At 42.7% G+C, this 72089-nt stretch overlaps 1 protein-coding gene across 1 annotated transcript; it reads left to right on the top strand.

Annotated features, from left to right (window-relative positions):
- The first annotated feature begins 3318 nt into the window (after positions 1 to 3318).
- On the top strand, positions 3319 to 54712 carry si:ch211-216b21.2 (heparan sulfate glucosamine 3-O-sulfotransferase 3A1). The gene is made up of 2 exons (XM_024388098.2): positions 3319 to 4410; positions 52637 to 54712. The coding sequence occupies exons 1-2, from the start codon at positions 3764 to 3766 to the stop codon at positions 53256 to 53258; spliced, it is 1269 nt and encodes a 422-aa protein (XP_024243866.2). The 5' UTR covers positions 3319 to 3763; the 3' UTR covers positions 53259 to 54712.
- The last annotated feature ends 17377 nt before the right edge of the window (positions 54713 to 72089 follow it).

Consider the following 72089-nt stretch of genomic DNA (forward strand, 5'->3'; position numbering starts at 1 on the left):
GTTGTTTTTTTCTTTGTATTATCTTTAACCAGATATAATGTGTTATATTCTCATACATTCCTTTCACATTTCCACAAACTTCAAAGTGTCTCCTTTCAAATGGTCAAGAATATGCATACCCTTTCTTTGGGGCCTGAGCTACAGGCAGTTAGATTTAGGTATGTAATTTTAGGTGATTTAAAAAAATAAAAAAAAGGGTGGATCCCATTATATAAACACAGCCGTAGTGACACGGAACTCCATCATATCCTTCCAATCTAAAGATGAATGTTCCTGATCAAGTAGCCTCTCTATACTCCCTTGCCTAGTGCTGACCGCCCACACACACACAGCAAACATTAACAAACTTTCTAGATAACTCACTCACAGATTAATAATATTGTTTTTGATGTATTGTTCAAATGTTCACGGATACAAATGTTTGTTTAGACATTAGAGAAATCCACGGCAGAACAACCAACTTCACTTGAGCATTAATCTGATTAAGAGTTGGATTTATTTGTGTTTCTGTGGTTACTTAATAGGAACCCTTCCAGGCCAGGATGATGATATTAAAAACACCACCTCAATGACTGGCCCACAGCTGTGTATATACAACCAAATACGTTTTCTCCCTGTCTCTACAGAAAAAGCATTGAATTAATCCTACAATATTCAGCTATGCAACACTTCAGGCCTGCCCACGAGGACACACAGGTAGTATATCACGTCATAAATATGTTGTGTATCAGGAATGATGGATTTCATTATTCCCTGAAGCATATTATTTTAATCCAGACCTGGGTTCCAGTACTATTTGAAATCATTTAGAATACTTTAGCTGGGCTTGACAGTGCTTGCGACGTCCCGTGTGGCTTAGTTGGTAGAGCAAGGCGCTTGCAATGCCAGAGGTGTGTATTCGATTCCCATGGGAAGTACAAAACAAGCTGTATGTACTCACTACTGTAAATCGCTCTGGATTTCAACTCGTATTTTAACCCACGTCTGCTTTAACCACCACTCAGAGAATCTAAAGTAGTTCCTTACTGGGTGCTGAGGAGGGTATGACATCATTGCACACTGGGTGGCATTTAACTCTGTCTTTTATTTCGCTCTTACTTACTCTCTTAATTGAGCTCTTAAGTGGCTGATGCCACTTCAATTCACATAAAAATGTGACGTTTTTAGGGCTTGCTCTGTTTTTTAAAGAGTTGCTCTGTTTCAGCCAGAGAGGGAAAAAAAGGAGCTTGCGGGGAAAGTATTTTATGTTAATCATAACTCACCCCAGGGAACATATTATAAATCAGAATTCAACTTTGTCCATTTGTATAAGTTTTTAATGGTAGTATATTCATATAACAATGTGTGTACTGTGTTGGCCTCAGACTAAATGATGCTGTGTGTCAATAATATTGTATCACAAGTTCACAACATAACCTCTAATAGTGGGAAACTTCTTCTGACCACGTCTGAATCTCACCCGGGAGTCCCAGCATTTTGATGAAAATTAGTATTTCTGTTTTACAGCCTTGAATTTCCAAGTCCAGAAAACTGCAGCAATAACAGTTCCTAAACCTCAGAGCATAAAGCTGTCTGACAATGAAGTGCAGTACTGAGACGCCCAGTCTGCATCCGAAATGGCACCCTATTCACTATTTAGTGCACTACTGTTGACCAAGGCCCATTAAGTGCACCACCTTTGACCATGAGCCCTATGGTCCCTTGTCCAAAAGTAGTGCACTATAGGGTGCCATTTTGGACACACACCTAGTCTCCTTATGTACCCAGACTACTTGACCAATTCAATCATTCGAACAAGGAAATGTTGGAGCAACCAAGGTTTCACTGTTAATATGTAGTACATTTGAGTGGAACATTGTCCAAATCTACAGCGCTAGAAAAAATATTTCAATATAACTTCATAACAACAATCAAGGACAGATTATTCTATGATTTTGGTATTTGTCTTCTCTGTGGACAGTGTTAACTATTCCTCACCGTGCCCTTAGAATTGATTCAGTATGCAAAGTAAAGTGTAATTCTGTTCTGAGGGTAATAAACGGCTTTGTGTTTTGCATTACCTTTAAACTCTGCATCCAAGATTCCAACGAGGCGGCGTCGATGTAACCATAGTACAGTCATTTGGATAAATGGCGAAGATGAAAGTGGGATTTCGTTTTTACATGCCTTCTAGACTGTTTGCACATTTTTGCTAAAGCACCAAAGTCTGGGTGTATAATTAAACTCTAAATGCTGTTTTTTGTGTTTGAAGAAAATGTGTATCCCTGCACTCCTTGCACAAACATTTAACATTCTCCAAATGGCTGTTACACAGACACACCCCGGATCACATAGACTAAGTCGCTAATACTTCAGAAAAGCTACTAGATTGCTTGTTCTGATGAATCACTACAAAATATGTGTGTCTAACTCTTGACTCAACTCCTGACTAAGGAAGGAACAACTGTATTGGGTAAGACATGCAGCTAAGAGACCCATATCTTTCTACTCTCTTTCTCGTTGCATTCCTCCATCAATGTGAAATATTTGACCCTTGGGGGTCTGCTGGGCAGCACAGAGGGCTGGAGAGAACCCTCCTATCGCCTCTAGTCTTTTAGGGAGGTAGAAAGGCATTGGGTGTGATTTGTTAAATGTGGGGTGCCCCCTGTATTGTGTCCCGAACACGGGGACATCTGGCAGTAGCAATACGGCCATGTGATAAAAGCCTCTGTGGTCTCTGTCCTCTTTCTCAACCAGTGAGCTGTGCAGCATTGAAACACTGCCCTGACATTCTCATGCTAATACACAGAAAGGATGACAGCAGATGTGAAACATTTGGTTCTGTTCTTGTTCACTTGTAAAGAAATAATGTGCCCGTTATCATTATTTTACTTTCTGCTGTTCCGCTCTGTGTTATAAAACAGAGAGAAAGAATGTTTACTATGGAGGCCATCTTCTTAGGTGGCCTGAGGCAGAGAGAGGGTTGACTTTACGTGTGACTGTTGGGAAACAGAATATCTAAGGAGAGTGATGGCTCTGAGGTTGACTCAGTGAAAAAGCATTTTAGCTTCAGAATAAGGGTAAACTACACTAATATAACCCTACTAAGAAACATTTGAACAATGAGTTAATCAAACAGGTGAGTGTGTGTGTGTGTGTGTGTGTGTGTGCGTGTGTGTGCGTGTGTGTGTGTGACAGCCATCAACAGGCAAGGCAGGTTTGGGACAAAGTTCCCTCCCTACTGCCATTTCATTGGATCCTGACATGCCTCTGACATACCTTTGCAAAACGTTTACACACTCTAATTTGAGGAAGACATGTCCATCTTCCTCTCTGAAGTCATACAGAAGTTTGATACAACTGCCACGTGTTTAAAATGAAATAAAGGTGCTGAATTTATGCAACCTCATTTTAAACAACAAACAGTCTACATGTTGTATTCTCATCGTGGCTAGAGTACTGACAATGCTGTTTTGGCAATACATTATTGGTTTAATGCGGGAGAGCCATCCATTGACATTTAGAATTGCACTGCGTATTCAACTGTTTTCTGACGTTGAAGTAGACTTACAATATTATTTATTATAAGGACTTTAACAGCTCGAGCGCTGGGACACATGTGAGTGTTATTTTTGAGTGAGCTGCGTGCAAGGTCTAATCCACTGGTGGATGCGGAGCAAGCTCCGGTAGCCTACGAGCTGTCCCCTCTATTTCTTAATGGCAAGACCCGACAATGTCTGCCTAGCATGGCTGTGGCTTCTGAACCGGAGACCCAAGGACCGTTATGGCTTTTAGCCGAGTCTATTCGGACCCCCTGTCCCGAGGCATTTTCAAGAAATTCGTGGTCATGCTGTGTTCTCTCCTCACCTCCCTGTACCTCCTCCACTGCCTCACGGACCGCTGCAGCAGCATGCCCACGCCGGTGAAAGCATCCAGCCAAGTCGTGGGCTTCTTCGCATCGGAACTACACGACTTGAGGTCGCTGAGGAGGAAACGACTGTTACAGAAATGGACCACAGGATCCAAGCCGGGCTTGAGCTACGAGACCGCCGACGACGCTAAACGCGCCTCCGAGTATTCCCGGTTCAACGATGCTGATACCGGACAGGTTTTGTACGAACCGGGACATCAGGTGGACAGTGATAACGAAAAGAACCGAGAACTGTCGCATTATACGCAGCCTTCTTTGGGTGATATAGTTTATTCGAAGAGATTAGCACCTCGGTTTATGGTGAAGACGGGGAGTACTGGTAAACTCAGTCCGCTTGGAGACGGGACCAAGAAGCTTCCCCAGGCGATGATCATCGGTGTAAAGAAAGGAGGGACGCGCGCGCTGCTCGAGTTCCTCCGCGTGCATCCAGACATCCGAGCTGTGGGAGCCGAACCGCACTTCTTCGACCGCAACTACGAGAATGGACTGGAGTGGTACAGGTGAATGTTTAAATAAATACATACAATATAAGTGAAATTATTATTATTGTTATTTTTTATTCGTAGTGGGCTTATTGTTAGTAGTATTATTATTAGATTATGATAAGCCTATGCCTCTACTTTCCCAAATTCATCAGTGCAGAGTGAAATATTGTTTGGTGACAAGTTTTAACAGTTGTGCTGTTGTGTTGATTTCAAAGTTGTGCACCGCCAGTGCCTCTCACTGGCAACACTTGTTCAACGGACCAAGTTTTATAGCACACTTCTTTTCTATTATTTTGTTGCATTTTTGTCTTGGAGGGGGCTTTAATTACAGTATATGGTCCATTTTTCATTACAATATACAGGATATAAACACAGATATTTACATGTAAATCATGGACAACTTGGTGCCCTATAGGCTACTTTATTCAACTGTTTAACGTGTCAAAGTTGTGGGAGAGCTCTCATAACACCTAAATATATCCTATAATTCACTACAGATTAATTGGATATTTAGAGTATTTTTGATATTAAGAAAATACGCATTTAAGATTTTAAAAAAAGGTATTTCTTTAGCCTACAATCAACACTGCGTTATTATGACCTATTAATTAGACTTACGACATGTTTTTCCTACCCAATTATATAGGCTATTGTCTTTTTCAACGACCAAAGATGGGGATTCATTTGTAACGATAGTTTACATGATTAAGTAGCCAACCTTCTCAATAACCTTATCAATAAGTTCATATTTTATTTACTCATAATGTATCTTGGTAAATCGGCTTCTCTCTAGATTTCATGGCAGACCACAATATCACCTTATAACATGTATCTCCCCAAAATCCTAAAGAAATATATTAGTGTATTAACGTCATTTATGACACTTTCCATTTCATTTAAAATAAAGTGAGTACTTTTTATGTAAAAAATAAACTTAATTGCGATCTTGTAATTATTAATGATCAAATATAAAACATATATAAAAAATTTAATTGTTCTTCATAGGCCTATTCAACATCACCAATAGTTGAATGGGGAGATACAAATAAGTATTATAGGGAAAAGGCCCAGATTTAGATAACAAGCAAAGTCCCACCAAGCAAAGCACTTTAAATGCGTCGGGAGTCGGGTCAATGTCTGACCTAAAATAAATATTCTCAACAAACTCTAAATACACATAAATACAGACATACACTCTCCCCCTCAATCCACTCTCTTCTTTGGGAGTTGCCATATTTTATCCCACTTTTCTCTCTCTTTATGTTCAAGCATATGAATTTGTGATCAGTAGGTTCACGTTGTTGTGTGTGCATACGTTTGTGTGTGTGTGTGGTTGTGCCTGCGTCCATGTCTGTGTGTGGTTGTGCGTGCGTCCATGTCTGTGTGTGGTTGTATGCGTGCCCATGTGTTTGTGTGTGTGTGGTTGTGCGTATGCCATGCGTGTGTGTCCCTCCCAGTGGGTCTAAGTGTAATGGGGCATTGCCGACACTGCAGCTCTGTTTTTAAGAAGGATTAGGGTTATAACGAAGGGTTACCTGAGTGTCTCAGGAGGTTTGATTCACCTTTTGATTGAGTTAACACTATGCAGTTCACTCTAAAAGCTTGGAGAAACTTCTCCTCTCACCCGGGCCCCCTCCTTCTAACTCCCTCAAAGCCCCCATCCAGCCTCGGCCCCCTCTCATACCCTAGCTCTCATACCCTCTCCCCACACACAGACACCTCCTTCTTTGTGCCTCTGTGAGCGTGAACACTCTCTCTTTTGGCCATCACTCTTTCACACCCTTCTGTTTACCTATTCATCCGTTGTGGGAGTGTATATCCATGAGGGTTTCATCTATCCTGAGGAGTTGCCAAGATTCTTCTACATGGAATTTGGTCCATGAGCTCCAAGGACTAGCCGAACAAACTCAACCTCAGGGCCTGTTACACTTAATGCCTTCCATTAAAATGGGGAATGGGCCCTTGAATTAAAATGGCCCGAGTAGAAGAAATCAAGAAGGGTTACAAAAACGTGACTGACTAGTCAGTCTGAAGGAGTGCATCTGCTGTGTAGAGGTACACTCCTGTCAACTCTGTTCCAGGAAGTCTGAGAGAGACTCCCTTTATTAATAGTCTTTGTGTGTGGACACTTTAACGCAGTCATTTAGACCTGAACGTGATTGAAGTGTGTGAGACTTTGTTGTTTTACTCAAGAAATGTCGAACACGCAACCGGAAGTGGAATGCTGTTGCTGAACCGTTAATAACCTCTGTGTGTGTGTATGCTTTTGATAGGAAGTAGCCCTCTCATTTAGACATAGGGCTTGATTCAATCAGCCGACATCCGCCTAGCGGTTGATTTGGAGGTGTCTTAGTTGGTTGTTTTGGTGGTGGTAGAGGTGGAACTGTGTTAGAGCTGTCAAATCCACAAGCAGCTCCTGGTATTATACCTAAAGCGGACTTTACCATTGGTTGCACGGAGTTGCATTAAGAGAAATCCCATGCAGCCTTGTTTACAAGTTAAAACAGTGGAATGTGAGATGTAATCTACACCTCTATTATGATGATAGGAACCCTCATTATTTAGTTGAATGATTTTTCAAGTTGACCGTCATTTCTTTATAGCCTACGCTTTCTCCTTCTGAGCTTCTAATGCGAGTAGGGTGGGTGTGGCTTCATGACAATGATCGCAAGAGCAGCTGCTCACCAATTTGACGGCTCCAACGCAGTTCAACTTCCAGAACCGCTATGCGGCTGTTTGCTGTCGTCAGTAAATGCTTGATCTGATTGAATCTAGGCCTTAGTTTGATTGAAGTGTGTGAAGTTTCTTTTTCCCTCTATTCAAGAAGTGTCAAACGCTAATGGAAGCGAAATGGTGTTTCTGAACTGCAGTGCACTCGGAGTTCATTCACTTGACGTCAAAACCCTCTAAATCTGGGCTTCAGCTGTCAAGCTCTGGACATTTTTTTTTGGTCTTTTGTACTGCTGCATGGAATGGCAAAAAAATCTGCAGATTATACAACACACATGACAATGTGATGGATTTGTGCAAATGGCTAAGCATTAAGAAAACAAACAAGAGAACGGTCCGGTGCTATTCATTCATGCTACTTGTCATTTTTGTGTATTGTTTCACAATTCTAGAAAACGGTTTTGGTTCTAGAAAGGCGGTCTCGGTGGTAGAGGGAAACAAGGCCATGGTTTCTATAGCTAATCACTGCATCCAATTTCCTGGAATTACGTGATTCTTTTCATTAGTGTGTGTGTGTGTGTGTGTGTGTGTGTGTGTCTGTGAATAGTTAAAGGCAGAGAGAGCAGAGGCATCCGTCTCATGGGACTTAGAGTCTTTGTTTAGAGTAATGGCCGATATGTGGACTGAACATGAATCACTATGGCCTGTCTGTCTGTCCCTGTGGGAATGTGTGTGTGTGTGTGTGTGTGTGTGTGTGTGTGTGTGTGTGTGTGAGAGAGAGAGCGTACGTACGTATGTACATACGTGTGTGTGTTTCCGGGGTGTTTGTGTGTGTCTATGGGAATGTGTGTGTGGGGAACATAGTTTAACACTTCTAAGTCCTAATGTGACGTGGCATCAACAACATCCGTCTGTGTTTTCCTTCTTTCCCAGTGGAAACATAGACAGAAATATTGTTGCCCCCAAGTCCCTACGGAAAGTTATCACTGTTTTTGTAGAAGTTACCAAGATATATCATCATTATTTGCATAATATTTTTCATATTATTTTCTATGTAATATATCCAACAGTTGCAGTGGCGATTTTAGTATGTAAATCTTGGTGGGGCAATCTCAAAAAGACACTACACAACACTAAACAATATATTAATTGCAGTTTAACAGCGATAAGCAGTGTCCACAAATTGTTAGGGCCAACATAAAGCTGTCCCAACAGCAGAGCTTTCTTTCCATCACAATGGAGTGAATCCTTACCACCACTACACCTGGCTATCAGCGGAGCCTTGTATGGCAGTGAAACAATTAATTCAGCCTTGTTTACTACCTTTTTAAAAAACAGAGCTGATATGGTTAAACAAATGTGGCAATTGAGATGATCAAACTATGGCATAAAGGGAACGATGAGCGGATAAGAGGCATTACGTAATGTATTATTATTATTTATTACTTTAATGAGCGAGCGATGATGGAAGTAGTCAATATATGTGTTCAGCACTTTTTAAATATACAGCGACAGAATGCAGAACATGGGCTGCTCTTACAGTATTTTCCCCTGTACACCAAGTCAGAACCGTAGGATAAATAAAAACTTTGATAATAAGATGTTGACATGATCAGTCCAATCAAAGCTACTGTGCATATTACATGATTTGACGTAATTTTATCTGTGGTCAATGACCTTGAGCCTTCTTGGAAGGTCACTTGTAATATAACTCTATGGCAGGACCCAAAGGGCTGAAATTTTGGATGTCTACCCTTACTAAGGATATAAACTTTGGGATGATGTAGTGTCCCCATGAGTGACAGAACACTGAGACAATCACGACGCAATGCTCCTATGTTTGGCTGGCTCTTCCCACCACCACAGAAAGCACTGAGCTAGGCTGAAACACCTGCATTTTGGAGCTGCCTTACTCAAGAAATCAATAAAGAGACCATGTTTGTATGCGGCTTTATTGTTTAACTCAATGATATGTAAACTACCGTTCAAAAGTTTGGGGTCACTTAAAAATGGCATCGTTTTTGAAAGAAAAGCACATTTTTGTCCATTAAAATAACATCAAATTGATCAGAAATACAATGTAGACATTGTTAATGTTGTAAATGACTATTGTAGCTGGAAACGGTACATTTTTTATGGAATATCTACATATGCATACAGAGGCCCATTATCAGCAACCATCACTCCTGTGTTTCAATGGCACGTTGTGTTAGCTAATCCAAGTTGATCATTTTAAAAGGCTGATTGATCATTAGAAAACCATTTTGCAATTATGTTAGCACAGCTGAAAACTGTTGTCTCTGCCCCACCTGCCCTGATTAACGGGTCGCCACTGGACAGTTGTAAATAACTTTCACCAAGTTTTTGGAGTGTCGAATTCAGCATACCCAGTGTATCTCCCTTCCCCTAACAAAGTGAAATCTGATCCACACCAAAGTTGTACTAATGCAATTTGTACAACAAACCATTATCTTTTAGTCTTGTAGTACGTTGGGTAAAATGTAGGTTTTATACATTTACATGTGTGTGTATCTGCCTCTCTGTGTACAATGTAAGTAGTTGTAGAGTAGGTCTACATTGTTAGCCATTAAACAGGAAGTAGTTCTAGGTCTACATTGTTAGCCATTAAACAGGAAACCAGCGGCTCAGTGTTACATTTCACTACCCATCTCTCTACCTTGTACCGAGACAATCATGCTTGACCCGACAAGCTATTGTTGTGGAAATGTGATGAACTCCAAGTGAACAAAGTCACCGACAACACTCTGATGTAATGAAAGGTCCATGTTGATGGTAGTTTAGCGTTATGTCTGGGACCTACTAGGGTTACCCTCTAACCCAGCTTTCACCTGTCAAGGCCAGGGGATTTTGAGGGGTGAGTGGGGGTTGAGCGGGGTCTGCAGGGGTCTGAGGGGGTGCGCTGTCTGACATCACCAGACTGGCTGGATTAGGCCAGACCAAACCATCTAATGACTTAATTGCCCTTCATAAAAACACATGTGACCTGTACCAGACTAGCAGTCTGAGGTCCCTGCCTGCCAACACATCATCCATCCTATACATAGTATATTTCCAGAAAACCATGTTATTGTCTTGTTAAGCCAAGTCTTACAAGAAAAATAGATGTTATTATTTTGGATTCAGTTGTTTGCATGAAAAGTATGTTGTACCAAAAACAAGACACAAGGGAGTGAATTATGAATGAAAAAGCTCAGCTCCAAAAAATTGAATTTTGTGTAAAATTAGGGCATTTACCTGTTTATTGAACTGGCTGTATTTTACAGGAAATGAAGTAATGGTACTAAAAGTGTTCTGATAATAAAAGCATTGACCCAGTCGGGACCCATAGAGAACGGTTCTTTGGGGATTTTCTGTAGTGCTGCTCTCTGTTCCTCTGGCCAGCCCTGTCTCTGTAGTGGCCTGTGGTGAGAGGCCGTCAGATGTGCATGTAGGGAAAGACACTATCAAAGTATGTTTTTACTGTACTCCAAATGCCAGGCATACATTACAAGATCCACATGGAAACATTTGGAATAATATTTTGGATCTTGTCCCATATATGAAAAGCATAAACATTCCTTTTTCAAACTCTTTTGTGATTATCATTATTTCCTACATGAGTCTAGTCGTCCAGCCAAATAGTTTCGCTGATGCTGCTCCATGTATGAAAAGTTGCACAAAGAAAATAAATTTACTCAGTCGTCAGAACTGTTGGTGAAAAGTGGTTTAAATTCCCAGCATTTTCCGTGAGCTTCACTTCCAAGTTGTTCATATTTTGGCAGGGTTAGGTGTCAATTAAGTGGGTGGCAGAGTTGAGAGTGCTGCCTTGTTTGTTGCTCTCAGACATGTCACTCGTCATTGGCCCTGTGTAGAGGTCTGGAGGACACGTGGAAAGGAAAGGCTGGCAGCTTATTGGTAGGGAGGAGAAACATCCCAGCAGTTAGCTATATTACTGTGGACGCCTTGAGTAGTGTGAGGAATTTCTGTAGTTTTCCATTATAGCAAAGTCTATACAGGCACACAGAAGCAATGCATTTACAGTAGATGACTTTGCAACTATTCATATGTCATACGTTCATTAGTTAGCCTTCATTGTGGTGTGTGCTGCTGGTTGTCATGTGAAAGCAGAACCCTACCAAACAAAGAGACGTGTGTGTGTGTGTGTGTGTGTGTGTGTGTGTGTGTGTATGTATGTATGTGTGTGTGTGTGTGTGTGTGTGTGTGTGTGTGTGTGTATGTGTGTGTGTGTGTGTGTGTGTGTGTGTGTGTGTGTGTGTGTGTGTGTGTGTGTATGTGTGTGTGCATGCGTGTGTGTATGTGTGTGTGTGTGTGTGTGTGTGTGTGTGTGTGTGTGTATGTGTGTGTGTGTGTGTGTGTGTGTGTGTGTGTGTATGTGTGTGTGTGTGTGTGTGTGTGTATGTGTGTGTGCATGCGTGTGTGTGTGTGTGTGTGTGTGCATGCATCCACGCTGTATGCATCCCCCCAGTGTACCACTGGCAGTCAACATTGCTTTGATCTGGCTTGGCCAGGAGTCCAGCTATGACATGTTCTTCCTCTCAGAGTTTTAAACGGAGCGAATGAGTTAAAATGGGCAAAAAAATCCACTGCACACACTGGTTGAATCAACGTTGTTTCCACATCATTTCAATTAAATTACATTGAACCAACGTGGAATAGACGTTGATTGAATTGACGTCTGTGCCCAGTGGGTCTGTCTCTTTATTTCTCTCTCATACGTACAGTACACTAACTCTGTGGTACCAAAGGTGTTTGATGTACATTTAATACACTCGCTTCTCTGAGCCCAATTGATTTATCAGATTTTCCTTGAAGGTGCACTACTGAAAACACGAAGCTGCATTGAAGCACCCAGAACAGTGCTGGACAGGGTGGTAACCCGATCCCCTGAGAGAGCGAGAGAGAGCGAGAGAGAGCGAGAGAGAGAGAGAGAGAGAGAGAGAGAGAGAGAGAGAGAGAGAGAGAGAGAGAGAGAGAGAGAGAGAGAGAGAGAGAGAGCGAGAGAGAGCGAGAGAGAGAGAGAGAGCGAGAGAGAGCGAGAGAGAGCGAGAGAGAGCGAGAGAGAGAGAGAGAGAGAGCGAGAGAGAGAGAGAGAGAGAGAGAGAGAGAGAGCTCCTGAGCATGAGACCCTGACTGCCTCAGGGTTGTGAAAGTGATTATCATGGAGTATAATTGTACTTGTAACACAAGGGGCCCCTCACCTTCCACTGGAGGAATGTAAACCCACCATCACCACACACATACACAAACACACACACACACACCAAGGTTATTATAGTTTTGTGTTTTTATTTCTATTAGACTAAGATTTTCTTTTGAAATTATTTTTAGTTTCAGTTAGTTTTCACTAACTGTTTTCACTAACAGTTTTCACTAACTATCTACTTTACTAGTTGTATTCAGTTTCAGTTTTATAAAAACATTTCTATTTCGTTTTGATATTATTTAGTTTCAGTTTTAGTGTTAGGGACAGAAAGTAGCCTAATGTGTGGGAGGCTAGGAGCCATTTATTAGTTGTATAGTTGTTGTGTTTTTCGAATGTCACTTCTTGTCACTGTGGGTCAGTAATGCATAAGGTGATGGGTCAGGTTATAGGTTAGGTTAGGTTTAAATACGTAGATAGTGGGTCAATTTCTGGGTCAACCAGGAGCGCTGAAGCGCGAGGCTCAACATTTCCACTGTTTCAGTCCCGTAGTTACCACGTTGTAGCAGCGTGAAGCGCACCTGTGCAGATAATCTGTGTGACTGTGTGAGAGCAAAGTCTTGCATCATGCTCACCTCAACGGGTGCATTCCAGCTGATCACTTTAGTCAAGTCTGTGACCATCGTTGGTCACGGCCTTTCTAAGTGTGTTGCATTCAGGGGATAAAAATGGTCAGACTGGCACATACAGTGCCTTCAGAAAGTATTCACGCCCCTTGACTTTTTTCACATTTTGTTGTCTTACAGCCTGCATTTAAAATGCATTCAACTGAGACATTTGGTTACTGGCCTACACACAATACCCAATAATGTCAAAGTAGAATTATGTTTCTGACTTTTTTAATAATTCATGAAAAATGAAAAGCTGAAATGTCTTGAGTCAATAAGTATTCAAACCCTTTGTTAGGGCGAGCCTAAATAAGTTCAGGAATATACACTTGCTTAATTAACAAGTTACATAATAAGTTACAGTGTCTTAACATGATTTTTGAATGACTACCTCATCTCTGTACCACACACATACAATTATCTGTAAGCTGAGCAGGGAATTTCAAACACAGACTCAACCACAAAGACCAGGCAGGTTTTCCAATGCATCGCAAGGAAGGTCACATATTGGTAGATACTGTAGGTAAAAATAAAAATAAAACAGACATCGAATATCCCTTTGAGCATCGTCACGATATTTATTACATTTTGGACGGTGTATCAATGCACCTTCACTACAAAAATACCGGTGTCCTTCCTAACTCAGTTGCTGGAGAGGAAGAAAACCATTCAGGGATTTCACCATGAGGCCAAAAAAAATATTCCAAAACATGCATACTGTTTGCAAAAATGCACTAAAGTAATATTGCAAATAAATGAGGAAAAGAAAATTGAGCTAAGGTAAAATCCTTGAAGAAAACTTGGTTCAGTCTGCTTTCCAACAGACACTGGGAGATTAATTAACCTTTCAGTCGGACAATAACCTAAAACACAAGGCCAAATCTACACTGGAGTTGCTTACCAAGAAGATAGTGGATGTTCCTGAGTGGCCGAGTTACAGTTTGGACTTATATCTACTTGAAAATATATGGCAAGACCTGAAAATGGTTGTCTAGCAATTGTCAAAAAACAATTTGACAAAAAAATGAAAATAATAATGGGCAAATGTTGCACATTCCAGGTGTGGAATACTCTTAGAGGCTTACCCAGAAAGACTCACAGCTGTAATCACAGCCACAAATGATCTTACAAAGTATTGACTCATGGGGTGTGAATACTTATGGAAATGATATATTTCAGTCTCTCTCTCACAAATTGGTTGTACATTGTGTACACACATAATATTCTAATTAGGATTTCAGTTTGTGTGTGTGTTATGAGGTTAGGTACATGAGCGTTAGTCTAAAGTCTTTACCATTGAAACGCACCCAATATCTGTGGTGCTGCTCGGGGCAATGTCATCTCGCTGAGTCTACCTGTAGCCCTTTCCTGCAGTCTAATTACCTTGTGGCTTCATGGGTGGAATGTTATTAATATTGAGGAATGCTTTTCCAACAGTCTTGAAGGAGTTCCCACATATGCTGTGCACTGTTTTTCCTTCACTGTGTGGTCCAACTCATCCCAAACCATCTCAATTGGGTTGAGGTCGGGTGATTGTGGAGGCCAGGTCATCTGATGCAGCACTCCATCATCCTTCTTGGTCAAATAGCCCTTACACAGCCTGGAGGTGTGTTTTGGGTCCTTGTCCTGTTGAAAAACAAATTATAGTCCCACTAAGCACAAACCAGATGGGATGGTGTATCGCTGCAGAATGCTGTGGTAGCCATGCTGGTTAAATGTGCCTTGAATTCTAAATAAATCACTGACAGTGTCACCAGCAAAGCACCCCCACACCATCACACCTCCTCTTCCATGCTTCACGGTGGGAACCACACATGTGAAGATCATCCGTTTACCTACTCTACGTCTCACAAAGAGAGACTTCAAAGTTCTTAAAATGTTCTAGATTGACTGACCTTCATGTCTTAAAATGAAGCTGGTTGAGAGAATGCCAAGAGTGTGAAAATCTGTCTTCAAGGCAAAGGGTGGCTACTTTGAAGAATCTCAAATATAAAATATATTTTGATTTGTTTAACACTTTTTTGGTTACTACATGATTCCATATGTGATATTTCATAGTTTTGTAATTTATGTAACACATTTCCTCTATCTTCTTTTTTTGAAGTCCATAGCCATGTGTGTGAGGTGTATACTTGTGTTTCAAAGTAGATTTATTTAAGAATCACTCTGTGTGACCCTGATTTAGCCCAGTGCAGTAAAAGTTTACATTTTAAAGTACATCTCAATGTGACCCGCCAGATTCAGAAGCTTGAAGTTTTATCAGAAATAAAAGCTTGAAACCTCATTAGATTTCTGCCCCTCAAAAAACTAAAACTTAAACATAATTCATAGTGGTTTGTATTGTATTTATTTAATTTAGTTTTGGAGTAAAAGATAGTAGTTTTAGTATAGTTGTTGTTTAAAAAAAATGTGTTTATTAAGCAGCTGACCCTAGGAGGTCCCCATACAGGGTAGTGGGGTAGGTTGGGGAGGGGGAGGTGGGGAAGGTTGGGGAGGGCAGTGTAGTTTGGGGAGGGAGGAGGTGCGGTCGGTTGGGCCACGGTACTGGCTGTCAGCAGCTGCCCCCTGGCATGCAGGGATTCTTCCCCCCGATGGGAGGATGGGGTCAGGCAGCAGGTGCAGGGTGATCATCAGACACCTCCTGAATTCCCCAGACGCTCACACCTGATGTTTTCACCTGACTGACCAAGGCACCCAAAATAACAACCTGTTTGTTGTCTGTTGGCCTGCGTCTGTCCGTCGGTCTGTCGTTCATTCCTGTGGAGGTCTAGTTGGTAACTTTGGTACAAGTGGCCGAAGCCTCACCGACCAGGGACCATGGTGAGCTGCAGACCTGATATTTGATATTTTGTTTGAGGCTGCCTGAAGTGCCAGATGGGTCGTTTTGCTGTTTTGGGACTATTCAATTGGTTCATTAAGCTAGGCAAGCTCAATCAAACACAGATAAACTATTTAAAATGATATCAAATAGTATTTGAACCCAGGTCTGGTGAGCTGAGCTTTACTCAGAGCCTGTAGAAAGAAAGGTAATTGATCATGGTTAGGGTTAGGTCATCGAGGGCCACCTAGAGGGCTTCACACAGAATGTACCACCCAAAAGAGTTCAGAGTTCACTACAGCAGACAGCAGATGGTATTGTTGGGGATGGAGTTACACTTGAAGCATTCTGCTTGTTGTTTATTTGCTCTGGAGGTTTGCGTCCACACTAGTCAGGCCGCAACCTGTTTGTCCCTTTATTATCTTAAGAACACTTCTGTAAAACAGCTGTTGTTCTTGTTTTATGGGGTATTAGTAACAGTACTAAGCAGTATCCGCTCAAGGATTCAGATTACAAAACCATTTGGTTTAGGCCTACAAATGCACAAGGCCTGCAATTCTCCCCTATGGTTTGAAATGTTATAGAGCTGAAGCAATTTACTGAAGCAATTTACTGAAGCAATGTTGATCATGTCTTAAGGCCAGATATGCAAAATATCCCAACATTAGACCTCTCTAGCCTTTGCCTATAAGTCTGCTCCATTGTAAGGCAATAGGTGTAACAACTAAAAAGAACGATAGTGATTTACCGGTTTTCAGCGAATGTTTGTGAATGTCAATGTTGTTTATTCTCCTTGAGCTCCCTCTGTGGAAACTTGTCATGTAATGTTTTCTAACATTATAGAGCTTTCCTACTGCTCCTTAAGGCACTTCTCTTATAAGTTAGTGTATCCACTTTATATGAGTCTGAATGAAAAGGACCCATGTCAGTAATTTTACTGACTGCCATTTATGCCCCCCCCCCTTTTACTTTGTGTTTCAGTTTTTTCTGGCAGCCCAAGGGGGAAGGGAGTAAAGTGTTATTCTTCCACAAACAAAGTGAAGTCTTAAACCTATCATTTGGTACTGAGAACCATTGCGTTCAGGTTTTAGGCTACTGGCATGGTCTCTACGGTCTCTCCACTAAACAAATCACGAAAGTACTGAAAAAATGTATGCAGATGGATCATTTCTTTAGAGCTTTAGCATGAAAGCCACAATATTGTTGCAGATTGAGGTGAGCCAAAACCGTGTTATTCGGGCAGAGAGAAGGCCGGTTAAATGACGCGTGATGCAGAGTACATGCATGTTACAGCCCTCAATGGTGCGGAATGATGGAATAAAGCCTCTGCCTTAGCATGATGGATCTCTCTCTCCCATCACACAGGCAACAGCTTTATCACAGGACAGGGAGCCGTCCGCAGTGTTTTCCACAAAAGAGAAAAAAAGAGGATGGGGAGAGTGTGGGGGGGGGGGGGAGAACCCAGATCTTTGGAAAGCCTGGGAACTAATAAAAAGAAGGAAGCCCTCAACTCTTGAGTGTTCTGTTTTCCGTTTTGACCGTAATACATTTCTCTGAAATGACTTTGCCACACATCCAATATGTCCAGCTTTTTGGCACAGTTTTTGGAGTGCCTGTCAAAATTAACAGCAGTTTAGTCGGTTAAATAATGACTCCTCAAAAGGTTACAAGTCCACAGTTCCTTAACCACCTCTGCAGTGAAGTCTTGTTGCTCTCTTCCTCTCCACTTTACTTATTCATCTGTTTAAACATGAAAACAACACACTCTCTTCTTGGTGCCTCCCTGCTCTCTACCTCTCTCCCCTCAGCCTCCCTGCTCTCTACCTCTCTCCCCTCAGCCTCCCTGCTCTCTACCTCTCTGCTCTCAGCCTCCCTGCTCTCTACCTCTCTGCCTCAGCCTCCCTGCTCTCTACCTCTCTGCTCTCAGCCTCCCTGCTCTCTACCTCTCTCCCCTCAGCCTCCCTGCTCTCTACCTCTCTCCCCTCAGCCTCCCTGCTCTCTACCTCTCTCCCCTCAGCCTCCCTGCTCTCTACCTCTCTGCTCTCAGCCTCCCTGCTCTCTACCTCTCTCCCCTCAGCCTCCCTGCTCTCTACCTCTCTGCTCTCAGCCTCCCTGCTCTCTACCTCTCTGCTCTCAGCCTCCCTGCTCTCTACCCTCTGCTCTCAGCCTCCCTGCTCTCTACCTCTCTGCCCTCAGCCTCCCTGCTCTCTACTTCTCTGCTCTCAGCCTCCCTGCTCTCTACCTCTCTGCTCTCAGCCTCCCTGCTCTCTACCTCTCTGCTCTCAGCCTCCTGCTCTCTACCTCTCTCCCCTCAGCCTCCCTGCTCTCTACCTCTCTGCTCTCAGCCTTCCTGCTCTCTACCTCTCTCCCCTCAGCCTCCCTGCTCTCTACCTCTCTCGCCTCAGCCTCCCTTCTCTCTACCTCTCTCCCCTCAGCCTCCCTGCTCTCTACCTCTCTGCTCTCAGCCTCCCTGCTCTCTACCTCTCTCGCCTCAGCCTCCCTGCTCCACACCTCTCTCCCCTCAGCCTCCCTGCTCCACACCTCCCTCCCCTCAGCCTCCCTGCTCCACACCTCCCTCCCCTCAGCCTCCCTGCTCCACACCTCTCTCCCCTCAGCCTCCTGCTCTCTACCTCTCTGCCTCAGCCTCCCTGCTCTCTACCTCTCTGCTCTCAGCCTCCCTGCTCTCTACCTCTCTGCTCTCAGCCTCCCTGCTCTCTACCTCTCTGCTCTCAGCCTCCCTGCTCTCTACTTCTCTGCTCTCAGCCTCCCTGCTCTCTACCTCTCTGCTCTCAGCCTCCCTGCTCTCTACCCTCTGCTCTCACTCTACCCTCTGCTCTCAGCCTCCCTGCTCTCTACCCTCTCCCCTCAGCCTCCCTGCTCTCTACCTCTCTGCTCTCAGCCTTCCTGCTCTCTACCTCTCTCCCCTCAGCCTCCCTGCTCTCTACCTCTCTCCTCTCAGCCTCCCTGCTCTCTACCTCTCTCGCCTCAGCCTACCTGCTCCACACCTCTCTCCCCTCAGCCTCCCTGCTCCACACCTCCCTCCCCTCAGCCTCCCTGCTCGATCGGCAGCCTGAATGCTGACATACTTGCCATGTGTGTGTTATCTGCAGCCGTCCATGTTGCGATAGAATGTTTCCAAACCAACCTTCCCTTTCCCCTCCTGCTCCAGAGGGGCACGTGAAGAGCCAAACAGGCTCTCTGGCAGAGTCTAGATCTCCCCTGCTCCTGTCTGCAGACCAGACTCTGCCAGAGCATGGAGAGAAGATGAACACACTCTATACCTCAGACAGACAGACACCGCACAACCTCTACCTAATGTGTGAGCACAATAGTGTTAAACCTTAAAGGAAGACTCTTGTAGAGTAAGTCTTGTCACATAACCTGTACTGTAGGTATATACACTGAGTGTACAAAACATTAGGAACACCTTCCTAATATTGAGTACATTGATATCCTCCCTTTTGCCCTCAGAACAGCCTCAATTTGTCAGGGCATTCCACAGGGATGCTGGCCCATGTTGATTCCAATGCTTCCCACAGTTGTGTCAAGTTTCCTCGATGTCCTTTGGGTGGTGGAAATGGTTGAGCGTGAAAAATCAGTTCTTGACACACTCAAACCGGTTCGCCTTGCTGTACTTAGCTGTATCAGTCATCTCGGGGAGACAATAAACCTGTTTTCATTGTGACTGAAATTCAGCTCACCCTGGACTACCATCAAATCAGTTGCGAACCTTCTGATCCTGCCTGTTTTACTGATTGATGTCTCATTTACTACCGTCTAATGTGCAGAAGCCAAGTAAAGAACGGTAGAGAGGACTTTTGTGAAAGAAACAGAACATGCAGGAGATTAGGGTTTGGCAGTGCTGTAGTTGCTTGGCCAGAAACCCTGCAGATTGTCTAATACGGGCTGCATCCCATGGGTGCCATTTGGGATGCAGTCATGGGCTAATAATGTAGCAAGAGAACGAGGAGAGAAAGACGAAGTGGAGTTTAATCTGTCCTGAAAGACATTTCATAGAACAGAAGCATCATAGAATCATTACATTTGTGGTTTCTAAAAGAGGTACCTGAGTTGCTCTCAAGCAGGAACCCAGCTGTTCAAACATGTGTTTTACACAATACGTATTGTATTACTGTACGGGACTGAAAGAAAATACGTCTGCTTGGTATAAGAGACAGTCAGTCGTATTAAGTGCCCTATGGTAGGGCTCATCAACTAGATTCAGCCGCGGGCTGATTGTTTCTTGAGCAAATTGACAGCAAGAAGCCAACACAGATGTAACATTTCAAACCTTGCTTACATTTGTCTACCATCACACGTCTCTCTATTATGCGTGGGAATACTTGGGAATAGATTTCCAGAATTAAAATCACTTGGAGCCGATTTCCTGGTTGTTTTTACTGTCTTTTGTGTCCAACAATGACATTTGCTCAGAAATAAAACCAAATGCAGCCCGCGGGCCGCCAGTTGGGGACCCTGCCCTATTGAGTGCTTTGTAATAATGCCCCTGAGAAAGGCAGTTAACTTACTGTTTCCCGGGCGCCAATGACGTGGATGTCGATTAAGTTAGCCCCCCGCACCTCTCTAATACTATACTGTAGGGTAAAATGAGATACGCTGCCTTCAGAAAGCAGTCACACCCCTTGACTTTTTCCACATCTTGTTGTGTCACAGCCTGAATTTAAAATGGATTAAATTGAGATTTTTGGTCACTGGCCTACACACAATAACCCATAATATCAAAGTGGAATTATGTTTTTCTATATTTTTACAAAATAATTTTAAAAAAAATGAAAAGCTGAAAAGTCTTGAGTCGATAAGTATTCAGCCACCTTCTTATGGCAAGCTTAAATAAGTTCAGGAGTAAACATTTACTTCACAACATTTACTTAACAATGATGATCAACCAATTGGACAGAGCTTGAAGAATTTTGAAAAGAATAATGGGAAAATATTGTACAATCCAGGTGTGCAAAGCTCTGAGACTTAACCAGAAAGACACAGCTGTAATCACTGCCAAAGGTGATTCTATCATGTATTTATTCAGGGGTGTGAATACTTATGTAAATGAGATATTCTGTATTTCATTTTCAATACATTTGCAAACATTTCTATAAACATGTTTTCACTGTCAATATGGGGTATTGTGTGTAGCCTCTTATGAACCATTCTGATCTCGTGGCCATACATTCATACATTCTGTTTTCACCACTATAATGCGTGTAGATGGGTGATAGAGAAATACCTATTTCATTCATGTTGAATTCAGGCGGTAACACAACAAAATCTGGACTAAGTCAAGGGGTATCAATACTTTCTGAAGGCTCTGTATGTCAGTGAGAGGTTTGTATATAGGGCTACGTTTACTATTAATATTACTATTAATTTCTCATACATTCGTTCACTCACACAGCCAAGATTGCAATCACAACAGCTCTGTTTCTGCTTAAGTCTTTGTATTATTTATTTCTCTTCAAGATACAGTAAATAAATATGGCCGCTCTTTACTGACTACCACCAGTGTCATACTGCTGCTTGATGAAAGAGATGGAAAGTGTTCGAAAATGAGTGTACCACCCCCGTACCAGTTTATTGATAGATGGAGTGCAGCAGCTCGGCCCGGCCATTTTGCATAAAGAAGTAGGGAGGATCGGAGGATAGAGTGTGTGTGTGTGTGTGTGTGTGTGTGTGTGTGTGTGTGTGTGTGTGTGTGTGTGTGTGTGTGTGTGTGTGTGTGTGGTGATTCAGGGTCTATCTGGCTCCGAGGAAGTGATTGATACGCCCACAGTGAAGCATGGGGGAAGCCACCCAGTAATTCAATGAATCTTAACCTGAACACTGTAATTGCTAATGTCACTAGCCCTGACTGTACATTAGGCTGAGGCATGGGGAGATTGCTGCTGTCACAAGAGCATGTAGCTGTACCTGGACGGTGATAGAGAGAAGGAATATCTTCAATGTTCCAAAGTTTCAGAACAAAAGAGGTTCTTTCTCCAGTGGGATTGGGCTATAGCTTCTCTCCATCTCTGCTTTCTCCTGAAGATGAGGATTTGCATGCTAATGAATGAAGCTGGGATCAGACCGCAAGACTTGGATTGGCTGTGATACTGCAGAGAAATGAAGAGAAAAAACTTTAGGGAAAAAATAATGAATATGGGGAATCTCTGTACAGATTGTCATTCTATAGTTCAAGTGAGCATGATCATTATGTGAAATTAAGTGTAGGCTAGTTGTCCCTTTGAAACTAGCTGCCAGTTAATAAAGCACTGAGTAGTGCTAACATGGCTTAATGGTGTGGTCCATAATATGTTGGTTGTCATGGAGAATACATGCCAACACATGGAGAACACATGCAAACTCATGAAATACATTTTCTTTTGTTATTCTTTTGTGTTCGACCTCCATCGTTTCCTGAACCCTTGTGTCTTGACATCAAATGCTTTAAACCACCTGAAAATCCTTTGAATATCCCTGCTGATATTGATTCTATTATTTTGATTGTAAAACAATGATTCTAAGGTGCTGACCCCTAGAGACAGGAAGAGAGGGCGTTTTTATGAGCTGGTTTTTATGCATCCTCTTGACACTGGACACCTTGAGAATGACAGATAAATCACGTTTGTAGGAAAATCTCCAAATGTGCCCTCTTGTGTCCCATTCATTCTCTCATCTCACACATTTCCGCCTATCAACTCTAATTCTGATCTGTAGTGGCTCCCTGTCACGGTCGTCGTAAGGAATGGACCAAGGTGCAGCGTGGTAGGCATACATTTTCCTTTTAATAATATGAACACCGAACAAAACAACAAAAGCACAAACGAAACATGCCGCTATCTGGTGTGCACACAGGCAACTATCTGTAGACAAGATCCCACAAAGCACAATGGGAGAATGGCTACCTAAATATGATCCCCAATCAGAGACAACGACAAACAGCTGCCTCTGATTAGGAACCATATCAGGCCACCATAGAAATACAATTCCCCTAGATGACCCACCCTAGTCACTATCATGCCCCAACCAACACAAAGAATAAACAGCTTTCTATGGACAGGGTGTCACACTCCCACCACAGGGAAAACTGATCATTGATCTATACCTTGGGGAAACTTCACATACTACATGCCACCATCACAAAATGGCGTCCTCTTGGTCTCTACTTGGACAAACCTTAAGAAAACAGTGGGGACAGGACATCAATCTGTATACTCACACATTTACATCCATCCATATACCTTTACCTCATAATTATGTTGTGTACTGTAAACTCATTAATTGTGTCATGCCCTCATGGGTCACGGCCTAGTCAAGTCCTAGTAAGTTTTAGGGATACGTGCGAGACCAACACAGTACGGCCCCCCTGTTCATCTCAGATGAGGAAGTAGTGATAGCAGTCCTCCCTTTGTCCTGAGGCTTGAAGAGAGGACAGACTTTAGACAAACTATAGTATTTATTGCTGCTGGTTTGGTCATGACGATTTATGACCCCTCTAATCGCTCAGCAAAATGGCTTCCTGCTTCCTGTTTCCTCCCTGTTGTTTACTGGACGGCAACCGGCCGGCGGGTCACCATCAGAAGTGATTTATTTTAATTTGCTTATCTGTTTAATTGATGCCCCCCCCCGGCCCTGATGATGTTAATTTCATTACACAAACAATTTAGAGAAGTTTTATTAACGCAAATGAGAGTTCAGGGCTCCCCACTGCTTTTCCCATGTTGTTCCCACACGTTGAGGGCCTTGGTCGTTCCTCACGTCGACACACACACACACACACACACACACCATTCTGCACTGTTCCTTGCATCCCTTTACAGAAAAAACACATGATTTCACATGAAATTTCATGTTTTTGTTTTTTCACTTCGCATGTGATCACTTTTTCACATGTGTAGTTTCATGATATCACATGTTGCTTTACATGAACTTCACATGAGATCATATGAGATCACATGAAGACATGTTTTTGGAACACTTCACGTGTTGATGTGAAATTCATGTGGTTTTTCAGCAAGACCTTGTCCTAGGGTCATTAATAACCAACTCCCTATCACAGAGGGAAGAACGTAAGGAGGGAAGGAATCTCATTATTTGTCTGTCTATTTATCTCTTAGATAAGTATTTCTCTCTGACAGTAAATGGAATGTACCCCTTTCTGTGGAATTATAATGAAGGAGGAGAGAAATGGAAAAAGAGTCTCACAAACACTTCCCATGTGGCAAACAGCATATATAGTATATATATATATATATACTCTGTATGAAAGTCCAATGTGTTGTTTCATATTGGAAACTAAGGGAAATTAGAAGTGAGTGAGTAATGAGTAACTGAATAAAAGCCAGGAAATCACTTGGCCGAGGTCAAATATATTATTCTCACTTCCTTGGTAACTGTAGAATTGCTTACAGTAAAAAAAAAGGTCTAAATCCAATTATTTTGCAATAATAAATTGAATATTTTTAATCAAATTGTTGAGTTTACATTGTTATCTTTAGTCATGAAGCAGATTTTTTCATAGCTGGTTATTACATTTATATTACAGTGGTTGGAGAGATAGATTATTTTTTATTGCTTATCAGCAGTGAGGGTCTTGGGAAATGTAATTGTGCATTTTTCTGGGAAAAAAATGTGCCTCTCATTGGACCTCCGTAAAGCTCGAATCCTTAATTGCTACATCCATTTTTGGACCAATAAATGAATGTTTTTAACTTGAACTCAAACCAGTTAGTTTAACTATCATTCCTCATCAGAACCCAAAATATAAGCTTGTTTTACTCCAATGTTTGTAAACTATGTAAATGTAAACAAATACAGTATAGCCTCAAAATATGGTTAAACTATAATTGTGATATCATGGTTGGTCAGTCCTTGATATTGTCTTTGTATCATTTCACACCTTATTGAGTTGTAATTGAGCTTTGATTAACCAATCAATGGTTTATTTAGATTTAGAACATTCACCATTATTCACATTATCTCATTACGGAGCTTCTTGAGAAGCTCAGTATTGATTAGGTTGTAAGGATCCACCCCAACCATTGATTCGTTTGCCTGTTATTATCACAATATAAGAATTCAACATTTCACTCACAACCAGAACTTTTGGGGGGAGGAAAGTCCATTAGGACCAAATTGGTGTAAAATCCTTAATATGTGGAGCGCAGAGAGATAGAGAGAGAGAGAGCGCATAGAGAGAGAGCGAGAGAGAGAGAGCAGAGAGAGAGCGCAGAGAGAGAGAGAGAGAGCAGAGAGAGTGCGCAGAGAGAGAGCACAGAGAGAGAGAGCGCAGAGAGAGAGCGCAGAGAGAGAGCGAGAGTGCAGAGAGAGAGAGCAGAGAGAGAGCGCAGAGAGAGAGCGCAGAGAGAGCACAGAGAGAGAGAGAGAGAGAGCAGAGAGAGAGCGCAGAGAGAGAGCAGAGAGAGCGCAGAGAGAGAGAGCAGAGAGAGCGCAGAGAGAGAGCAGAGAGAGAGAGAGAGAGAGCGCAGAGAGAGAGCAGAGAGAGCGCAGAGAGAGAGAGAGCGCAGAGAGAGAGAGAGCGCAGAGAGAGAGAGCAGAGAGAGCGCAGAGAGAGAGAGAGCGCAGAGAGAGCGAGAGAGAGAGCAGAGAGTGCGCAGAGAGAGAGCGCAGAGAGAGAGCGTAGAGAGAGAGAGAGAGAGAGAGAGAGAGAGAGAGAGAGAGAGCGCAGAGAGAAAGCGAGAGAGAGCGCAGAGAGAGAGCACAGAGAGAGAGAGAGAGAGAGAGAGAGAGAGAGAGCACAGAGAGAGAGCACAGAGAGAGAGAGAGAGAGAGCACAGAGAGAGAGCACAGAGAGAGAGCGCAGAGAGAGAGCGCAGAGAGAGAGCGCAGAGAGAGAGAGAGAGAGAGAGAGAGAGAGAGAGAGAGAGAGAGAGAGAGAGAGAGAGAGAGAGAGAGAGAGAGAGAGAGAGAGAGAGAGAGAGAGAGAGAAAGCGCAGCAGAGAGAGAGCGCAGAGAGAGAGAGAGAGAGGACTCATCTTAGCCAAATGGTCAGACTAGTGTTTCAGGTGCAGTTGTAGTCCCCAAAGCATGATACCTGCCACTCCTTCACCCCCTACTCACACGCACTGCTTCACTGGCCAGTGGATGTTTCTGACATACCGTTCATTACATCATATTATTTTCCACTTAGCCAGCACCAGTTCCTTTCACTGCCCTGTTTATGGTGTTCAATTTATTTTCTCTTTCTGCTATCCAACTGGCTTCTACTTTAACAGAGGTCTGCTCTCTTAAACCCACCAGGCTTTCCCACAAACCTTTTGTGGTACTCCTGCTCATGTTGTAGGGCCCTTGTTAATTTCTATCTCTCCCTGGTGATTACCTCAATGGACATTATAGCAGAAGTGACCTTTAAAAGATGCATTGAGTCACTTGCACAAAGGCACACATACAGTACACACGTGGGCGTGCATACACACAGTAGGGCACATACTGTACAAACACATGCACAGCTAGTTAGCAGCACAAACGTAAACACTCATGCACACAATCCCAAAGACTTACCACCGGCCTGGACATTATTTGTCCAGTTAGAGCCTATCAGTTGTACAACTGAATGCCTTCAACTGAAATGTGTCTTCCGCAGTTAACCCAACCCCTCTGAATCAGAGAGATGCACACCACAGATAAAGCCTACCATGCAAGGTACTACCCAGAAGCACTTGTTCCAATAGTGTATGCATTCTGCATGTTTAGTGTTTACTATTTAAAGGATGGAACACTAATGTGTATCTAAGTGGGACTGAAAGCGGCTTGTCAAACGTTCAATTCATTTGTCATGAATATGAACACTGTTAATGGGAATATGCATTCTGTTCCTGTTTTCCCGAGCTCTACTTGGTAACCTAATTTTCCTCGAATGATCTTGTACCACCCAGCTCATCCACATAATTTTTTTCTTCTAATAGCAGTTTTGATGCTGCATATTTATTCATGGCATGGGAGTATACTTTTTGGTATGGAAGACATCAGTCATTCAAGGCTGGCAGAGTTTGACTCAATAACACTGAAAATATTCACACATTATGACTCTCCTCAATGTTAATGTATTTTAGGATGATTACATCGATGTGAAAAATGGAAAACTAACACCCTGATTGATAATATGAATCATCAAGACGCTGTCCCCTCCTTCTTGAACGCCTCATTAAGCATCCCCCTGGCAACATATAGGGAGCAGTGTGTGTTCGCGTGTGTGTGAATGTCTGTGTGTGTGTTTGCGTGTGTGTGTGTGTGTGTGTGTGTGTTTGCGTGTGTGTGTGTGTGTGTGCATGCGCAAGTGTTTGTTTGTGTGTGTGTGTGTACGTGCACGTACAATCACCTGCTCACCAGAGATCAGGGTGTGTGTGGGCTGGGTTGGTAATCAGACAGCCTGGGGAGAATTAGGACATTAGTTACTGGACAGATAACACAGGCAGACAGCTGCAGGGGTTAGCTGCTTCTATAACGCCGTACTGAAATAGAGAGCAGGACTGCTGGTATAGGAATGAAGGGAAACATCCCTCATGCAGATAACTGTTCATCTATTGCCTAGTAGGTCATGTTTAGAACCCTGTCAATTTGTATTTCATTTGTGCTGCGAGGGTTAACCCTTTAGATTCTGGTGCAGGGCATAAAGTGTACGTTTTTTTGTTCGTTTTTTTGTGGCTATTTTACAGGGGGTTCTTCTTTATGTGGCAGGTCTGCAGAGAAACTCACAATCCTGTCTATCTGTTGTTTGCAGAGAGAAAAACCTCAGCTCTACACGATGCCCATTATGTCCCAAACCCTGAACACAACAATGAAGCTTTACCCTATAATTCACTTCTATTTCCATATCCATCTCACAGCGGGTTGACAGGCTGAAACATCAGCACATATTGTCAACAGCTTCTCAGACGATTTACACATGCTGTTACTTACACTCCATATTATTTTACACTCTTAGTTTCAAACCCTACTCTCAGTTGAGGTTACCTACAGTCTAGGTTTGGTCTGGGGAGGCGGTGGTGTTGTTCCTGTTACATTGGCTACGCCCCAAGTGGCACCCTATTTCCTATATAGTGCACTAACTTTGACCAGGGCCCATTGTGCATACTTTTGACTAGAGCCCCATGGCCCTACATAGGGAATAGGGTGCCATTTGGGATGCATGCATGGTCAGTTTAGCATGCCGACAGGGCGCTGGGGCTTCCAGGTTCTTACCAGGGTCTAATGAGTCTGTCTGTTGGGCTGGAGCCCAGTCAACCACTGCCCGGCCCTGCTTTAGCCATTTGAGTCATTTTACCCACATTCTAGAGTAGACTTGTTCTGCACCTCATCTCTCTCTGCTCCTTTCAACACCATCTCCCTCATCTCCTCCCTGTCTTCTGCCTCTATTGACATGACTTACTGTTAGCATTAGATTGTGTGCAACTTGTGCTGATAGCAAGCAAGGTCCCCGCTCTCTTACTTCATAATCACCTGTTCGTTATGCACAGCGCCGGCGCCGTTAGCTCCCACTGCCTCGACAGAAAGAAACGAGGTGCTTTAAGTTCCATTTTCCCCGGGCTATTTACTTAATGGATAATGCAGGGGGCTCAGAATGGAAATCGTGCATCCGACCATGTCGTTAACCCTTCTCGTCTCCCCCACCACTGGCAACCCACCATACAATGCTAGCTACATTTACATCTCAGAATAAATCATTTTAGTAAGTCATTCTTATTACCCCATCTCTCTCTCTCTGTCTCTCTCTCCCTGTCTCTGTCTCTCTCTGTATCTCTCTCTCTCTCTATCGGCGGCTTGGTGAAAACCTAGAGAGAGGATACAAGCCTGTCGTGTGTGTAATGAGTTTATGTCGAGAGAAGCGATAAGAAGCCGGTTTTAGACATGCTAATCTGAACCCCTCTCCAGAGCATCTTCTAGAAGGAGTGATGGCAGGATGGAGGGGAGGGTGGAGGGATAGAGGGGGATGGAATATGAGGGGGTGGAGGGTGAGGAGTGGGGGGGATGGAGGGTGAGGAGTGGGGGGGGATAGAGGGTGTGGAGTGGGAGGATGGAGGGAGAGAGATAGATAGAGAGAGAGGGGTGAGGGATGGTAAGGGCTCGCGGTGCCTGCTGTGTTTTGGCACACAGATGAGGAGTGTGATGTGATGCTGCCAGTTCCTCTTTGTATTCTCAGGGCTCAGAGAGTGGGAAGGGGGAGCAAGAGTGAGAGGGGGAAGGGGGGGGCAGAGAGAGAGGGGATGAGGGAAAGAGAGGGGATGAGGGAAACAGCAGGAGGGAGGGGGAAGAAGAGAGAGAGATAGATAGATGGAGGGGGAAAGGGAAGTAGAAAGGGAGAGCAAGAGAGAGAAAGAACAGACAGAGAACAGAGAGATCATGAATACAGTGTAATCAGTTTAACACCTCTCACTCCTGTGCAGTGCCTGATGCTTGACTCTCATCCCTAAGCCCCCCCATCTCTCTCCATAAACACTAACTTGAACAGATGGGCTATGGGCTGATGTGCAATATGTTATCTCAACAGTTTTTCCGTTGAGCTAGATACATATTAGCATCTACATCTACAAAGCTCACTTATCAATATCATATTATCTTCAAATCTAGAATCTATTGTTGCATTGTGATTGCTGTGGGATTGAAACATGCATGCTCTCTGCTCTGTGACATATGATACATAGAGTAGATTTACACTATCGTGTTATCATTCAGAAAACCTGAAAGAAAATATAAAGTTTTCTGAGCAAAAAAAATCTACATTTATTCCTACATGTGACAATATGTGGAGCGACAGGAAGTGGAGCGACTTGAACTCATAGTGTGAGATACATTATTTAGCATGTTTAAATAGAGACAACTTGACAGAAAAAGGTATTTACTTGTAGGAACCTTTAAAGAAGCATACTTGATAGGTTTTGAGCATATTTAGTTTTTATTTATATTCAAAAACGTAGTTTTCTTTTTGATGCCTCAGGCAACGTTGTGCAGTTAGGCTACTTTTCAGGGCAATATTGTGCTCAATGAAAGACATATACATGTATGTAAAATGATGGCCTTAGTCAATGTTTTTGCCAACATATCCACTGACATTCACAGGCAATGGACATATGGACATTCTATCAGAGAAAGTAGCCTAATCGAGCAGTTAGGATCATACACTCTGATACTGAGGACAGTGAGCTTGAGGACAGTGACAGTGAGGAAGAACGGACCCCAGAATCAGGTTCGAGAGACAGTGAAATATCTTCTTATGAAAAGAGTGCTTGTTTCTACTATATTTCACTGAATAATTGTACTGAAAATATCAGATTTTCCTTGGTGTTTCAATACCCTAATGGAACAGTGTTGCCCTGAGGCCACAAAAAAAAGATGGGTGTGGGGAGTAAAAAAAATATTTTTATATTATTAATACATGATCAGAAAGCATAAATCTTCCCAAAAATAGGATGGAAAAACATTTTTTATGAATAAAAGCTAAATGTGTGCGCGGTAGAGGGTTATTGTTGGACATAAAAGACTGTAAAAACACCAGCACATCAGCTCCAAGTGATTTAAGTTTTGAAAATCTGTTCCAAAGTAGACCTATATACAAGGTTTGAAATTATTCAGCTTTTGTCAAATATTATATCTGTTTGGGCTTCTTGAGGTCAATTTGCAGTCAGCAAATAATTTGTAATTATGTTCTGGCCCCCTGGCCCCCTTCAAGAGAAAATCGGGACTCGGCTGAATCTAGGTTATGATCCCTGACCTGGTATATATTATCTGGTGCACTTATTTTAAAGAAGTGCACTATATAGAGAATAGGGTGCCATTTGGGACGCATCGACTGTTAACTCTAACCTACTACTTTACCAGTAGAGTCTTGGCAGCTCCTTTACTCAACCTCTCCAGGCTGGGATGCTACCTGACTAATTCTGGACTCCTCTCCTAACTTTTGAAGAGAACAATGGTTCCTTTTACAAGACCCGAGCTATTTTAGTGAATCCCAGGCTTTTGCAATCAGATCTCTGGGTGCCAGGACCCCTGGGGCTTTCCTCTTGTCAAGTAGCTAACTACGGGCCTCCCAGGTGGTGCAGTGGTCGAAGGCACTGCATCGCAGATGCTAGCTGTGCCACTAGAGCTCCTGGACCAGGCTCTGTTGCAGCCAGCTGCGACCGGGAGACCTACGGTGCGGCGCAAAATTGGCCCAGCGTGGTCTGACTTAGGGGAGGGTTTGGCCAGCTGCGGTGTCCTTGTCCCATCGCGCTCTCCTGGGCACATGCACGTTAACATGGTTGCCAGGTGTACAGTGTTTCCTCCAACACATTGGTGCGGCTGGCTTCCGGGTTAAGGCATTGTGTCAAGAAGCAGTGTGGCTTGGTTGGGTCGTGTTTTGGAGGATGCATGGCTCTTGACCTTTATCTCTCCTGAGTCCGTACGGGAGTTACAGCGATGAGACAAGACTGTAACTACCAATTGGATACTACAAAAATTGTGGAGAAAAAGGGGTAAAAGTATTTTTTTTATATAACATAAATAGCTAACTACAGTAGTGGTGTGTGTTTACTATTTATAGCTAACACTTATTGTTCAACTACTTGATTATTATGAGCAGATTTGCCTGTAGCCCAAACCACGCTTGTGGCAGAGAAAAGGAGGATTCAAATGATGGATGGAGTCAATGTATTGAGCTTTCTACCATATGTGACTAACAGATAAAGTGCAGTCTGAAGCCCTGTCTAATTTATAACCTGGAGCTACACACACGCGCATGCACATACACGCGCACATGCACACACACACACACATAGACACACTTTCACACTCTTCACACACAGACTACTGATACTCTGTTTAGTATCTATCCTGATAGCTTAGTCACTTTTACCCATACCTGCATGTAAATATTACCTCAATTACCTCAGCACGTTGACTAGATACCGGTACTCCTTGTATATCGCCTCGTTATTGTTATTTTATTGTGTTAATTTTTCATTATTTCTTTTCTGCAATGTTCTTACCTTTTAACTATACATTGTTGGTTATGGGCTCGTAAGTAAGCATTTCACGGTAAAGTCTACACCTGTTGTATTCGGTGCATGTGACAAATACAATTTGATTTGACGCACACACACTGTCTCTCACTCACACACACACACACACACACACACGATGTGCATCGCAAATGGCAACCTGTTCCCTATATATAGTGCACTACTTTTGACCAGATCCCTATGGGGAACAGGGTGCAATTTGGGACGCAAGCAAGCTATTCCAGGTTCTACTGTTATGTCCTTGTTAGAATGTCAAACAGATGCAAGTGAAAACCGAATACAATGAAGGTTAGAAAGTAGTTTAGTACTGTTGATTGTAGGTAAGCCAGAGTTTGAATGATACGCAGTTTATCATTATGTGTTTACTGTTTATAAGGGGATGGGGAGAGTGCACAGGGTTTGATAGTGACCACAGTAGGCTAACATAATGGTTGGTTAATAGTGTTTTGAATAAATAATGTAATGTAGTGCAGATGTGAATGCCATACACATATAGTATGAATTTACTATCATATAAACTCTTGTAAGGATACTCTTCATACATTTGCAACTACAGTTTCAGTCGGAAGTTTACATACACTTAGGTTGGAGTCATTAAAACTCGTTTTTTTCAACCACTCCACAAATTTCATGTTCACAAACTATAGTTTTGGCAAGTCGGTTAGGACATCTACTTTGTGCATGACACAAGTAATTTTTCAAACAATTGTTTACAGACAGATTATTTCACTTATAATTCACTGTATCACAATTCCAGTGGGTCAGAATTTTACATACCATACACTAAGTTGACTGTGCCTTTAAACAGCTTGGAAAATATCAGAAAATTATGTCATGGCGTTAGAAGCTTCTAATTGGCTAATTGACATCATTTCAGTCAATTGGAGGTGTACTTGTGCATGTATTTCAAGGCCTGCCTTCAAACTCAGTGTCTCTTTGCTTGACATCATGGGAAAATCAAAAGAAATCAGCCAAGACCCCAGAAAAAAAATGTGTAGACCTCCACAAGTCTGGTTCATCCTTGGGAGCAATTTCCAAACGCCTGAAGTTACCACGTTCATCTGTACAAACAAAAGTACGCAAGTATAAACACCATGGGAGCACGCAGCCGTCATACTGCTCAGGAAGGAGACGTGTTCTGTCTCCTTGAGATGAACGTACTTTGGTGCGAAAAGTGCAAATCAATCCCAGAACAACAGCAAAGGACCTTGTGAAGATGCTTGAGGAAACAGGTACAAAAGTATCTATATCCACAGTAAAACGAGCCCCATATCGATATAACCTGGAAGGCGGCTCAGCAAGGAAGACGCCACTGCTCCAAAACCGCCATTAAAAAGCCAGACTACGGTTTGCAACTGCACATGGGGACAAAGATCGTACTTTTTGGAGAAATGTCCCCTGGTCTGATGAAACAAAAATGGAACTGTTTGGTCATAATGACCATCGTTATGTTTGGAGGAAAAAGGGGGAGGCTTGCAAGCCGAAGAACACCTTCCCAACCATGGAGCACGGGGGTGGCAGCATTATGTTTTGTGGTTGCTTTGCTACAGGATGGACTGGTGCACTTCACAAAATAGATGGCATCATAAGCGAGGAAAATTCTGTGGACATATTGAAGCAATATCTCAAGACATCAGGAAGTTAAAGCTTGGTCGCAAATGGGTCTTCCAAATGGACAATGACCCCAAGCATACTTCCAAAGTTGTGGCAAAATGGCTTAACCTCTCTGGGATATGTGGGACGGTAGCGTCCCACCTCGCCAACAGCCAGTGAAAATGCAGGGCGCCAAATTCAAAACAACAAAAATATTATAATTAAAATTCCTCAAGCATACAAGTATTTTACACCATTTTAAAGATACATTTCTCGTTAATCCAGCCACAGTGTCTGATTTCAAAAGGCTTTACAGCGAAACGTTGTAAAAAAATTACAAACCTCAGATTTCCCACTTCCTGTTTGGATTTTTCTCAGGTTTTTGCCTGCCATATGAGTTCTGTTATACTCACAGATATAATTCAAACAGTTTTAGAAACGTCAGCGTGTTTTCTATCCAATACTACTAATAATATGCATATATTAGCATCTGGGACAGAGTAGCAGGCAGTTTACTCTGGGCACCTTATTCATCCAAGCTACTCAATACTGCCCCCCTGTCACCAAGAAGTTAAGGACAACAAAGTCAAGGTATTGGAGTGGACATTACAAAGCCCTGACCTCAATCCTATAGAAACTTTGTGGGCAGAACTGAAAAGCACGTACGAGCAAGGAGGCCTACAAACCTTACTCAGTTACAGCAGCTCTGTCAGGAGGAATGGGCCAAAATTCACCAAACTTATTGTGGGAATCTTGTGGAAGGCTAGCCGAAACGTTTGACCCAAGTTAGCAATTTAAAGGCAACGCTACCAAATCCTAATTGAGTGTATGTAAACTTCTGAACCGCTTGGAATGTGATGAAAGAAATTAAAGCTGAAATAAATCATTCTCTCTACTATTAATCTGACATTTCACATTCTTAAAATTAAGTGGTGATCCTAACTGACCTAAGACAGGGATTTTCACTAGGATTAAATGTCAGGAATTGTGAAAAACTAAGTTTAAATGTAATTGCCTAAGGTGCATGTAAACTTCCGACTTCAACTGTATATGAACATGGACAAATCAATGAAGAGTGTTCCCTTTTTGTACCATTGATTGAGGCATTTTATACAGAATTATACTTGTCTGGTAATAATGTCCTAGCCTGGGTACCAGACATATTTGTTCTGACATTCCACTATAAGGAGTGGCAAGGAGTGGAATGTCAGCACAAACAGGTCTGGTACCCAGGCTAATAAAATCCTGCTTGAGTTGGTTTACCTGGTCAACACAGCCGTAGTGCTTGAGATGAAGAACATCCCAGAGACTTAACTAGCGTCTAATGCTCTTTGTGTGTGACATCTTCTAGAGTCCACTCACGTTTCCTGGCGCTGCTAACTGCAGTGAAACGATCATCTCGGATTTTACAAGGCCTTATTTAATAGGGCCTCTATACGCTGGAATACCTATTAGATCATAGAGGAAGGGGTTGGGAGAGAGGAACCACAGAGCAGTGGCCAGGGTAGAAACCCCTCTACTGAACCATTAAAAGGAGCAGAATTGGCTGAGATTCAACTTCCAAACAAGCTTTTATATTCTCTTACGCCCCAGTCATGTATTCAGTGAACCTCCTAAAACATAGATGATCAAAGAGGCTGAAAGGCTGAAAACTGAAACACACGAAACACATAACACTGAACCACACTGAAACACATCATACTGAACCACACTGATGCATATCATTCTGAAAACATAACACTGAACCCCGCCACAGTCAGACAGGAAGCTATGAGAGATGATTGGACAGTCTTACCCCCAACAACATTCAACACAACGTCCAGCAGCAGCAAAGTAAACAGCAGCATACATACAGTGGACACGACTTGTATTTCCTCAATATGAAGATCTACTGTGGATGTAAAAGTGCCAGAGTGCATCATATTGTAAACGAACGAGGAGGAGGATTGGATTGTCTTTTTGCCAGCCCATCATTTTACGGCTGTATTTACAGCTGTATTCTAGAAATGCACTTAGGGAAGTTTTAGAGAAAACAGAGCTTGACTCACAGAGGCGTAATCTCCTATCAGACTTTCAGTTAGCTCTAATATTTATAAATCACAAGCTTTTTGTGGGGCTTCCCTTCTTCTTTTTCTTCCTCTCTCTCTCACAAGTGTCAACATCAGCAACATACGGATGGAGGTTGGGATGGACGATCTGTGCGAGCAAAAAATTGGCTTAAAAAGGATATATTTCACTGATAGCTTATAGTGGCGGTTAGATACATTCACCAAAGACTGGAATGGAATGTTTAGATTGAATATTTGAGTGGGGTGGAAATCACCATGGTAATGGTCCAAGAGACAGAAGCGGTGTCCTTTTGTCATGGGTAATTATAGAGGAAGAGCTTTCTACTAAGCCTTCATTTTGGCTCTGAACAAATTCCCACTTAATTATGCTCCCATGCGTTTGACACAACTTTATTTGAAAATCACGTCAAATTAAAACTCTCCCTCTGTGAAACAGGCTCAATTTGAGGGACTCAATCTCTGTGAGGTTTCCACATAAAATGTCAGCTACTATTCCAGAGGCTCAAGAAAGAATCAGGATCCAAGTGGATATGCTATGAGGTCCAAAATTAATGGCATCCTTGATAAAGATGACTAAACAAGACAAAAATAAATCACACAAATACTGAACTATAGTGAATGCATGCCACAATTTTTTTAAACAATTATTTAATATTAATACACTTGCTTAGGAAAATGTATTTTGCGCAACAATAAATACATTAAAATAAATAAAAGAGATAGGGTCAAAATTATTGGCACCCCTGTTATCAATACTCCAGCACCCTCCCCTTGTGAGGATAACAACACTGAGACATTTTCTAAAATGTCCTTGGGGGAGATATTAGACCATTTCTCCATACAGAATCTTTCCAGATACTGTTCAGAGTATTTTTTATTCCTTGTTAAATATATATATATTCTCCGAGCATATGTATTAGTGTCACGGATTTCTTCCTGGGAAGGAGAGGCGGACCAAAACGCAGCGTGGTTATAGTTCATGGTACTTTAATAAGAAAACTCAAACATGAACCCGGTAACAGTCCTAACTGGTGCATAAAACACAAAGACAGTAAACAATCACCCACAGAATACCCAACGAATATGGCTGCCTAAATATGGTTCCCAATCAGAGACAACAATACACACCTGCCTCTGATTGAGAACCAATCCAGGCAACCATAGACTTACCTAGACAACTAAACTGAACACAACCCCATTAATCTAATAAACCCCTAGACAAGACAAAACACATAAATCCCCCATGTCACACCCTGGCCTAACCAAAATAATAAAGAAAACAAAGATAACTAAGGCCAGGGCGTGACAATTAGTATAAAATATATGATTATTTTTTACCATAAAATATAGCTCAGTATTTGTAATATTTATTTCATCCATTTTTTGCTCATCTTTATCAAGGGTGCCAGTAATTTTAGACCTGACTATGCATAGAGTGACGTCTTATATTTTAATTGAGCGCATGCACAAGAAGCACCTAGAAGCTGACGCTGGGGAAATACAATACCTTGAAAATGAGCTTGGCCATTAAGCCTCCATTTTAGGTGTCTTATCTTTCTCAAGCCGCTGAGACCCTAAAAACTGACTTGGCGGAAAGAAACAGACAGAAGAGTGGTGCTGTTACTGAAGTTGATCCCCATAGCTCTGTACCGCTGCCTCCCTCCACTCAACCATCTTAAACTCCCCACAACTCTGAACAAGTGGGTCAGAGCACTATTAAAAAGTTGTGTGGGGGGGGCGTGCGTGTGTGTGCAGTGCGTGCGTGCGTGCGTGTGTCCATCCCATGTCTTAGAACCTGCTAAAAACATACACTACAGACCCAGATATTATACACATCCATTAAATCAATCCCTGTTTGTTCCACTTGTTTTTCAGGTTGTTGTGGGGTCACAGTTGAAAGGAATGAAACCTGGATTGAACTTGTCAGTCCTCAGTCACACTGAACTCAGTTGAATGCTCTTTCAGTTCATGTACTGTAGCCTAGTTCAGCTTCCCCATGAGAGAGAGGAGAGAGAGAGAGAGGAGAGAATGATCAGTGTGAGACCTCGGTTGACTTGGACAGTGCATTAGGCAAGTTTACTCTCTCTACAGTGGATGCTGAACTCCAGTCAAATGGAAACAAATCAAATCAAACTTTATTTGTCACATGCGCCAAATACAACAAGTGTAGACCTTACCGTGAAATGCTTACTTCCAAGCCCTTAACCAACAGTGCAGTTCAAGAAGAGTTAAGAAAATATTTACCAAATAAAATAAAGTAAAAAAATAATAACAAGTAACACAATAAGAATGACAATAACGAGGCTATATACAGGGGGCACTGGTACCGAGTCAGTGTGGGGGGATACAGGTTAGTTGAGGTAATTTGTACATGTAGGTACGGGTGAAGTGACTATGCATAGACAATAAACAGCGAGTAGCAGCAGTGTACAAAACAAATGTGTCAATGTAAATAGTCTGGTGGCAATTTGAATAGTTTTTCAGCAGTCTCATGGCTTGGGGGTAGAAGCTGTTAAGAAGCCCTTTGGTCCTAGACTTGGCGATCCGGTACTGGTTGCCATGCGGTAGCAGAGAAAACAGTCTATGACTTGGGTGACTGGAGTCTTTGACAATGTTTTGGGCCTTCCCCTGGCACTGCCTATTATATACAGTTGAAGTCAGAAGTTTACATACACCTTAGCCAAATACATTTAAACTCAGTTTTTCACAATTCCTGACATTTAATCCTAGTAAAAATTCACTGTCTTAGGTCAGTTAGGATCACCACTTTATTTTAATAATGTGAAATGTCAGAATAATTGTGGAGAATGATTTATTTCAGATTTTATTTCTTTCATCACATTCCCAGTGGGTCAGAGGTTTACATACACTCAATTAGCATTTGGTAGCATAGCCTTTAAAATGGTTTAACTTTGGTCAAACGTTTCGGGTAGTCTTCCACAAGCTTCCTGGAATAAGTTGGGTACATTTTGGCCCATTCCTCCTTACAGAGCTGCTATAACTGAGTCAGTTTTGTAGGCCTCCTTGCTCGCACACACTTTTTTAGGTGTGCCCACACATTTTCTATAGGATTAAGGGCAAGGCTTTGTGATGGCCACTCCAATACCTTGACTTTGTTGTCCTTTTTGCCACAACTTTGGAAGTATGCTGGGGTCATTGTCCATTTGGAAGACCCATTTGCGACCAAGCTTTAACTTCCTGACTGATGTCTTGAGATGTTGCTTCAATATATCCACATACTTTTCCTCGCTCATGAAGCCATCTATTTTGTGAAGTGCACCAGTCCCTCCTGCAGCAAAGCACCTCCAAAACATGATGCTGCCACCCCTATGCTTCACGGTTGTGAAGGTGTTCTTCGGCTTGCAAGCCTCCCCCTTTTTCCTCCAAACATAACATTGGTCATTATGGCGAAACAGTTCTATTTTTGTTTCATCAGATCAGAGGACATTTCTCCAAAAAGTACGATCTTTGTCCCCATGTGCAGTTGCAAACCGTAGTCTGGATTTTTTATGGCGGTTTTGGAGCAGTGGCTTCTTCCTTGCTGAGCGGCGTTTCAGGTTATGTCGTTATAGGACTTGTTTTACTGTGGATATAGATACGTTTGAACCTGTTTCCTCCAGCATCTTCACAAGGTCCTTTGCTGTTGTTCTGGGATTGATTTGCACTTTTTCGCACCAAAGTACGTTCATCTCTAGGAGACAAAACACGTCTCCTTCCTGAGCGGTATGACGGCTGCGTGGTCCCATGGTGTTTATACTTGCGTACTATTGTTTGTACAGATGCACGTTTACCTTCAGGCATTTGGAAATTGCTCCCAAGGACGAACCAGACTTGTGGAGGTCTACCATTTTTTTCTGAGGTCTTGGCTGATTTCTTTTGCTTTTCCCATGATGTCAAGCAAAGAGGCACTGAGTTTAAAGGTAGGACTTGAAATATATAACCAGGTACACCTCCAATTGACTCAAATGATGTCAATTTGCCTATTAGAAGCTTCTAAAGCCATGACATCGTTTTCTGGAATTTCCAAGCTGTTTAAAGGCACAGGCAACTTAGTGTATGTAAACTTCTGACCCACTGGAATTGTGATACAGTGAATTATAAGTGAAATAATCTGTCTATAAACAATTGTTGGAAAAATTACTTGTCATACACAAAGTAGGTGTCCTAACCGACTTGCCAAAACTATAGTTTGTTAACAAGAAATTTGTGGAGTGGTTGAAAAATTAGTTTTAATGACTCCAACCTAAGTGTATGTACCACAGTGATGTACTGGGCCGTACGCACTACCCTCTTTTGCGCCTTATGGTCAGATGCCGAGCAGTTGCCAAACCAGGCGGTGATGCAACCGGTCAGGATGCTCTCGATGGTGCAGCTTTAGAATTTTTTGAGGATCTGGGGATCCATGCTAAATATTTTCAGTTTTTCTGATGTGGAAAAGGTGTTGTCGTGCCCTCTTCACAACTGTCTTGGTGTGTTTGGACCATGATAGTTCGTTGGTGATGTGGACACCAAGGAACTTGAAACTCTCGACCCGCTCCACAGGAACTAAACTTGGGGGGACTCTTCTATCCTCTATTCTGTCTGCGTCCTTAATGGCACCCTATTCGCTATGTTGTGCACAACTTTTGACCAGAGACCTATCAAAAGCCCTACCAAGAGCCCTGGTCCAAAAAAAGTGCACTAGAAAGAGAATAAGGTGCAATTTGGGATGTGGACTCTCCTCTCTTCCGTTATTCAATGTCTAACCGTTTTTTAATGGGATGGCTCTAGTGTATAATGTAGGTTCTATTTCTCCCCACCTCAGTCTGTCTCTCATCCTATAACAGTTATAGTGAGGAACAATTCACTAGCAGGTTTCTGCAAAGATAAGCCTTATTTGCACCCTTACGCAATGAACTGGGGACTTACACTCAGCACCAGGAAAAGTGTTCTGCTTAAAACACTGTTGATGAATTTAGAAGAACATACTGCAAAGCTAACTATAAAATATTTACTAAACCGCATGGTGGTAGTTGATATGGAAGAAGGAAAAGGGGACAAAAAAGCACTCAGCTCTCACCAGCACCAAGAGCGCCTAGTGGGGAAATGTATTTGCACACGAATTGAGAAAAAAATGACTAAGTGTTGGCTGTTTTTGTTTCAATGCCATGGTATTATTCTGACACCCCGCTCAAGGACAGATAGGGTTCTATGTTCTTCCATATCCCTCCACAGTTTATGACTTTTCTAATATTTTGAGTTAGGGTGGGACATTTTGTTTTCTTTTTCCTTGCTTCTATTTCAGGTGGTAGCCAGACAAAACCCAACCCAAGAAGGTTTAGCTAAACTGGTGCAGAAAATCAGAAAACCATTTGACAATGGTGATTTTCCAATGGTGCTTTTCTCTGCTCTGGTGTGGTCTGAATAGGGGCGGCAGGTAGCCTAGTGGTAAGAGTGTTGGGAGAGTAACCAAAAGGTTGCTGGATTGAATCCCAGAGCTGACAATGTAAGATTGTTGTTTTTCCACCGAACAAGGCAGTTAACCCACTTTAGGTCATCATTGTAAATAAGAATTTGTTCTTAACTGACTTGCATAGTTAAATATATAAAAATATATTATGTCAGTTTTGCAACCTATGCTTCACTTGGCTTTTTATTAGATTACTGCAGTAGTTTACATCATTGAGGGAATAGACACCAGAAGGTACTTTGAGCCTTGGAGTGTGTGTGTGTGTTTATGTTATGCCTCTAAATTTGGTGACAAACTGAGCAAACGGAGCTGTTTCTTTTTTGCTCATTTGGTAGTCAGACAGCCAGCCCAAAGGGATTAACAACAGTTTTAAAAAAAATTATGTTCTTACAACCAAGCTTGTTCAGCTGTAGCTTTGAAGTGAAGGACGTTGCCTTGACTGTGCTCAGACTGTTTCTTCCTACATTTTACAGGTAATTTGACCTATATCATCACAGCACAATAGGATTTGAACATTTAGTCCATAATGTCGCTTGATCGCTGGTTAGTGCAATAGTTTTAATATAACCGTGTGTTAGTGTGGGTTTTCAATGAATTTATCTAAATCATGAAGCTCATCTGCATTTCCTGTGGTGCAGGAAAGGTCTCAGCAACAAAAGAGTGATCAAATTAAGATCCTACATCTGTACCAATTTGTTTCCCTTTACCAGCTATCTCAGCAGTTATTGCTGTCCAATATGTTGATATTTTATCCCACTAGTCTTGCTGGTATCCCTTCATGACCCCACATAGTTTTTATCAAAACCTTGTTGTCGTTTTATCAGAGGAAAGACTAACGGAGGTCCTGTCCTCCCTTTTTTCCCAGGAAGAAATGAGTCTCTTATCTAGTAATTGTGTCACTCTCCAAAATGACTTCCGACCTCTTAAAATTCCCATGCATCACTCCAACCCCCCCACAATTCCCATGTGAGTGATTCCATAAGAAACCAGGACAACAAAATATTTTTACTAAACTGAATCCATAGAATGGTCCTTTGGAGGAAGGATTTTTGACATATAGTTGACATTTACATCTAAAAGCATAATTGAGAAATAATCAAAGTTGGCATATTTATGACATTTTGATCTTACCCGGGCCTCCTTTAAGACTCCATAATGTATAATCTGTAGGTGCTACAAAGCAAAACATTGGGTCATGTTAAACTTTAAAGCTTGCTCTGTAATATTAGTAGTATTTGATTTCAATACCATTGTTTTAAACAATTTATGGATATTGCAAAATATAAACATGTATATAAAAAAAGAAATGGTGGGATTTGTCCATTTTTTTTAAAGGGATACTACGGTATTTTGGCAGTGCACCTACTGATGAAACATTATGGAGTTTTAAAGGAGTTCTGGGTAAGGCCAACATGTCATAAATATGCCAACATGATGAATGGGCAAGACAAAAGATTTAAGTGCCTCTGAATGGGGTATGGTAGCAGCTGGCAGGCGCACCGTTTTGTGTCAAGAACCGCAATGCTGCTGGGTTTTTCACGCTCAATAGTTTCCCGTGTGTATCAAGAATGGTCCACCACCCAAAGGACATCCAGTCAACTTGATACAAATGTGGGAAGCATTGGAGTCAACATGGGCCAGCATTCCTGTGGAGCGCTTTCAACACATTATTTGGTTTTCCTCAAAGTGCCTGTCAGTCACTTGAAAAAATACATTTGGTTTCAAATGAGCATCTGGTAGAACTGAGCCACCCACAATCAAGGTGTCACAACTTGAAGCAGATCTGCCTGCAGAATATATCTCTCTAATGCAATCTAATGAGATAATTAATTAGTCTTTAATGACGTACGATTTCCTCAAGTTGTTTACCAAAGGGCAGAGGGGACATCAGTAATAGCTATGTGGCTTGGACAGCTACACTGCATGGCAATGTGCACCCCGGGAGGGAGGGGAAGCTAAGGTTTGTGTCCTATTCCCTATATAGTGCACTACTTTTAACCAGAATCCTGTGGGCCCATATAGTGAATAGGGTGGACTTTGTAACACAGTCAGGGGGATTTTGAGATATAGATCACAGGAGGGTTAGTAGTAGAGGAGGGGAATGGACAGGGGAGATTATAAATACGCTAGGGGAATAAAGAGCAGGTGAACAGACAGATCCCAGGGGCATGGAGCTCTGGAGCTGACAGGGGCAGGAGGAGGGACACTAAGCCCAAACGGAGAGCAGGATTTGGGGTTAGTCTCACACCTGTAATCCCCCTGTTGGTGACAACCGTTACCCAGTACCATAGTTTACTTTCTACACCAACCACTGCCACGAAGTGCAGCTACAGTATATAAAAATAACCATGGGATGGAATGAAACGGGGAGTAATTCTATTATGTAGCTAGCTCACCTGTCCTTTTATTTTGTCACTCGTTAGAGATTACAGTTGGAATCCCTGATGTTTCAGTGGAGTACATAGAGTTAAACAGTTGTTTCTCCATCTCAAACCATAGCCTACTACTTTAACTCCCCTCTCACATCTCCTATGCCAGCCCAGCCCAGTCCCAGTGCCTGGGGCGTTTGCTGGCCCCAGGGCCGGTTGAGGTGCTACATTGTTACCAGAGGGGTTGACAGAGCTGTAAAGTAGCAGGCCCAGTGAACAGGAGCAGGCAGACATACCAGCACACACAGCAGTCAATTCTCTAAATCACTGCACCCCCCCCCCTCCCCAGCTCCATCCCCCTCCTGACCTCAGCTCGAGACCAGTGACCTGGAAAATGGCTGCTGAGCAGAGCTGCGGACATAGAGCCAAGCGCTTCCCCTCCTCTTCCCTCCCTGCAGACAGCAGAAATATTCAGCCAATTACCAGATGATTATCTGGTCACAACACCAGCCACAGCGGCCGGGTGGGAAACACTCTGGGAGTGGATGAGTGGATGTACAGCATGCTTGGCTGGCTGTCAGCCTCCCTCCACACTGGAAGGGCATCATTAATCAAAGGCTTCTACATGGGGAGAAGTGGACCTGTATGCCCACTTCACTAGCCTTTTGGCCATTATACCTCCATTGACATACATGTACAGATATAGGATCTTAATTTGACCTGTATTGTCGCAGCAAAATAATCCTACAGGTTTTAAACATTTAGGGCTTCCTAGTGGCGCAGCAGTCTAAGGCACTGCATCTCAGTGCAAGAGGCGTCACTACGGTCCCTGGTTTGAATCCAGGCTGAATCTCATCCGGCCATAGGGCTGCGCACAATTGGCCCAGCGTCATCCGGGGTATGCTGTCATTGTAAAAAATAATTTGTTCTTAACTGACTTGCCTAGTTAAATAATGGTTAAATAAAGTCCATAATATTGGTGGTTAGGCTATTAGCTGGTCAAAATGAGGCTACGTGAAACTGTAATACTGTTTATATAACTGTGTGTCAGAGCAGGTTTTCAATGAATCAACCTTACAAAGGACTCATTGACTGATATTACAGGGAATGGTCCCCCCAATGAGTGTTGGCAGGCTACATTGCCTAGTTGGTAGAACCATATGAGTGTATTCTCTCAGAGTACAGTTTATACCATGTTCTGTTGCACATACTGTACCTTCTCCATGAAAACAATGTTGGTTATTTGTTTGCACTCTCATAAATTTACCCCTCAACCTTTGTCATTTAACTTTTCGGATTTTGGGGCGACACCATAAATCGTCAATTTGCTTTCCACTTTCCGCTATATCTATGTTAGTTTTAGCATCAAAATTGAAATCGAAAAAAAGGTTAGGCTTACATAATGTATATCTTTATTCAGTTCTGCTCTGTAGTCACGTTGTTTCACGAGCTGAAACCTGCTGCCTGTATGTCATGCATCAGTGTGTATGAGTCGTCCTATTCTAGCAGCGCGAAGAAGACATCAAAGCAGCGCTGTGGAAGCACAGTAAATCTCAGGCACTTGGAAGGTGCCTCGTTCGTTACATCACCTAAGCTGACAATAAAGTTTCATTAGAAAGAACTGCATGCGGTTCCTGTTGGAATGGAAATAAATACTCTTGTATAGTCCACATAAATCAGAGCCGCTCTCTGCTCTCTTCCCTGGTCTCTCCTTTACCTTGGCCAACATGAGTAAAACATTTAAACGTGTTAACCCTCGCAAGGCTGCCAGACCAGATGGCATCCCTAGCCGCGTCCTCAGACCCTGGGTCTCGACCGCACCCTGTGCAACTGGGTCCTGGACTTTCTGACAGGCCGCCCCCAAGTGGTGAGGGTAGGAAACAACATCTCCACCCCGCTGATCCTCAACACTCGGGCCCCACAAGGGTGCATTCTCAGCCCTCTCTTGTACTCCCTGTTCACCCATCAATCAAAAGTATTTAAAAAGCCCTTCTTACATCTGCTGATGTCACAAAGTGCTGTACAGAAACCCAGCCTAAAACACCAAATAGCAAGCAATGCAGGTGTAGAAGCACGGTGGCTAGGAAAAACTCCTTGCTTGCTGTTTGGGGTTTTAGGCTGGGTTTCTGTACAGCATTTTGAGATATCAGCTGATATACGAAGGGCTATATAAATAAATTTGATTTGATTTGGTTGTAGAGGGTGCAACAGGTCAGCACCTCAGGAGTAAATGTCAGTTGGCTTTTCATAGCCGATCATTCAGAGTATCACTACCGCTCCTGCTGTCTCTAGAGAGTTGAAAACAGCAGGTCTGGGACAAGGTAGCACATCCGGTGAACAGGTCAGGATTCCATAGCCGCAGGCAGAACAGTTGAAACTGGAGCAGCAGCACGACCAGGTGGACTGGGGACAGCAAGGAGTCATCAGGCCAGGTAGTCCTGAGGCATGGTGCTAGGTCTCAGGTCCTCCAAGAGAGAGAGAAAGAGAGAAAGAAAGAGAAAAAGAGAGAGAAAAGAGAGCGAGAGAGAGATAATTAGAGCGAGTATACTTAAATTCACACAGGACACCAGATAAGACAGGAGAAATACTCATAGAAATATAACAGACTGACCCTAGCCCCCCAACACAAACTATTGCATTTTAAATACCGGAGGCTGAGACAGGAGGGGTCGGGAGACACTGTGGCCCCATCCGACGAGGGCCAAACAGTCAGGATATAACCCCACCCACTTTGCCAAAGTACAGCCCCCACACCACTAGAGGGATATCTTCAACCACCAACTTACCATCCTGAGACAAGGCCGAGTATTGCCCATGAAGATCTCCCCACGGCACGAACCCAAGGGGGGGCGCCAACGCAGACAGGAAAATCAAGTCAGTGATTCAACCCACTCAAGTGACGCACCCCTCCTAGGGACGGCATGGAAGAGCACCAGTAAGCCAGTGACTCAGATCCTGTAATAAGGTTTGAGGCAGAGAATCCCAGTGGACAGAGGGGAACCGGCCAGGCAGAGACAGCAAGGGCGGTTTGTTGCTCCAGTGCCTTTCCGTTCACTTTCACACTCCTGGGCCATGACTGCGTGGCTTGATTACCAACCACGACGAGACGGCCTACAGGAAGGAGGTGAGGGCCCTTGGAGTGTGGTGTTTGTAAATTAACCTCTCACTCATCGTCAACAAAACAAAAGAGATGATCGTGGACTTCAGGAAATAGCAGAGGGAGCATCCCCCCCCATCCACATCGACGGGACAGTACTGGAGAAGGTGGAAAGTTTTAAGTTCCTCGGCATACACATCACGGACAAACTGAAATGGTCCACCCACACAGACAGAGCCTCTTCAACCTCGGGAGGCTGAAGAAATTTGGCTTGTCTCCTAACTTTTACAGATGCACAATCGAGAGCATCCTGTTCGGCTGTTTCACCACCTGGTACGGCAACTGCTCCGCCCACAACCGCAAGGCTCTCCAGTAGGTAGTGCGGTCTGCACAACGCATCACCAGGGGCAAACTACTTGCCCTCCAAGACACCTACAGCACCCAATGTCACAGGAAGGCCAAAAAGATCATCAAGGGCAACAACCACCCGAGCCACTGCCTGTTCACCCTGCTATCATCCAGAAGGTGAGGTCAGTACAGGTGCGTCAAGGCTGGGACCGAGAGACTGAAAAAGAGCTTCTATCTCAAGGCCATCAGACTATTAGACAGCCATCACTAACAGAGTGGCTGCTGCCAACATACAGACTCAAATCTCTGGCCACTTTAATAAATGTAATAAATTGATTTAATAAAGGTATCACTAGTCATTTAAAAAAACGCCACTTTAATAATGTTTACATATCCTACATTACTCACCTCATATGTATATACTGTATTCTATACCATCTACTGCATCTTGCCTATGCCGCACGGCCATCGCCCATTCATATATGTATGTACATATTCTTATTCATCCCTTTACATTTGTGTGTATAAGGTAGTCGTTGTGAATTTGTTAGATTACTTGTTAGATACTACTGCACTGTCGTAACTAGAAGCACAAGCATTTCGCTACACTCGCATTAACACTTGCTAACCATGTGTATGTGACCAATACAATTTGTTTGATTTGATTTATTGTCCTCCCAGACCTGTGATTGGATCTATCTGGGTTCAACTTCAAACTCTCTCCCCACTCAATCCTCAGTCTGCACTCCTTGGGAAGACATTTCGAGATGTCTTTGTTTCTTTAGAATTGCAGAGTCTATTTAAAATATAAATCCTCCTTACTCAGAAATATTCATTGAAGCCGAACATCTGGAAAGTTCTGCTTTGTAGAAGAAGAGGTACATGGTTATGGCTAATAGGTGTCTGTTCACATGACTATATTTGTTAGGGGACCTATACTATTCTTACTGCAATCACCACAAAGGTTGCATTCCAAATTCCCTTTTATTCCCTTTATATTACACTGTGCACTACTGTTGACCAGGGCTATTTGGGCTCAGGGTGCCATTATGGACAAATGTCTATATCTGATGCTTCAGTTGAGGAGCTGGTGGATAAACTCAATGAACCACAGTCTCATTCCTGTACTCTGCACCTCCGAGGGGAGCAGACCATAAACCAGGGTGATAGCCCTGCCTGTAAAGGAGATGGACCAGAGATAATGTGAATGGAAAGAAAGCTTGTTCTCTACAGTTTAGCCCCTCCTCCTTTCCCCCTTATCCCCCCCCCCTGATACAGCTGTAGGTGTGCTGCCTCACATTGACACTGAGAGGACTGGGGTCAGGTGTCAGTCAATGTTGGGGGTGCAGTGCGAATGTCAGAACACAGGAGAGCCTTGTAGCCCCCTACCCCCATCAACCACTTCCTTCTCGTGTTGGCTTACTTCTTGCCTTATCAACCCTCTTCCTGTCTCTCTGTCTGTCACCATGGTAGCCGTGACCTTGTGACATGAGGCTGCCAGGTTAGAGTCACTCAGGATGCTCAGGCTCATTTCCCTGGATGCATCTGCACCCCTGTACTTCTGTGCTGGGCCTAGAAAGGCAGAAGAGGCACCATAAACCATTGATTTCCACTTTAAAGATGCACTATGCAGAAATCTCTACACCAGTTCCTGGTTGCTAGAATTCTAATAGTTTTCCTAATTTCAGTTTATGTGACAAAACAAGCAAGTATCATGTGAAGAATCATTGCACCATCTAAACTGCTGTGAAATATATTTTCCATAAAAAAAGATTGTATTTTCAGTTGTTTGAAGCTGGTGTAGAAAAACAAAAGTTAAAAACACAAAAACAAAACTTAAGAATGTGAAGCAAAGAAATAGTGCACATAGAACTGATCTACCACTTCTTAGACTTGTTTTCAATGAGAATGACAGATCTATAATACACATTTCTCTGTGAATTTGGTCAGGTCATCCAAAAAGTGACATATTGTAGCTTTAAAATGTCAGAATAGATTTTGAATTTGAACTACAAAAATGTCCATGAATTATAATCCACATAATAATTCACATTTCCTTTTGCTGCAGGATTATTTTCCTGCTTTAGCAAACTGGCTCAAATTAAGTTCCTACATCTGTATAGATCTTGGCAGAACATTTTAAACACATTTAGGTGGAACCCAGAAGACATTGCCCAAATTGAAGGTGGTAATGTTTTGTGTGAAACCAAATCCTCTGTTTTCAGACTGGATATTTACATATACAGTACCAGTCAAAAGTTTGAACACAACTACTCATTCCAGAGTTTTTCTTTATTTTTACTATTTTCTACATTGTAGGATAATAGTAAAGACATAAAAACTATGAAATAACACATATGAAATCATGTAGAAACAAATCAAATATATTTGAGATTCTTCAAAATAGCCAACCTTTGCCTTGATGACAGCACACTCTTGGCATTCTCTCAACCAACTTCATGAGGTAGTCACCTGGAATGCATTTCTATTAACAGGTGTGCCTTGTTAAAAGTTAATTTGTGGAATTTCTTTCCTTTTCAATGCATTTGAGACATTCAGTTGTGTTATGGCAAGATAGAGGTGGTATACAGAGATAGCCCTATTTGGTAAAAGACCAAGTCCATATTATGGCAAAACAGCTCAAATAAGCAAAAAGAAACAACAGTCCATCATTACTTTAAGACCTGAAGGTCAGTCATTCCGGAAATTTTCAAGAACTTTGAAAGTTTCTTCAAGTGCTGTCGCAAAAACCATCAAGCGCTATGATGAAACTGGCTCTCATGAGGACCGCAACAGGAAAGGAAGACCCAGAGTTATTAGAGTTCATTAGAGTTAACTTAACTGCACCTCTTATTAACTGCACCTCTGTGCCTGTTATCAAAGGGTGGCTACTTTAAAGAATCTCAACATATTTTGATTTGTTTAACACTTTTTTGGTTACTACATGATTTCATATGTTTTATTTCATAGTTTATATGTCTTTACTATTATTCTACAATGTAGAAAATAGTAAAAATAAAGAAAAACTCTTGAATGAGTAGGTGTGTCCAAACATTTGACTGGTACTGTATATCTACTTTTCCAGTATAAGTGCACGAAGAAAATCTTGGAGAGAAGCATAATGGCAGTAAATTCATCCAGTACACAGTCTGACAGTTGGCGTCTCTCAGAAGCCCTCTCCCTCTGAGAAACACATATCTCTAGTTGCACCTCAGATGCCTCTTGTCTCATTTAGCAGCATGGAGGTTAAACGGAGCATGATTGTTTACCTGTGTATTCGTGAGGCAGAAAGACGGTGGTGTCCATCTCATTAGGAAAAGGACAAGTTTGTTGGCGGTGGACAGCTGTGTAGTTTTTATTTTGTTCAACATGGTGGTAGCTGAGGCCTATTTGCTGCTATTTGTCGCTTTATAAAGAGCCTGAGATTGAAAAGATGAGTAGCCTAACCCTCATTCTGTCCTCCTCTCCTCTCATTCTCCCTCTCCTCCTCTCCTACTCCCCTCCTCCCCATTCTGACCAGCCAGGGGACCTGAGAGAGGCTGAGCCCTCCTCCCTCCCCTCATACAGCTCAGTAGTTCTGTCACGGCTGCGTCTGCCATGGGAGCAGCGCGGGTAGGCGACTTTGTCAGCACACACACACACACACATACACTGGGCTTTAAGCAGAATTGCACCAGCAGAGAGATAGAGAGAGCTAGGATAAATAATTGAAGTGTGCATTCTGTACTTTGGTGAATTTTAAAGCTGTATTCTGCAGAGGCTGTAAATGTCGGGGAGAAGAGGAGACGTTAATGATTCATGGGCTGCTTTTATCTGCTTTGGTTCAGGTCACTGTCCTGAAGGAACTCAGGGCATCGGGGAGAGGGGGAGAGGCAGGAAAGGTGGGGTGTCATGACCGAAAAGATTAGCCTGTTTCTCGCCTCAGTGTGTTTGTGTGTGTGTCAGTTCTCAGTGAAAAGCACAGATGACATTTTTGCCAAAGAAAACGTTAAACCAAATATTATGGCTGAGCTGCCCAGTTGAACTTTTTTGCTATAAATATTTGAGGTGAAATTTATGGATATTTTTTTATCACAGGGATTTAATTTCCGAAAATGTGTTCCAAATGATGGAATAGGGTGCCATTTGGACACACCCCTATATTCCAACACATTTAGGAAAATGTGCCTTTCTGACTGCTTTGTTTCTGCTATACCTTTATTTAACTAGGCAAGTCAGTTAAGAACAAATTCTTATTTTCAATGACCGCTTAGGAACAGTGGGTTAACTGCCCGTTCAGGGGTAGAACAACATATTTCTACCTTGTCAGCTCGGGGATTTGAACTTGCAACCTTTCAGTTACTAGTCCAACGCTCAAAACACTAGGCTACCCTGCTGCACATAAGATTTCTCTTTTCCAAATGAAGTGTCCAATAAATGTGATATTGAAACAAAAACACAACAATTATCACAATGTTATGCATTCCAATTCTAACACTTGTAATTTCTCAATATCTAATGAATAACAACGTGTGGATATATCCAGACAGCAATGAATCAAATCGTGGTTCTAAAATACTCTATTAGCTCTCGTTCCATTCTCTGATTCAGGTTAGCTTTATAAGCATATTGTTCCACTGCTGCTTATCACAAAAGAAGTTTTTTCCTGCTGAGGAAATATTGTTAACATAGGTGCTGTTGTTGTTGTTAACATATGCTGTTGTTGTTTTTTTTACTAGCGATACAGTAAACTATTGGGATTAACATGGGTAACCGGATCCCGGGACCGTCAAATGAAATGACAGAACCTGGGAAATTAGGCCCTTCAAATGTTTTCCTCCAATGTCGCACAAATGCAATTCCACAAAATACATAACATGCACGGCAACAGATTAGCCAAAATGTTATAACATTATCCTAACAGGTTGTTTGCATAGAAGCATTTAGCCTAGCATATTTACTTCACACAAAGTCACCATTAATTCAAAAGCACACGTGTAATTGACACTGAAGGACTGCACACACGACCCAAATGCAATTCATAAACCCTGCAGGGAAACCTAGAGTATAGACTATAAACGTGTGTGCCTCTTTGAGCAGTCATTGTGACTCTTCAGACAGTCACACATTTGATAGGCCTACGCACAATCCACTACATAGGCATCTCTGTCACAGACATTCAATCTGTTAAGTGTTAACAACTCAGAGAGGCATGAGGGAAAATTCAACTTTCCTTTCCTAGAGCTAGTTTTATATCCAGTCCTATTCCCACTGAGAATGTGTAGAGAATGTGTGGTCAACAAACGGGATGATAGTACAGTAGATATGGATATTTTTTTTAAACAGTTGGTATAGTTTAAGATACCTTAAACTATTTCCTCTCTTCATATCCTCGTTTTTCATGAGCTGATCATGAGCTGTATAGATCATCAACTCGATTTTGCCAAATATAGGAGATATTCTGTCATTCGTTGAAGGAGGTTATCTAGCAAGCTTGGCAACTTTGGTCATTTGACTTTAGTTTGACTGACCTTACAATGTTTGTATGATTTGACAACGCTATACTCGGGCTCTGTGTCGAGATAGCCTTCTGCTGAATTTTTTTACTTGATTTAACCTCTATTTAACTAGGCATGCGCTGAATTATTTAAGGAAGATGATAAAGCTTGGATTTTATGAAGATCTCTGGGTTTCCGTAGCCCTTTGGCTGCATTAGGAAACACTTGGAGAGACATCCGTTCCCTGGCTCTACACAACTGTCAATACTCTCAGAGAAGTGGTTGAGTGTAGGTGCTGATGTGATGCTGTACATTCCACCCTTGCTTCTCTGGCTAGTAGTAAAGCTTGCCAACATACTATAACCGCCTGCTAAGGAATAAAGTGTTACATGTGTTTTGTATTTTCTCAGTCTCACATTTGGTGTGTTTTGAGCTGTGTTATCATTGTCAAAGTTTGTATGTAGTCATTAATTTGCTTCTTATCCTATCCATTTCTTCTCCACTCCTCTCCTCAGGGAGCTGATGCCCAAGACCCTGGAGGGCCAGATCACCATGGAGAAGACCCCCAGCTACTTTGTGACCAGAGAGGCCCCGGCCCGGATCTCCGCCATGTCCCGGGACACCAAGCTTATTGTGGTGGTGCGGGACCCCGTCACCAGGGCCATCTCTGACTACACGCAGACGCTGTCCAAGAAGCCCGACATTCCCACCTTTGAGAGCCTGACCTTCAAAAACAGGACTATGGGGCTCATCGACACATCCTGGAGCGCCATCCAGATCGGCATCTATGCCAAGCACCTGGACAACTGGCTGCAGTACTTCCCCATGGGTCAGATCCTGTTTGTGAGCGGAGAGCGTCTGATCAGCGACCCGGCCGGAGAGCTGGGCCGGGTGCAGGACTTCCTGGGACTCAAGAGGATCATCACAGACAAACACTTCTACTTCAACCAGACCAAGGGCTTCCCCTGCCTCAAGAAGGCTGAGGGCAGCAGCAAGCCCCACTGCCTGGGCAAAACCAAAGGGCGGACCCACCCCAACATCCACCCAGAGGTGGTGCAGAGGCTACGGGACTTCTACAGACCTTTCAACATGAAGTTCTACCAGATGACTGGACAAATATTTGGTTGGGACGATTGACTGGGCCTCAAGTACTGGATGCTCAGTGGAGAACACTGAGGACTATTGACAATACCAAATTACTGTGCGACATCCACAATACTAAGCCTAGAAGCAATATTTGTCAATGAGAGAGAAGAAAGTAGCCTAATCTGCTCTTACTGGTAAGCCAGATATGCAATATGTTTCACTGTGTTACGTATTCCTCTATCTGAACTGCCTCAAAACCAGTATCAGCAGCCTACAAGATGCTGGTTGAATAAAATGCATAGAGCTGGATTGTCCCTCATAGAACATGTGGTGGTTCCAATACAGAAAGATACTGTAGGTACTGTCTCTACAACTCTACAAGGTTTTAGCAGCACTATCAGAGTGAAGTGTTTTCTGTTTGGAACCTTCCAATGCTGCAAAAAACAAATATGCAGTCGTGTTAGTGAAATGTTATTTGAAATGGCACAGAGAGACGTTGGATATACAGTCTTGTCTGAGTGGTTCTATGCCATACTTTAAAGCAAACCTAGCCGCTTTGCATTTTTTCTAGAAAATATTGAAAAAAATAAATACATGTTATTTATTTAAGATGATGTACACATGCAGTATATAATATACATATTTTGAATAACTTTCATCACTGATAATATTATTTCATATTATGTTGTATATGCCTCTAGAGAGTTACATTTGTTTTATACTGCACAACATATTTTTTGCTTTATCAAGTTATTAATTTTAATTGGTATATTCTTTACATTACATTGATGCGGTTACTACACCCTTTCCCGCTGAGCTTGCAATTCCAATCCTGTGAGGGTTTGTTATTCTGAGGGTAGTTTCCCCACATTCATTTAATGGAGTTAATTGAATTACAGTGTAGCGCGAGAGACAGAGCAAAGTTAGCACTTACTGGATGTGTCCAATGGCACCCTATTCCCTATATAATGCACTACTTCTGACCAGGGCCCATAGGGATTAGGGTGCCATTTGGATGGATAATCAGTCAGCTGTTGTATCATCAGCAGCAACTCCTCAACTAATGTTATAACGAGACCTCCAGTGGGCCTATCCAAATGATTCCTCAAATTTCCTCTTTGACATGCCTCCTTGTGAACTGAATACAGTTGATGTCAGTCTGCCTTCCTTGCCTCGGAGGCATCCGTGGATGGCGGTCTCTCTCTCTGTGTTAAGAGGAGCTATAGCACAATGGTGAAGTTGTGTTTCTGATTTATATCTGCCTGGTTGTATTGTAAGCTTCCAAAAGATCCTCTCCTCTCTCAAAGCAGATGTGCCTCAAAGGGACACTTAATCATGGTCAGTGTTTTCTATAGGAGTTCAGTGGGAAACATAAACCTTAGGTTTTATGCAATCTGCCATCCATCTTTATCATACATACATACTGTTATGGTTTTGTCTATTTAATTTGAATTCATGTTGGATTGATTAAGCACACTTTTAATAAAAGATAACAGTTGTATAAACATCTAGTGAGTGACATTTGTGAAATCCTGATCCTTTTTATCATCACCATTCTGCCTGTTCTTATGCTTTAAAACAGGTATTCAATGGACTAAAGTACATGCAGATTTATTCCTATGAGGTTGCAGTGTTAGAGTAATGTACTGTAGCTTCAAAGTACAAGAACAACAACTAGCTACCCAAAATGGCGATCCTGCATAGATCCATAGCTAAATACAGTATGTGATTAGCCATTCAGTTATAAACTTGACACAAGTAGGCATGCAGGATTGCCATTTTGTGAAGCCAATTGAGTTCCTGCATTGTGTACATACATACAGAGGGCATAAATGAGGATTAACAGAGTTGAGAAAAACCTGACTTTGTTGACGTGTGAGGCGAAACAATAATGAGTGGTGTATGTGGTGAGTTACGAGGTAGTTGAGGTAATTGTAATGACTGGGAACCCCCCTACTATGTTGTGTAGAATATCCACATCTCAGGGAATCATTTGTGAGCTAGTGATGTTAGAAGGCCCGCCAACTTTACCCGCCAACTTTACCACGGTTTTGCACCAAGCTTTTCGCTTCAGATGTTTTTATCTGCTCTACCACGCACCTGTCTGGTAAGGTTGAACACCTACTCTCCTACTCAGCCTCCCGAAGTAAAAGCTCAGCCCAAGTGGGTGTGACACCTACTCCTGTTGCCTGCTGCACTGCTGCTTGGATCCCACCCGGCGAGCTGTTCCCTGTCTGCCCTGGCCTGTCTCCCCCTGTCTGGTACAGGTACCCCGCCACACTCCCCCCTCTCTCCATAGCTTACGCTGGCCTCCAGCCACACGCACATACACATACACATACATCGCAGACTTTTGACTGATATGAATTTTATGTTGGGTAATTAACTTGTGTAGGCTAGTTAACTTATTATTTGAGCTTATTCAGAAACACTTTAACTAACTACTATAGGCCAACTATTTATTTATTTGATCTCACTTTTATAGCCTACTGGACTCATAGAGAGCTACTCTCTCAAGGTATCTTGTTGGGACGAGTGATTTTTTTGAACAATGGCTAGCCCCAAGTTGTTTTATCATTTTCTTGTGATTTGTACTATTTGCCCTATGACTCCCAACCATAGAATGATGCGTCCTTTATTTAAAGTGGGTGATCAAGCTGATCCTAACTGATGTAAGCCAATTCATGTCTTGCCCTGTTTATCAAGTGTTATAATCAACTGTGAAATAATAATCAACTGACTGGCTTTCTTGATGTCTATAGCATTCTCTTTGGTATGCAATCTGGTTTCCTAAACCTAAATGTCCTAATGATGTCACCATTGCTCTTGATTCTAAGCAATGTTGTGCTGCTATTTTTATTGATTTGGCCAAAGCTTTTGATATGGTAGACCATTCCATTCTTGTGGGCCGGCTAAGGAGTATTGGTGTCTCTGAGGGGTCTTTGGCCTATTTTGCTAACTACCTCTCTCAAAGAGTACAGTATATAAAGTCAGACAATCTGCTGTCTCAGCCACTGCCTATCACCAAGGGAGTACCCCAAGGCTCGATCATAGGTCCCACACTCTTCTCAATTTACATCAACAACATGGCTCAGATAGCTCTCTCATTCATTTATATGCAGATGATACAGTCTTATACTCAGCTGGCCCCTCCCTGGATTTTGTGTTAAACACTCTACAACAAAGCTTTCTTAGTGTCCAACAAGCTTTCTCTGCCGTTAACCTTGTTCTGAACACCTCCAAAACAAAGGTCATGTTCTGTTCTGCCAGTTACATTCTGTTAAAAGTCCCCAAAACACACACATCCCTGGGTCGTTCCTCTTTTCAGTTCGCTGCAGCTAGTGACTGGAACGAGCTGCAAAAAACACTCAAACTGGACAGTTTTATCTCAATCTCTTAATTCAAAGACTCAATCATGGACACTCATACTGACATTTGTGGCTGCTTCGCATGAGGTGTTGTTGTCTCTACCTTCTTGCCCTTTGTGTTGTTGTCTGTGCCCAAAAATGTTTGTACCATGTTTGTTCTGCTACCATGTTGTGCTACTGCCATGTTGTGTTGCTACCATGTTGTGGTCGTGTTGTGTTGCTGCCATGCTGTGTTGTTGTCTTAGGTCTCTCTTTTTATGTCGTGTTGTGGTGTCTTTCTTGTCGTGATGTGAGTTTTGTCCTACATTTTCATTTTTAATCCCAGCCCCTGTCCCCACAGGAGGCCTTTTGCCTTTTGGTAGGCCGTCATTGTAAATACGAATTTGTTCTTAACTGACTTGTGTAGTAAAATGAAGGTTAAATCAAAATGTAATAAAAATAATATGAACATTGGAGTGCTGTTGATTTCTCCCTGTCTCTCTCACCATACAGTACGTACAAACACAGTAGCTAATAGCCCCTCTCCCATCTCCCCCATTACACTTTCTCTTGTTGTCTCTGCTTATCTCTACCAAGCCTTCAGGACAGAATGTCAAAAGAGGGTTCAAGGATGCTAAAAGATGCTTTCTATCTAAAAGCCTTATTTTTGGACTGCGGCGTCCCTCGCGGGGTGAGGACTGAGGACCTAGTCCAAAGGGTGTGGTGACTGCACTCCTCATGTCTCCTGGCTCTGAAACGCTGAGTGTGAACTGGTTGCTAATGTGTATGGGTTAAGAGGGTGCACTGGCAACCACAGATGACGCTCCAGGGAAGGAAGGTTTTGTCTTCTCTCAAGAGAGACACTAGCCACTCTATATCGCTTGGTACCCTCACTTATTTGAGTTCCTCTAGAATTTAGACCTTGGGGTTGATTCAGTCATTATCGCAGAAGATCCTTTGAAATATAAAGGTAATTCCCGATTGAGCCGACATATTCAGACATATTCAGTGTTTACCGTGAATGTAGTTATCTTTAAATTACACTATCTTCTGCGATGCGGATTGAAACTAGGCCATTCTCTCTTTCTGTCACGAGAATTACGTTCTCAATGTTCATAAACCCAATTGAACTAATTACTCAGCCTGAAACCCAGAATTTGTAAGAAACTGGTTGAAATGAATCAGACAGAGGCCCAGTCAGAAAGTGTATCTACGAGAGCGTGCTAGCCTGTTGTACAAAACAATTAATTTTATACTGGCTTCTCACGCACACCTTCACACAAACATACGCCCACACCTTCACACAAACATACGCCCACACCTTCACACAAACATTCACACAAGCATACGCACACACATCCACACAAACATACGCACACACATTCACACAAGCATACGCACACACATTCACACAAGCATATGCACACACATACTTCCACACAAAACAGAAGGTATCCGACACACATACTGTCTCACTACCCAGCCGACAGAGATTGGGGAGACCTTCTCCTTGAGACGTCCCGTTCTCTCCCAAATCTCGAGTCAGGTCAGCACCGAATATTGCTCAGACAGTCTGTGCTCAAGACACTATAATAGACATATTGTTTGACTAACTAAAAGTACACACATCATTAATTATAACTTTATGATTCTAGTCAATATCTACAATTATATGGTTTCTGAGTGGAGTATTCTAATCATTCCTCTAAAGCTATATATTCCATCAACACATCCACCCTTAATGATTAAATAATACACATTGATACCTCATATACTATATGGAAACATAAATGGTATACAAGAACATTTCAAACCAATACATGTATGTACATTCGATATACATCCATGACTGTTATAGGCTATATCCAATCATAGCACTTCCTGTTAGGATTTTTATTACAATCTTCATAAAAATATGGTCTTAACCCTCAAAAACAGTCTCATCCAACATGGGGTCCTCGTAGTTAAAAGAAACAGAACCATCTCCTAGGCCTGGAGGCCCATATTTGTCATCACACTGGCCGGAGCTCGAAATCGGTCTGTACCTCACCATCTGTTGCGTCATCGACCTCTCCAGAGTCCTGATAAGCAAAACTTTCACACAGAGGACCAAACAACATCCGCACAGAACCAAAACACTCATACAGGTGAAAGTTGCCTACAATACAGTGATTATGACATTCTTCCATTTCCCAAACACACTATCAAATCAATTTGTTAGAGCATCATCCCCCCCAGAGTTCTCTGCCAATTCGTGAGCTAATGTAGTTAAACATCATACTGGCCTTGGTCACTGATCCGTCTGGAGCTGCGTTATCGGGGATGAAAGAACAACATTCGGCTCTGAATATCACACACACCCCACCCTTTTCTGCAAGTAACACATCCAATGCTATTCTATTCTGCTAAACCTTTTATCGCATCTCTAGTATAGTTGATGAAACGCTGTTGGTTATAGTAGATATAATTGATTCAATCTACATTTTTATTGCGAGTTGACCACCAGAAGATGCTTGATTCCAAGCCAGCCCATATCTGATTCCTATCTTTGAACTCATCAGGTAACCCCCTTGGAATTCCAATGCTATCAATCTAAACTCTATTGTCAAAAGATCCTGACGGAGCACTCCTTCTCTCTCTTCTACCTGGCTCTAGGTCTTTGTGTTTGATAAGGGTGAAGGGCATGCCTAACGGCACTAGCGCACAACTACCGGTCCAATTGGTAGGCAGGTTAGGCCACAGCCTCACACCTCCACAAACCACCAGACATCCGCCCTAGGTGTTTTAATCTTACTAAAGTCCTCGGAACTCAACCACCCAGTCAGGTCCCTCATTGTCTTGTCGGTTGTAACGTTCTCTGTCATATTGCATGTTCTTACTTCCCCTATGTCCCATCCGTGTGTGATGTATCGAACCATACAATAATAATGTCCTCCTGTATCTGTGAAAGGGGGAAATCTGGATGTAATGGGAACATGGGGATACAGATAATGCAGATCAATGCAACTGTCATTGTCTGGCTTCCCTGCCTTCATGAACAACTTTACCATACAGGCCATTCCCCTGGGTGTATCAATTCCATCAAATGGAAAGGGATGGTTGTCAACTGAGGTTTTGCTGTGGCGCATGCATAACATTCTTCTTTCGCTACTGATCTGGCTGAATACCATAGGTTAGAATCCCCATAACCAGTTTCCACCTCAATCACTTCCTTAAGATCTTTCATCTGCACTATCCGCACCGGCCCTTGGCTCTGGATCTGTTTTGTCAGGGGCTCTGCTTGTATTCTGGCTGACTATAGAGCTATCACCGGCCCTAACTTCTTCTACCCGGAATGGGTACTATGGTGTCCACCAAAACCCAATCAAACATAGATCCTCCTTCTTTACGTTTTTTAATGGTAATTCGTACCTTTATGCAATACTTCCCTCGCTCCGGATTGCAGTCAAAAACCCTCACCTTCACTATACTCCACCTCCTTCCATACTGGGTAAGCGGATTCATATAGCCCTCTCTCTCTGTGTGGGCTATGACCTGCTTCCATGAACTACACGGGGACCCGCACAGATATCTTCCATAATGGCTCATAGTCCTAGACTGCCAAGGAGTCAGAGACACCATTTGGTCTACATAGATCTCCACTGAGACATCCTTCCCAATTTCCACTCTCACTTCCTGTTTATCCAGATCAAGTGATCTCTCATGCTTGGTTAATACAAAATCCTCATCATCTAAACTATGGGTCAAGTTACCACCTTCTGCATTCTCGGGATGGGTCATGGTGTATTTAGGAATATTGCTCCCACAATAAGACATCTCAGACCAATCAGCACTCCTGTAAAGCCCCACCCTTTCCCGGAGAACATATCCTCAGCTAGAGGCCAACCCACACTTTCACTTCTATGAACGCACACAGGGAGGATAGGGCGGGGTCAGGGAATCTTCGTTAGAGAGGTAACCCCCGAACCCTATTTCCATCGGTTCTTCTCCTAACTCTGTAATTGTTCAACAGTGTCAGTGTGTCTTACCCTCTTGCAATTTGTGATATGAAACCAGGTAGCTCTTTCAGCTATTCTCACCGCGAAGGCTGTCACCAGGAGTACTTGGTATGGCCCCTCTCAACGGGGCTGCTTTCCATCTATTCTCCTCAGGGACTGGATTGAGTGAATCACCTTCTCCTGTAATTCACCTGTACGGCATAAAATCTTGGACATATGGGCCTGGTTAACAAATAGTCTTATCATGTGTTCTGCTAGTATATCTTCAACTTGTATGCCTATTTATTACAAAAAATGTTTTTCATTATTTATTATCCAATAGGCCACAAAGTGTCCTATCCGAGGCCCCTCATAGGCCACAACTATCTAGCCCCTCCTAGGCCACAACTACCTAGCCCCTCCTAGAATTATATGGTTTCTGAGTGGAGTTTTCTAATCATTCCTTTAAAGCTATAAATTCCATCAACATGTTCTCTCTCTCTTTCCCTCTATTTCTTTCCCTCTCACTCTCTCTTTCTCTCTCTCTTTCCCTCTTTCTCTCTCTCTTTCTCACTTTCTCCTGCTTTCCCTCTCTCACTCTCTCTCTCTTTCTCTCTCTGCTACCATTTCTCTTCAATTTTGTCTCCAAATGCATTTGTTTTCAAATGCATAAGGAATCTCAGCATCATAGCGTTACTTCTACCTCTTCTCCTGCGCCACTAGATGTTACAGTTGTTAATAACCGCTTAGTAGCTACACCTTCAAGTCACTTCTGATTTAGATGAATATATAATGAAAGCATGTCACTGTCTGACCCTGTGGGAACCATTTAGCAGATGTGAGCAATTCTTTTGACATCAAAGCGTATGACTAAAGTTGGGAAGTTAAACCGTGTTGATCGTCATTGAAGAAGACCTGAAAGTCTAAAAGACCTAAAAGGTACAGGTTCTTTTTCGAGCAGATGATCGGGGGGCCGGAACATAATTACAAATCATTTGTAGACTGTAAATTGACTGCAAAAAGCTCAAACCGATATAATGTTTGACTAAAACATCATCATTTCAAACCTTGCTTACATTTGCATACTATCACGTCTCTTTATTATAACTGGGAATGCCTGGGACAGATTTCCAAAATTAAAATCACTTGGATATGATTTCCTGGTGTTTTTACCATTTGTCATGTCCACCAATGAAAATGTTCCTAACTGGGGGGCCAAATAAAACCATCCGCAGGCCAAATTTGGCCCATGTGCCATCAGTTGGGGAACCTTGATTTAGATCATTAACGTTCTGGATGTTGTTTGTTATTCCTCTCTTACTGGATCAGCGAGCCTCTTCAGAGAAGTTTATCAGGGAAATAAACTGAATTGCATCCCAAATAGCACCCTATTGCCTACATAGTGCACTACTTTTTGACCAGATCCATATGTCAACGTAGTGCACTATATAGAGAGCACGAACAGAGAGAAATAAAGACCACTGTTTGACCGCATGTGGTTTATTAAAAAACAGACAGAAAGAGAGATGCTGTTGAAAAAGAAAAGCATTTCTGTTTTATTATCCTTCTCTCCTTCTCACTCTGACCTTCTCACTATCCCTCTGTCTTTCTCTTTTTCTCTTTCTCTTACACACACACCCCACACTCCAAGCACACACACCATCTCTCTTCTCCCCACCATCTGTCTGAGTTTGTGCGTGCCAGGGCAGCAGCTGGTGTGTTGAAGTACCTGCACAGAGTCACCTGTGCACAATTAACCCTCCCTCTATCCCCAGAGCCCCCAGAACTCGGAGTAAGCCACCCGCCCCTCTCAGCCTCTCTGATCACCCAAACGCTCCACTATCCGCACGCACAGAGTCTGCTTCTCCATTCAACAGAGCAGAAACAGTCCAGTCTCCCCAGAAAAATGGGTTCCTGCGTGTGGCGCTCCATTGAAATACGTGCCGGGGGCATCAGATATGCCACGCCAGGCCACCACACATAAACTGATGAGACAGGCGGATCAGAGAACAGCCCTTTGAAGGTTGGAGGAGAGACTGTCGTGGTGGTCTGAATGGGAGAGGCACACACACAGGGATATGTACGCACACGCAGACACGCACACACAGTGCAACAGTCACCGCCACACAGCTTGGTCCTGCCCCACAGAGGGCATGGAGGAGATCAGCCCTCTGTTTTCTCTGGATGTCAGGAAAGAGCCCCTAAATCCCTTTAATAGTCTGAGCAAATATCTGTGTGAGGCATGCTCCAGACCCAGCATTAATAAAAACACCAAGGGACTGAGGGTCCTACAGTACCTACAGGGTTCTGTTCTGTTTTCTCTGTTCTGTTCTCTTTGGTGTTTCTGTATGTGTCCCATATAGCACCATAGTCCCTTTATAGGTCACTACTTTTACTGGGTCCTGGTCAAAAGTAGTGCACTCTAAAGGGAATATGGCGCCATTTGGGACTAAGCCTCTGTCTGAAGGACCAGGGCCCAGTTTCCCGATAGCGATAAAACTTAGGCTTACGAGTGTTTTGACGATGCATTTTTCCACGCACAGAGAATGGTCGCTAACTGTGTCATTGGAGCATTTTTCGTTACTGATAGGATCGAAAGAAAGGGAGCGCTGCTCTCAGATCAGCTTTCTCCATTCAAATCTGACCTTAACATTATAGTTATTTCGCAATACTGACGACGGATCATCTCCTAGAGAGATATAACCACCTACAGCTGCAAATATTGAGGGGACTTATTTGAATGCTTACCCAATAAAAATGCACTAAATCACGAATTTGGCACATCATTGCACACATGTTTGGCTACACATCATGAAATGTATTGAGACAAATTACAGAGAGTAGCCTACAAGTAGCAAAATAGATCTCAAATGATTGAACGTGAAATGTCTTTCAATAAGATTGAATAAATATGCCTATAGCCTACTGTTTATATTTGAATTCCTTCATCCTGGTTTTCACTTGAATCATCTTTTTATATGTCAATAGTTTGTATCAATTGCAAAGACATTGGCAGCTTTGTATTTGTAATAAAAAGCATGAGCTGCTGCACACCCATAGAAAATGATTTTGTGTAGAAAATCAAATCAAATCAAATGTTATTTGTCACATACACGTGTTTAGCAGATGTTATTGCGGGTGTAGCAAAATGCTTGTGTTTCTAGCTCCAACAGTGCAGTAATATCTAACAAGTAATATCTAACCATTCCACAACAATACACACTATACACACAAACCTAAAGAAAAGGAATGGAATTAAGAATATATAAATATTTGGACGAGCAATGTCAGAGCGGCATAGACTAAGATACAGTAGAATAGTATAGAATACAGTATATACATATGAGATGAGTAATGTCAGAGCGGCATAGACTAAGATACAGTAGAATAGTATAGAATACAGTATATACATATGAGATGAGTAATGTCAGAGCGGCATAGACTAAGATACAGTAGAATAGTATAGAATACAGTATATACATATGAGATGAGTAATGTCAGAGCAGCATAGACTAAGATACAGTAGAATAGTATAGAATACAGTATATACATATGAGATGAGTAATGTCAGAGCGGCATAGACTAAGATACAGTAGAATAGTATAGAATACAGTATATACATATGAGATGAGTAATGTCAGAGCGGCATAGACTAAGATACAGTAGAATAGTATAGAATACAGTATATACATATGAGATGAGTAATGTCAGAGCAGCATAGACTAAGATACAGTAGAATAGTATAGAATACAGTATATACATATGAGATGAGTAATGTCAGAGCAGCATAGACTAAGATACAGTAGAATAGTATAGAACACAGTATATACATATGAGATGAGTAATGCAAAATATGTAAACATTATTAAAGTGACTAGTGTTCCAATTATTAAAGTAGCCAGGGATTTCAAGTCTGTGTGTACAGGTCAGCAGCTTCTAATGTGCTAGTGATGGTTATTTAACAGTCTGATGGCCTTGAGATAGAAGCTGTTTTTCAGTCTCACAGACCCAGCTTTGATGCACCTGCACTGACCTCGCCTTCTGGATGATACCGGGGTGAACAGGAAGTGGCCTGGGTGGTTGTTGTCCTTGATAATATTTTTGGCCTTCCTGTGACATCGGGTGTTGTAGGTGTTCTGAAGGGCAGGTAGTTTGCTCCGGATGATGCGTTGGGCAGACCACACCACCCTTTGGAGAGCCCAAAGGTTGCGGGCGGTGCAGTTGCCATACCAGGCGATGATACAGCCTGACAAGATACACTCAATTGTGTATCTGTAAAAGTTTGTAAAGGCGAGGTGCTGACTAAAGGCGAATAAACTGTAAGCTATAAAAAAAATAAGAGTCCCACACTGTATATATAAACTCCCAGTCATTTATTGGGAAACTTTGTATTTGTAGTCAACTTTGTTCTGAAGTTAAAGATGGGTAAACGATATGGATATGTTCAGCGGACATCTTTTCTGTATGAAGTGACACAGGAGGGCATCTAACAATGCACTTGGCACTCTACGAGTGGTCTGAGGTAGGCATTAGATTAAGAATGCAACGTTAACAATGATGGTTTTGTGAAACAGCTTGAATATTTAACTATGCTCCTACGAAGTTCCAACGACGAACTTAGCCTTAAAATGCTTCTGGGAAACTGGGCTCAGAGCAGCAGACACCACCACAAGCATATTTTCCCTATTGTGACAGAAGAGAAGAATAAGAATAGTGGCCTGGTGTGAAAGACATAAGAAATGTCTCTCTTTCCCTGCCAAAATAACTGTTGGTTTAGCATTTAAAGATGCATTAGTGGTTCTCATGAAATGACCAATTGTTTGGATGTGATCAAAAGAACATTTCACAAATGGTTTGCATGCAATGTGGGGGAAAAATGTTTTTGTTCTTACTTTCATCTGCCACTTCTGTGCCTGTGTAGGCCTAAAAAAAAGACAGCACACCAATAAACTGGGCAATTAACATATTCTGGGGAGAAGGACAATTTCCAAACATATGCGTTTCAACTTTTGCAGTAATTTTCACGCATCCTTTCCTAAGCAAGAAAAGCTCTTCTTCAGAAGACGCTTTATCGTTCCTGACACCTGATAAAAGGCGTGTTTATGTTAAACTCACATTTTCCTTCCCTGAGATGAAAAGCAAGGCAACAGTAGTCTAAACAAGTAGGCCAGAGAAGCCTGGGGGGCAGAGGGGCCCTACTCCTCCAGCTGAAGGCCCTGTCAGGCCCTGCCTCGCCCTACCACTCTCTCCCCGGAGCCTCTGTGGCCCTGACTGACATGACATCCCACTAGTCCTGGTGACAGCACAGTAAGGGAGTGCTTTTTCCTCTTCTCATTAAAATGATCTTTGACTAGACAGATTTTAAAATGGTTGAATGTCATTTTATTTCATTGCTTAGGTCATTTTCCTATGTGTATTTTTATTAGAGTGAAATTACATAACAATACCATAGCTCAGGACAACCATAGACTGAGATTGTATGTTATTTGAATGCACACTGGTCTTGCCTGATATATTGAAAGTATAACAACAGAAACAGAAAACGACGAGGTGATAGAGATCGACATAGAGGAGACAACTATAGTTGTATTATTTTTGCTCCAAAAGGAAGTCTTGGTGGTCTGAAACAAATAGCTGTAAATTAATAATCAACACTTTTTCCTATTCAGTGAGCAGTTTCTATTTGCCTTATGAATAAATGAGGAGACCGCTGTTTACCCCCCCATTACAGACTGTGTCCCCGCGCTCTGAGGTACACAGACACACAGACATTGTTACAGCCAACTGCCCTTAACCTACACACACACCAATTCAACAAACCACTGTGTCTTGAATCCAGCCCTTCTCTCATCCAAACACAAACACTCACTCACACTGTCCTCACATGTACACATACACCCTGACTTACCCACCCACGCACACAAACAGCAACAGACAAACGCACACCTGCAGTTTATTCACCTGTCAAACCACATTTACACATACAACCAGGTGTTTGCGCAAAAGAGTTTGTGCAAGACAGTTATATTGACTCCATGACGCCACAGTCTATTGCAGCCTTACACACCCACACTCCCACTCTGTACACAGCTAGACTCCAAACACACAGAATGTTCACAGAGGCAAAGGAAGTTATCAATATTTAATGCCATTAGAGAGCCAGAGTGCTGCACAATGGGGCGACATGCAAACAAGCCAGAAGAAAAGTCAGGACCTCTATGAGTAATTATTCATTACCTGAGCTGGCTGTAGAGGCCTTGGGGGCAGGAGGGTCGGGGTAATGTGTTAGTTTAGAATTGGGGGCAGGTGGGCTGGGGTAATGTCTTAGTTGAGAAGTGGGGGCAGGAGGGTCGGGGTAATGTGTTAGTTTAGAAGTGGGGGCAGGTGGGTAGAGGTAATGTGTTAGTTTAGAAGTGGGGGCAGGTGGGTCGAGGTAATGTGTTAGTTTAGAAGTGGGGGCAGATGGGTAGAGGTAATGTGTTAGTTTAGAAGTGGGGGCAGGTGGGTCGAGGTAATGTGTTAGTTTAGAAGTGGGGGCAGGTGGGTAGAGGTAATGTGTTAGTTTAGAAGTGGGGGCAGATGGGTAGAGGTAATGTGTTAGTTTAGAAGTGGGGGCAGGTGGGTCGAGGTAATGTGTTAGTTTAGAAGTGGGGGCAGGTGGGTAGAGGTAATGTGTTAGTTTAGAAGTGGGGGCAGGTGGGTAGAGGTAATGTATGTGTTAGTTTAGAAGTGGGGGCAGGTGGGTCGAGGTAATGTGTTAGTTTAGAAGTGGGGGCAGATGGGTAGAGGTAATGTGTTAGTTTAGAAGTGGGGGCAGGTGGGTCGGAGTAACCTGGTCTCAGAGCAGTAGTATTATTCTGTACTTAAATCGGAGAACTTCATTTAGTATGAGATGTTACGTTTCGTATGGTATATATTAATTTGTGGATGTCCATTACCCATTTCGTATAATATGTTACGAATTACAATTCATATCATTTGTTACGAATTTGCAAAATGTAGACCATGTTATGAATTTGCAAAATTTTCCAAACATGACATGTTACAAATTCTAGCTAGGTGGCTTGGCTAGGGGTTAGGGTTATGGGTTAGGGTTAAGGTTAGGGTTAAGTTTAGGAGTTAGGTTAAAGGGTTAAGGTTAGGGTTATGGGAAGGGTTAACATCCTAAGTCCTTGCAAGGTAGCTAAAAAGTAGTAAGTAGTTGAAAGTTGCTAATTAGCTAAAATGCTAAAGTTGTCCGTGATGAGATTCAAACTAGCTAGACGTTCGTGATATACGGCCGACCAACCACCCTACTTTTGTTTTTGCCTTAAGTAACCATCTGTCTCATGCAACCATAACAAACATAGCATATCATACTAATTTGTGAGTCTCGGATTTACATTTACTATGTTACGTCTAGTTTGAGACAAGTCTGGACAGAGAAGCATTAATGAGAATATGATGAGGTGTTTACTTCAAGGTGGGCATGACTCGCCACATGTACACCGGACAATGCTGGAGTTGGAACATAAATGAAATGAATCAATTTATTTGATAAACAGAAATACATGTAAAAATGGCTCCAGATGGAGGCAACATTACATAAGCTTACTGTACATACATACGTAATGATGAATGCATAGATCAAAAGACATGGATTGATGGCTGTATGGAAGGAGAAAAGCATGATAAATCTGAACTGAGACAAATGGGGGGAAAGCAGGTGTGTTTAAAGCTAGCCATGACTACTATCTTTGTGCTTTATGTAGCGGTGGTGTGTGTGTGTGTGTGTGTGTGTGTGTTTCCCTCTCACCCTGTCAACGTGGTGGGGTTTAACACTGAGCATGTCAGGCAACCAGATACAGCCACAACGTGCAGCTCTCTGTGTGGTTATCCAACGTCTTGTACATACATGCACGTACACGCACACACACACACACACACACACACACAGTAATGTATGGCACCATGTTTGTTTATCCAACGTCACTTTCAGATCACCCACTACATGTTGTACTGGGCAGGTTCTCCACTCTTTCATTCTTTCGTTCCCTCACTCCGCTGTTCTATGGTAAGTTATGACTTATCGTTATGACAAATGAGGGTCCCGAGGGGGTCATTGTGAGAAGCATGCATTAGCTGTGACTGTTCTAAACTCAGGCCTCAGACTCATAAATACAACAGGTATGGCAGTTTGTTATTTCTTTCCAAAGGAGTGTGTTTCTTTAGCTCTGAGTATGTGGCCAGTGATGACAAGTTTTTTCTGAAAATGACTGACATAGTAATCAGTAAAGTTGTATTAAGTTGCTATTCTATACCGTATGAGTATGTGAATCCAATGGATTTATCGCATTCTTTCCCGATTACGTTTTTCAAGACACTGCAAGACACTGTACAATGGCTGTTCAGGACATCAGCTTTGTACTCAGGAGGGGCGGTTGCAGGTGAGTCCACGTAAGTGATCCAGGTGGATCATAAGGGTTTCTGGTGTCAGAGAACAGGTGGTGAGTGTAGACACCCCCCCCCTCCTCCTCCTCCTCCCTCATCCCCTGAGTTCACCCTCCTCCCCCCAGTCACAGAGCCCCCTGGCTCTATGGCTCCACTCCACCCTCGCCTGTCATCATAGTCATCTGATCTGAGCTGCCACAGAGGAGAGCAGCGGCTTGTCCACATGACAATGGAGCTCTTTTAATTAGCGGGCAATGGATGGAGGCCTTTCTCGCTCTAGTGATGATGAGGGAGAGATGGATGAGCGAGAGATGGATGTCCCTGTCACGGGACTTACAGTATAGACATTCAGCCTGTCAGGTACTATGATAACTGATCATGTGACAGAATGGATCATACAATGACCTGGTAGACAAAGATAGTATTTACCAACTACCTCAGGCTAAATCGGTGATGAAATGTGTAGCGTGTAAGAAATCTAGAACCTGGGCCATATAAGCCATGATCGGGCCAATATGAAGGAATAAGAGTTGTAGTTCCTTTTGGAATTCCCTGGTTCTCTCTCATCGTCTGTGTTGACTTAGGGCTCTATTCAATCACATCCGCTTCAGCCGACATCCGCCTAGCGGTTGTTTTGGAGGTGTCTTAGTTGGTTGTTTTGGTGGTGGTAGAGGTGGAACTGTGTTAGCGCTGTCAAATCCACAAGCAGCTCCTGGTATTATACCTAAAGCGGACTTTACCATTGGTTGCACGGAGTTGCATTAAGAGAAATCCCATGCAGCCATGTTTACAAGTTAAAACAGTGGAATGTGAGATGTAATCTACACCTCCATTATGATGATAGAAACCCACATTATTTCATGATTTTTCAAGTTGAGAGTAATTATGTGTATATAGCCTACACTTTCTCCTTCTGAACTTCTAACGCAAGTGGGGCAGGTATATCTTCTTGACAATGATCGCAAGAGCAGCTGCTCACCGATTTGACTGCTACACAGCAGTTCCACCTCCAACACCGCCAAAACATCCGCTATGCGGGTGTCTGCTATCACCAGTTAATGCTTGATCTGATTGAATATAGTCACTCTATCTGGCCCATGTTACAGGGCCAACTTGTCATAACCAACAACATGCTGAGGTCTCTTTCAACAGCGGAAGTCTGGCTAACCTGGCTGCCTGCTGCATCGCTCTCGCTCCCCCACAGTGAACCACTATACAGCTCACATACTCCCTATTACCAGGCCCCTTTCTACAATGACGGATGATGCTGCAGAGCCGAAGCCAAAACAGACTTGCGCAATGGGCGTCCCTAAACCAGTAGGAAACAAATGGGGCTCTCCCAGAGGTTTTGACTAAGGTTTAGGTCTAGGTCAACCCTGTGTCATTCTCACACAGTAGCTGGCTGGGGATAGGTAAGTAGCTGGCGGGGGATATGTCTGCTCCATGGATTCAGGAGCCTTGAGTGTTGTCATGCAGAGCAGAGTATGGGGGCCCTGTGTGGACTTCTTTTGGACCTCCACAAACACCTGGCTGAAAGATGAGGGGCCACACTCTTTGCTTTAGGACTTTACAGTACTTAGGGACCTTGACCATCTGTAATACACACCAATAATGCTTATGGATACATTTGTTTTACATGTTGTATGGATAAATTCAGTCAATCATTAAATAATATTTGCAGAAGATGATTGAAAATTGTGTGGCAAGGTTAAAGAAATTTGGCCTGACTTAGTTCCCTTGCTCTTAAATGTCAACTGAACAACATACATAAAGATAACATGGCATAGGAACATGAGACAGAACATGACAGGGAATTGTTGAAGGGTAGGACAGACAGGGAGGGTTATACTTGACACAGATTCCATTCCCTCTATTGGGTCTTCAAGAACCTTCAATCTGGTCTCACGCTCCCTAAACCAGAGTGAGAGGTTCAGTAGGGATAATATAGGACAAATTAAAAGAGCTTCATGGCCTGGGTTTTAAAGTGTGGCCTCTCCAGCGCACTAAGGAAATTGAGTTTGCGACAAAAAAAAATCACTTTTCCTCTTAACCCCCTGACCAAGCCTTTTACAGACACACCAACTTTCTCTTTGAAGGCTAAACGGGCAGAAACGAGGGAGGATTGGCTCTTCACCAGAGTTATGGAAACCCTGATCCTATTATGCCGCACCCCTGAAAAATGTGTCTGCGGGACTCAGGAGCTTTTAACCTTTCCCCAGTCCGCTCTTTGATTCATGGAGAAGGGTAGAGGAGCTCCCGTGTGACTGTTGCTTTATGTCAATCTGTAGAGGGCTCTGGAAAGTATCAGCCGTTTCAGTCCGTGTGTGTGTGTGTGTGTGTGTACAGTGGGAGATAATGATGTGTGTGTGTGTGTGTGTGTATGTGTACAGTGGGAGATAATGATGTGTGTGTGTGTGTGTGTATGTGTACAGCGGGAGATAATGATGTGTGTGTGTGTGTGTGTGTGTGTGTATGTGTACAGCGGGAGATAATGATGTGTGTGTGTGTGTGTGTGTGTGTGTGTACTCACTCGTTTGACAGCATCACTACAACACTGGAGGGATTCCCTCTACCCAGAAATGTATTTTGGCCGAAATATGTCAACAGTAGGAAATAAGAAGCATGGGATTGTACTGATGCGTATCGGCAGTTTCAGGGAAAAGAATAGCCTCGTCAAAACAAAGGGAGCCAATGTGACGGCATGAAAGAGTAAATCATTTAGCGCGCTGAGGCACGTCAAACTGACATGTCTGTGGAGAGAAATGCAACATGGGAGGCCTGAGGTGTATTAAAGGTTGCATCTGGTTACAAGATTTGCGGCCACTTTCCCTTGCAAATAAGCATGCATGCAAATCACAGTCAATCATCAGCGTGTAGTGTGTCGACATGTTGGGAGAGAGACAAAGAGAGAGAGAGAGAGAGACACAGAGAAAGAGAGAAAGAGAAACAGAGAGAGAGTGAGAGAAAAACAGAGAGTGAAAGAGAGAAAATTGGAAAACACTAAACAAACAACAACACAGAGTTATCTATCCAAAATGGAGATGTATGGGTAAACCACTTCTCCAATCTTTTTGGCCCAATAACAAAGAACAAACAGCAGAAAAAAATATACATTATCAAATACAAAT

Source organism: Oncorhynchus tshawytscha, linkage group LG25 (assembly GCF_018296145.1).
Source record: "Oncorhynchus tshawytscha isolate Ot180627B linkage group LG25, Otsh_v2.0, whole genome shotgun sequence".
Taxonomy (NCBI): domain Eukaryota; kingdom Metazoa; phylum Chordata; class Actinopteri; order Salmoniformes; family Salmonidae; genus Oncorhynchus; species Oncorhynchus tshawytscha.

What these genes read in the sequence shown, in the direction of transcription:
- si:ch211-216b21.2 (XM_024388098.2), top strand. Translation starts at nt 3,764, where the DNA reads ATGGCTTTTAGCCGAGTCTATTCGGACCCCCTGTCCCGAGGCATTTTC. An exon ending in AATGGACTGGAGTGGTACAG is followed by an intron (nt 4,411 to 52,636) that starts GTGAATGTTTAA and finishes TCCTCTCCTCAG; the next exon opens with GGAGCTGATGCCCAAGACCC.